This window comes from Nelumbo nucifera, chromosome 1, assembly GCF_055504915.1.
Source record: "Nelumbo nucifera cultivar China Antique chromosome 1, China Antique-T2T, whole genome shotgun sequence".
Classification (NCBI taxonomy): domain Eukaryota; kingdom Viridiplantae; phylum Streptophyta; class Magnoliopsida; order Proteales; family Nelumbonaceae; genus Nelumbo; species Nelumbo nucifera.
In genome coordinates this window covers 212,018,827-212,074,921 of record NC_142649.1, presented here as the reverse complement: position 1 = coordinate 212,074,921, position 56,095 = coordinate 212,018,827, and the positions used below count along the sequence as shown (strand labels likewise).

Sequence of the window (56,095 nt, the reverse complement as noted above, 5' to 3'; positions counted from 1 at the left end):
ATGAGATGATCAGATCAATTTGATCTGACGGAGCAAAAATTAAGCAATATGGGACCCATCACGTAAATCAACGGTGAGTGTTAAGGGTGAATCAATCAAAGACTTTGAAATATATTTCCATTGTTCCTGTGCCGTGGCAGCAATTGCTTGGGTAGATAAACCAAATGCGGCCACCGATCAAAGCTGACGTGGCTCACCTATCCCTCCATACACCCATTAGTGGAAGCAACAGCGCTTGGTCCCGAGTCCCGAGTCCGACCACCCAATTTGCATTATGTTTTTAGCTTAAAAAAAGAAAATATATCAAATCATTTCATCTCATCCCAGCCGTCCAATTAATTAATGAAATTTGGCACAACAAATCTTTTTTTTATATAGGTTTTCTGTTTTCATTCCAACAAAATGGGTAGTGTTTTGATTGGTAATATGTACAGCAGAAATCTCCGTCTCATGAGGATTAACTGACGGGAATTGAGAAGCTCAAATTCAACAAAAAATGTTCATGGTTTAATTAATTAATTAAAATTATTCAGAAGTAGTCACTGAAATCTTGAGCAATGCTTATCTATTTACATTTTGAAATTTCTTGGAAAAAATATATTTTCTTTTACACGTATTGCCAAAATGTGGAATGTTGCGTCCAAGCATGAAGCAAACGCAACACGTAGTTTTCCATGAGAACGACTAGAACGACAAGACATTTTAGGGTTTGTTTGGTTTAGAGTTAGAATTGGAATCAAAATCTTCAAAATTCGAAATTGAAATGATTCATTTTTATGGCTTACTTGGTTCAGAAATGAGAGTGAAAATTAGAATCAGTAGGAGTGGGATTTAATTCTCAAATGGCTATTCTCTCAAATGGGGGGATTTCAATTCCAAGAAAAAGATAAAGAATTGTCATTCCCTCAAATAGAGGATTACCATCCAGCAAGTGAAGTCTCAATTCCGATTCCGATTCCAAATTCCTATTCCCGTGAACCAAATGAAGTCTCAATTTTCATATTAATTGTTAAGGTTTTGTTTGGTTGCAACATGAATTTCATTTGTGCCGACGTAAATGTATGAACGCATGGCAGCATGAAACAAGCGAAAATTAGGCTAATCTTGACTTTGGTTGTGAGGAATACAATTTAGTTTTATGTGAAAGAGAATGGAGAGAATGGGAAGGTCGAATGTTTGGGAAAGGTGAGGCATGAATTACATTGGCGTGATACACACTCTATAGAGATCGTTCAAATTCTACATCCAATTTCCGGGTTGCAAAATTTGCACTCCCAATGAATGCAAAACTGAACCACATAAAAATTTGGTAAACTTGTTTGCTCCTCCATATTTAGTCCCCAGTGCCTCTTAGAATCTAGAATCATTGGCCAGAGAGAGATTCCTAGCTAAGAGTAATAACCTTCAATTTTCAGGCTGTGTTTGGAAATTGATTTTAAATTTTAATTAATTGTTATATTATAAGGGGTCTACTTGTTGAGTCATCACCCATTTTGGGATGCCAAAACAGTTTCCACCTGTCAAAAGTAATAGAATTTAAACCAAATTTCATCTCATTAAAATAATTAAAGACTGGCATCAACATAGGGTTAATACACAAATATATTTTAATTTATATACATATAGGATGATATAGCATGGATTGATGCCACAATAACTTGCCTTGTGTATCAATATATACACAGTCTAGCTTATTCCTTCAAAAAAAATGAAAGTATAGAACTAAACCCAAGATTTTAGGCTATTTCATAAGAACTAAACCCAAGATTTTTCACCATTATTGGCAAATTTTAACTCTATATATAATCAAAAAAATCTGTTTAAAACATGAAACATATAGGATACAGCAAATGATACACATAGGCATACATGTATAACTTGGTAAAATAAAAATGTTAAAATTAAAAAAAAAAATAATCATGTTTAAGTTGAAATTATACATTTGCAAATAGATAACTTTACTGAAAATAATTAGAACTTATTGTAATCGACTAATTAATCTTATTGAACATAGACCAAAACTTTGGTCCTTGTGCTCAGTTTGGGAAGAGTACAAATACAATTGAAATGTTAACTCAGAATCTCACCAAAATGGCTAATTATAAAATAAAATAACTCATAAGAAAATAGGCTTAATACAATTGAAAGCCAACATGCATTCGCATGCATGCAACTAAGATCACCACACATGCATGCATGCACCACCCAACACAATATAATAGATCATAGATGCATTGTATTGCGCTCCTTGCGTTAAACATGTGATTTATGCAAAAAATGTAAGAGTATAAATACAAATATGTAGGGTGCAAAACTATGTATTTGTACTGTGTATATCTGTATTTGCACTCCTTCCAAACTGAGGCTAAGGCTGTATTTGGTTGCAGTGTGGATTTATTTGCACTAGTATAAATGTATGGGAGTGCAAAAGAATAAAATGCAAATTCCAGTTTAATTCTGTTTCGGATTTTACTTTAATCTATTTCATGTCTTAATTTACTTAATTTTTACTGCAATCAAATAAAATAAACTAAAATTTGAAACAAAAATATATCAGAATTTACAAATCAAACCATTTGCACTGTCATAGTTTTGCATCAGTGCAAATTTATTTGCATTGCAACCAAACATAGCATAATGCTCAATTTGGAAGGAGTACAAATACAAATATGTCGAGTGCAAAACCTTGTATTTTATATTATTTTGTATGTATTTGTACTGTACATGTACTTGTATTTGTACTCCTTTCAAACCGAGCCTATGGCTTGCAATGAAAACAATAAAAAGATAATTGTAGGGTCATTTGACTCATTTACTTTCTATGTCTTCTATTATATAAAAGAGAAGTATGAAAAACCAGCTTTCTACTTCGATTCATGGGTGACTACGTGAACATTTCCTTCAAGCTCTGTTTGTTTGCATGTGCAAATAATTGAGTAGGAAATTTTGGTTTACCCTTGGTTCAGGTCTGACTTTGTTTTGTATGCTTGTGAATTGTAAATGGTAAATTGGGAAATGATGTGAGTCTCACTTCATATGAAGTAGAAACAAAGGAAGGAGAACAATTGATTTTATTGTTTAATTCAGTTAATCTATTGCAAGTTGAAAAGGCTAGAAGATCTAAGAACCGACCGAAAAGGACTTGAATGGAAGCAATAAAAAATTATATAGTAAAAGCACCTATAATTTAACGAAAACACAATTCATGTAGCCGACCCCGTACTTGAGACAAAGCTTAGATGATGATGAAAGACTCAGAGGTTTTATTTTCTTTAATGAGGGAGCCTTTTGTGTAGGTATACATCCCCTATGAAGACTCAGAGGTTTCTTTAAAAAGGAATGGCTCGATGTCATCGCCTACATCATCGAATCAAGAGGGTAAATTAAGAGGTAAATCCGTAAATATCATCTTAATTAAATTTTTTTGTCTAATACATCTCACACCGTGGGAGGCCCCTTGTATCGAGCCATTCCTTGAGTTTACAAATACTTGGCTGTTAAAATTCCTTGAGTTTCACAGGTGGGAGCGTTCCCACCCAAACATGCCTCATCTCATCTGTAATGATGAGAATATGGTTTAAGCCTGTTATTGGTCATATTAATATATACTGGCGTTAAGTGGAAACAATAATGTGCATAATTAAACACCCCATATTGATAATATGGGATTCCCGTACTGATTAAAAAGCTTAATAACTCTGATAAATAACCAAATCATGAAACGTATAAGGGCTCTTCGTGTGGTGGCCACTAACGAATTTCATGGAGGACCATATCTTAACCACTGAACTTAATGAGTGGGGCGGTATGTTCTGCAAAAAAGTCATAAAGCAACTTTTTTTTAGATTTAATCTTAACCTCACTTTAAGTAGTTCGGTTTTTTAATTAATTCTTTCTAATTCCACGTGCCCATTACTTATTGTTGCAGTTAGTGTTCATGGGAATTTGTCAAAACTAGCAAAGCTTTTTCCTTTCCTTTTATTGACGTTGCAAAGAATATTTTGTTCTTCTGTTTTGCTTTTTTTTTCCTTTTTCCTTTTTCCTACCTCCCGTAAGGCAGCAACTTGGGCCGGGCTAGGCTAGTTCAAACCCAAAACAATTCCAGTGTAACGTCAATAAAAGGAAAAGAGCTTATTTGCTATGAAATTTTATTGAACCAGCCTGGGCCCAGCAAGAATCCCCATAAAACACTGTTTCGGTTGGGCTCATGTAGAGTAGCATGAACAACTCATTCCGGGCCAAGACCAGCCCGAAGCCAAAATGCTATCCTACTTATAAAGAGTGTTGGTAGAACATGAATGATAAATCTGATAGTCCAATTGTTTAGAGAAGATATCTGTGAAACAGGAATCTTCCACGTGGCTTGAATCCCCTAAAAGGCCGACTTCTCTTCATCCACTTCAATTCAATGCATCCAATTCCACTCTAAAAAGTCATAGCAACGTGTCAAAACTAGCTACCATTTTTTAGAATTATTTAATTATTTTGTTGCCATTTATTGAAAAGGATATTGTATTCCATAAAAAACTGAAATCCAATTTAAAACTTAAACAATGAAAAATCCTATCGCTTAACTGTTTAAGATTGAGTTGTTCGATGGAACCGAGAGCAAATCCCCTTAGTGCCCGCGTTTCATTGGAGCTCAAAAGGGAGCACCGCGTGCTACGATTAGTGGAACTCAATTCAGAATTACGACGACTGAAAATCATCCGAGAAAGTTACGTGCCTAGTACAAGGAGTAATAATAAGTTAAGAACTGCATCGCACCATTAGCTTGCACAATTATGTGCGTCATGAAAGGAGAACTGCATTACTTTAACCACGATGCAACTGGAGTGTTCATTTCCAAATTATGAGCACTAGTCGATAAGTCTCTGCCAACTCCTAGTCTTTTATTTGATGTAAATTACAAAGCAGAACACAACTAAGAACCAATCCAAATCCAAATCCAAATCCAAATCCTTGAATATTTCATTATGTCTGAATGTTTGATCTCGATTTGAAGTTGCAATTAACGAGGATTTGCAAAACAAAACAGGGGGGCAAAGGAGGAGAACTTACAACTCGAGATTTTGCCCAAATTTTCTTTTACAAAAGGCGCTGAAAATGCAACTTTGCACTAATCCGACACTCCCACAAAGAATTCATAAATGGCATGAGAATCGAGAATTGATCAAGTTAATATTATTTCACAAAATTCTGTTTTTTCCATTGTTGGCAGTGAGTGAATGAGGAGCCAATCCCCTCGGCGAAATCTGCCTTATTCTTACTTTCTAACGACTATGCCCAGCTGAGGTTAAGCTTATTCTACCCTACTACCTCTCTCGTACCTGAGACTGATAGCCGAAGAAGGAAGCAATTCCAGCTTCCACTAATCAATGAATTCTAAAAAGGGGGGAAAGCAACTTCCACCAACAGGAGGTAAAAGGAAAAGAAAGAGGGAAAATTAACGATTAGTTGACACCATAAACCCACTTCTCTGCATGGCTTGTGTAGCTGACCAACTCCTCCGGCCTGAACCAGAGATTGATTTCATCTTTCGCAGTTTCAGGTCCATCACTTCCGTGGATGATGTTTCTGCATAGAAAAACCACAATCAGATTATGTGGATTAAACGTAAAACAGATTAAAAAATTACTAGAAACTTAAAATACTAGTTTTAATAATTATTTATTTATTTTCCTTTTATTTTTAAAATCTCATTGATATTTTAAAAATTACTGATATCAATAATCAATCAATTATTTTCTTTCTTTTTCAGTTCTTAGTTCATTCACTACCAGTAAGAGAGTTCATAAAAGGTATTTAAGAAGATACTTACAAGGTAAAAGCAATGTAATTTTAGGATTTTTTATGTATAGTGGTGAAGACTCTTACCCATCACCAGACCCATGTTCGAGTCCATAGTCTATACAACTACATGTAATTTCTATTCACAAAATGTTTGAGAAATTTAGAGGAAGCTAAGAGTTTATATAGGGCTTTAAATAAAGGTTTAAACATAACAGCTGAATTTAAAATTTTAAGTAATAGTTAATAGGAATATTATTACTTTTAATAGGGGGTCTAAAATCTAAATAGGAATTAACATTGGGCAGGAAATTTAAAGTTTGAGTTCATTGGATACAGCAACCATGTGGCCATACAAACGATACAAATGGTCATGGGTAGGAATGGCACTACAACCAGGCCACTCCACTGATAATGTGTTCATCAGTTAACAAACCAACATGATGTTTCCTGTATTGCATATACTATATCAACATTTAAAACCTTGTATTACCAACTCCATCATGATGATGATATGGAAGAGTGTAAAAACATCTTAAACCACATAAAGCATTGCCATAATTTGATTAAGCACATGCTTTGTTTTGCAAATATTCATATATTTGAGCAAGGTATCATGGTCATTTCCAGTTAGAAATCTCTAATATATGAACATCGGATGAACAGGATATACACAACGCCGGTTCAGAAATCAGAATGATACCTTCCCACAACAACAGCAAGGTCACCTCTGATAGTTCCTGGCTCAGATTTTTGTGGATCTGTTGCTCCAATGAGTTTCCGACCATATTTTATAACACCTTCACCTTCCCAAACCTAATAAGAATTTAGTCAACTAGAGTCTAGTACTTTAGCCCTATTCAGAAATTGCTTAGCCAAAGAGAGAAGAGTGTCATTTTTTTATCTGACCATGGCAAGGACAGGACCCGAACTGAGGAAATCGCAAAGGCCATTAAAGAAAGGCCGGTCCTTGAGATCATGATAATGCTTCTGGGCAAATTCCTTGGAAGGGGCAATCAACTTTATAGCGACAAGTTTAAAGCCCTTACGCTCAAAGCGTGAAATTATTTCTGCAATCTGAAATACAAAAGAAAATGAAAAATGATCTCAGGCTGGATTCATATGCCTGTCCCATCACAAAGACAAGTGTCCTAATGAAATGGTCTACGATTTGGCACAAAGGGGAAGAAACACAAGTGAAGATTATCTTACCAGCCCTCTCTGCACTCCATCAGGCTTAATAGCAATGAAAGTACGTTCCATCTGGATTTAGGAAAAAAAGGTGAGATACCAAACATAAATGATGAAAAAGAAAAAACAGAAGAGACATTTCATTAGTGAAGGAAAGGAAGCAAGTAAACACTATTGGAGTACCTCTGCAGCATGTGCCTCCTGCTCCTGGAGCATGCAAACTATGAGGAAAAGAAAAGGCAATAAAATTAGCATCAGAATTTGAAGAACAAAAATAAGCTTAATCATAATGCTGTACAAGTAAAAAATCCCAGAGACTTGCTAAAAAACTATTCCTTGACACTAATTTTTTTCACTTTGAGAACAACACAAAAATGGATGACTTAATCATCATATTAATAGAATTTTGCATCAGAAACACACCAAAAATTTGTTGTAAAACTGCATACTAGATGTAATGAGAAGTAGCTATTAGATAAGACACCGTAAGAATAGATAGGATAGCAGTGCATGTGGCAACCAACGAAATGGATGGGGTTTGGGTACCATAATTTTTGTTTAATAGGTTTGAACCTAGCAATTTCCTACGCTTAATATCAACCTTATCAGATGATCTTTTAGATCAAAAATGGACCACCCACCAGACCATTTGTGAACATTTCAGTGCCATTACTCAATATTGGTCCCAGCCTTCCAAGGTCTGGGGAGGGGTACAGTGGGTACAGAACTAACCTTTAGCAATTTCTTGCACAAAGGGGTCGAACAACTCGAAGCTACAATCCCACACTTGTTAGCCCAAGATTTTACCATTGCAGCAAGCAATGACCCCTTTCTACACACTCCAATGAATGCAATAAAATTAGATGATTCAATCAAGTAATTCTTTGGCAAAGAATAACCTCCAGCAAGGGACTTTCTCAACAGATATTAGTTCCCAGCCCCCTGCATTTATTTTACTTGCACATTATACTTTCTTTTTGCACCTTTCCATCATAGGCATTTACTTATAAGACCTTCCCTATGGTATTTAAGATGCCTGTTGCTCCATATTTCAGAAAAATGCATCATAAATAATATCTGCAGATGCTCAAAAATCAAAATAGACTGGTTTTTTATCACACAAGTTGACTACTTTAGCATTTTTAAATTTGGAGATCATAGCGTATTTAAGATGGAAATTGTATGCACAATTTTTTAATAACCATAACTGTACAAAGTTAAAACTTTGATAAAAAAAATGTTCCTGGAAAATAACAAGAGTAGATTTATGTATATGATAGACAGTGAGATAACCAATGCAACCGGTGAAAGGATCAGTTAGGAGGTTTGATCAATGCAGAAAGTATGACGGCAGTTGATAGATGTAGGGGACCAAGATATGATGTCGGGAGAAGTCTAGGTCGGCATTCAAACCTAGAATGCGACCCACGCCTTTTGTTTCAACCCGCCACCATGCCTAAGCTGGTAGAATTTGTTGTAGAAGAGGTTGCGAGAACCACAATGTTATAACTTCAACAAGGGCAAGGGCCCTCTTCCTCTTTTCCCCAAGATGATCTGATCATCGCCATCAATACTATCCTACTCAGACCTTTTACTTTTGATCCATCATATCCTTTCTTTCCGGAAAGGGGTTTATAAAGCACAGACATTGAGATAAAGGGAGAAAAAAACACACAACTTTACATTCATCTTCCAGAAATGCGAAAAAACAACACGGTTTCATTTGAAACCAGATCTAAAAGGTGTATGTATAATAACAAACAAAATGGCATTGCAACTTCCAAAACATTTCTTAATTGTTTAGTTGCATGCACATGGATGGAAACCAAAATAATGTAAAGAAAAAAAAAAGAGAATAAAATAAAGGAGAAATAAAATGCACAAACCTGCAGCTGGAAGTGCAAGTGCTCCTGAAATCCATCCTCTAGAAGAACTCCTAGAACCAGCCCTTCCATAAAATGAAGCCGAAGAAGGCACCTTTCCCCTGAATGAGGTTGCGGTTGCTGCTGCGACAGCTCGCCCTTCTGCGCATGAGAAGAACACGTGAGGTTAAAAATATATGTATTAACAATTAACTATGGCAGAATAATCGAGAGAGACTTAAAACCAGATACGAGGGGGAAAATTTTTTATTCAAGCAATTCACGACCTATACTTTCAACCACGGAAAATAAATCAGAAAAGAACATCTACGAAACATATGCACATTTCTCAGGTTGACGTAAATCACTAGGAGGAAAAGTAGGGGAAGAAAAGAAGATGACGCCTCACCAGCCAAAAGAGGGGAGCTCTTGGAAGCAGAAATAATGGTCCTAACAGTCCTAGAAGCAGATCTGAAGATATGAAAGTTCATCTTCGATTGCCGTAGCAGAGATTAACCGGTAAATCCACTCGAAATGAGAAGAGAAGATGTAGCTTCCTCCCTCTCTGTGGTTGCAATTGAAGCAGATGGTTTCCTCACTCTTCAGGGTTATGTTAGGGTTTCGATGGACCAGCCAAATTATAGCGAACTTGCTATTTAATGAATATTTTTTACTATTTATATTTCCCGCAGTTCTCGTTTCTGTTTCATCGCCACACCAGAGTCAGAGTGACAGAGTCGTAGACGGACTCTGCAACTCGTTGGGATTTCGTTAATGTACCCTTTTTTATTCTTTAATCCCGACTATGTCCAAGTGATGATCTCACTCTCAGTTTCTCACCCACTTCTTTCGACGACGAAGCAAGATAAGGGAAGTAACCGCAGTAGAATGCCACCAGACATAGACGGAATTAACAGAAAAGCTATAGAATTTTTTCGTCATAATGGGCTTTCTGTGTAACGGCATCGTCAACGAATGAGTTAATTTGGTTTGTTTGACAAAAGGGCCCAGGCCCACCCATCGCCACTTTCGACGGTGCAGCTTACGCGTGTTCAGTTTTAGATAGATTGCTTTTGTTTCACGCCCAAGGTGGGGTTACGTTTTTAGCCACACATGAAACCTGTGAGATAAACCTTTCGTGTTTTTTGCAATGGTGCCATTATTTTACTTTAAAGGGCACGAGCTAAATTGCCGATTGGAGTTGGGCCGTTGGGGACATGCGGGCCGTGTCTGGGACTAGGAGTGCTTTTCTTTTCGCTCATAAATGGGCTTATGAAAGAATCTACTTTTTGAAATGAGTTTTTTTTTTTTTTTGAAAAACACTCTTAGGCTGTGTTTGGTTTGAAGGAAAGGAAGGGAAATTTTGGAATAATTCAAAAGATTCCAAATCTTTCCTTGTTTGTTTTGATCATAAATGAAGGAAGGAAAATGGGAGGATTTAAAATCATGAAAATGAGGAAGCGGGATCCTTCCATTTCGGTCGGAAACCACTTCCCTCGAAAATGAAAGTAAATGTGAGGAAAAAAATCGAGAGCCTCTCCTTCTATTGAGATTTTCATGTTCTGAAGAAACAACGGTATAGTAAATCAATTTACCGAATTCCAGCAACTAGAAGTGAAAAGCAGAGATAAATTCGAATCTGAAACTTGTGGTTTCATCTTGTTCGAATAGTAAATCAATTTATCGAATTCCAGCAACTATAAGTGAAAAGCAGAGATAAATTCGAATCTGAAACTTGCGGTTTCATCTAGTTTGAATCTGAACCTCTCTTCTTCTTCTTCTCTAATGTGTATAGAGAGTTTTGCATATGTTTATTATTTATGTTACTCTTCAGTAGTGTCTAGAAGTTCGCATCTGCTTGGTTGTTGATGATGCGCATTTTGGCAGCTCTCAACTGGCTAGTGACTCAGATGCTTGGCTGAATAATCCCTACGTGGAAGGTGGCTTGGACACCTAGTTGAATGGTTCCTACCTGGAAGGTGGCTTGGACGCCTAGCTGAATGGTGACGAGCTGGAGAGGTGGCTCTGATGCCTAGCTAAATGGTGACGAGCTGGAAAGGTGGCTTTGATGCCTAATTGAGTGGTAACGAGCTGTAAAGGTGGTTTGATGCCTAGCTAAATGGTGACAAGCTGAAGAGGTGTCTCTGATGCCTAGCTGAATGGTGACGAGCTGGAGAGGTGGCTCTAATGTGACCTACAAGGAAACATTGTCAGAGTGCTCGGGTTGCTTTACCCGGGGTGGGCACTCCAATGCTTAAGTTAGCGAATCAGAGATTTTAAGATTGCAAAATGTGAGAGAGCTGCGAGAGCTGCGAGAACTAAAAATTGCGCATCTACCTAGGTCTCAGGGGCTGATGCCCTTATATAGTTGGGTTGTCGTGGGTCTCGCAAAACGCTCCCGGAATCCTTGGCCCACGACGTAGAGGTCCATTCCGCATTGGAAGGAGGATAGCGTGCCAATTAATAAGGCTTACCATTTCCCTCTAATTCGGGCGGGATGAGGATAAGGCCTACGGTTACACGGCGTGATCCTGAAAGGTTCGAAGACAACTGGCAAGCTTCTAGAAAGGTAGGTCACCAGGTTGGCGATAGAGGTAGATTGCTAGGTCACCAGGTCGGCAACAGAGACATGTCGTTAGGTCGATGGCAGAGGTAGTTTGCCAGGTCGGCGATAGAAGTAGATCGCCAAGTCGACGACAGAGGTAGGTCTCTAGGTCGGCAGCAGAAGTAGGTTGCCAGGTCGGCAGTAGAGGCAGGTCGCCATGTTGGCAGTAGAAGTAGGTCACCAGGTTGGCGGCAGAGGCAGGTCGCCAGCTAGGACCCCATTTTGACTAAGGCAAGTTGTCGCCTAGGTGATGCTGGGATGTACTCCAGCTGTTCTGATATGCCATGCGTCATGATGTCAGTGGAGGGCCAAATCTGCCCTCATCAATTGTAATTATAATTAACAATTCCTTCAATTGTGTTCTGTTGCTGACATGCTTTTGAGAGTTCATGGGGATATCCAGTTGTTAGCTTGGTGTTTGGTTCCACTGGATCATTTGTGTAGATGACAGCTCAATGTACAGATCTTGTTTATGGTTGCTACCTATAACTATAAGAATTCTAGGGAATTTAATCCTTTGTTTTATGGCATACAATGACTGAGTCCATGGATGCCCGTTTCTGGTGCCTGGGCCTCCCGGATAATATTTGTAGATGCTGACTCATCATGAACATCATCTACTGTGGTTGATATATGGTATTATTGAGAAGTGAACTTTAAAGAGTTGATATGATAACAACCTTTTATAGGGGAAATCCACATGGATGAACGAACTCCTTAGACTGAGATGCTAAGATGCCAAATACAGACAAAGATGCAGTAAGTTGGGCAAATGATATAGCTTCCTCTTAAATCCCACGTTGTCTTTTTGCCAAGGATATCTCTATTAAAATGTTGATGCCTTGTCCTGTAATTTTGATCTCATTATGTTGTTGTTCTCATTTGATTTGTTAGTATCTTGTTTTAGTTTAGCCAATTATTTTTTTCTTTGGCCCACTGGTTACCAAATTGTATTGATCATAGAACCAAGAGAGTAGTTGTTTGGCCACTGCAGATTTCTTATGCCCAACTCCATAGGGTTTATTGAATGACCATATATAATTGTACTCCATAGGGTTTATTAAATAATGACCTTATATGATTGTACTTTCTAAATTCCAAATTGTATAAAAATCTATTGAGTTCACAAAATAATAATATGTAGAAGTATACGATTAATCAATATCCAACAATCGTCTTTTTGTGCACATTTTATCACTAGCATCTTTCATAGTGAATGTTTTGCACTTGATTCTAGTGATATGGCACAAAATGCAGAAGCTTATTTCTGTTGAAAGGGTTGTTTCCTCCGTATTAAGGTTTGGGATTTTAATTGATTTTGAACACTGGGACAAAATCAGCATTTGTGTATTTTGATGATGATTTTAATCTAAGCATTTGAGATTCTTCTTAGGAATGAACAATAACTTGGTGCTTCAAATTTTGAGAGGAATAAGCAATAACTTGGTGTTCCAGACCTTTGAACCTTTTAAAGGGATAGGTCAAACCAAGTGTTTTGTCTCCTTGCATTTTCATCCCTACATGTCAATTGTGACTTGGTGTAGAATATCTGGTCTAATTGGTTGATGCATGGTCTGCACATTTTATTATGAGAAAGTTGACTTGCCTATTGTTTATAGTCCTAGTGCTAGTTTTTGGTTCATTCATTTGTCATATGATTGATGGTTTGCTTTACTTGAGATATTCAGTGTTCAAGGGGCGTATGGTGTGACTAGGTTGACAATAAATGTATCTTACAAACTGATAAAAAGCAATGCACGCGTCCTTAATCTGTCGCTAAATTCATTTTCATCTGTAGGAAATCATGCTTTGTAAATATCTACTGTATTTGTGTTGTGTAATATGGAGTGATGCTTGTCTTTCTACCTCTTCTGTCGATGTTATGCCTGAAAGTTGGTAGTTAAGATTTAATTCCTCAATGTTGTCATGGTATGTGAAAGTGTTCTTATGTTTGGGTTTCTTCTAAGTTGTTCTACAATGTTATCAGTTTACTGGTTCTAAGGCTTCAGACCTTTGGCTGTGATGTGAATACTACTTCTTTACCACTTTCGCATTATGTCAGTGGTGGCTATAATCCTAGTATTTTGTGATTTGTGAGATGTCCATTTGTTTACATTGTTACCACTATCTGTTTGTTGTGTTTTTAACCCGTCCTCTGTGACGTTTAGGAGGACTTGCTATTTTATCTTTATCTCAACATTAAAAGCAGGGTGGGACTTCTCTCTGAGCAGTTGGTGGATGAGGTGACCATGTCCATATGGTATGATGGAAAAATATTTGAGCATTAACAGAGGCTACTCTACCAAAAAAATTATTTAATGGTATTGTTTGATACTCATGCAACCATATCATTTATAGGGTTGCCAATGGGTTTGGGCAAACCCAAGACCCAACTGGACTGGCCTAAGGCCTCATTAAACTCGAGTATGACAGATCATCCAACTCCAGATTATAAGGAGTTTTTTGTTTCATCAGTATATCATTGAATTGGGACTCAGTGCTTAGTCAAAACCAAACAAGGACTTAACAGCCACATCATTGTACTCATGTAGCTATATTATTTACTTCCCACCTTAGATATGGCAAGGACTTTAATAGGTCTTTGCCTCAAAGACAGAAGATGGCCTAGCAAGAAGGTGCCCTGTTTTCAGTCTAACTTCCAACATTGAAGTACCTTTGTAATTGTGGTCTTGTGGATACCAAAAGTTTTAGATAAGACATGCATGAAGGTGCCCTATGTTCAGTCCAACTTCCTCTATCTTATTATTGTCCATGGTCAGTATGGCAATCACCTATGAGCCTGAAAAATCAAGAAAATAAAAAATAAAATAAAATAAATAAAACATCACTTTTAAGATTTACTATAACATACACTTTGGCCTTCTTTACTACTTGGCAAGCTTTGAATATGCATGCCTCAGACCTTAGGTAGAAGAAATATGTGGGCCTATGTGGTCCATCTATTGAAGCAATTTCTTATAAACCTTTGTTTCATCCTGTAGGAGAACACCAACAGAAGTATCATAAATACTTTGCTATTTTAATCATTATGATGTCCATAATTTCAGGAAAATAAAAAGAAATATTCTAGACATACACATGCAGAAATGTTAAATTTTATTATAAGATCCATATTATTAGGTAGATTAATAATGGTGATTAAAAAGAAAAAGATAAAAGCAGTTACTAGATACAAAGAAATGTAATGTAATGCTTGTCTAATTTTTTCTTTTGATGAATTTCTGGTTTAAGTTAAATAACCTATAAAATTCCATTTGCACTTTTTCACATTATGTTCTTGAACTATGTTAGTCATGGTTCACTTTTCATATTATTGATTTAAGTAGGAAGAGGTGTGTATTGACAACAGTGAAAGTTTCATCTTAAATGATAGATAATTAGTAGTTTCAGTGGAGGCACATGATACAAATCCAATAAGCTAGACCACATACACACACACACAAAAAAAAAAACCTGATTAGAATTAAGCTCAAGCCACCATTAAGTAATCTGAGGAATGTTGCATGAAATTAATCATCCCATAATGTTGTTCAGAATCAAGCCACCATTAATGGCATCAAATGTCAACGGAATGGGTTCAACACCTGAACTTTTCCTGGATTACCAATATACCATCTATTGGAGTTCAATTTAATGACATTGAGGGGAAGGAACCAGCCAGTTGAGGACAAGTATCTTTCTAGAAGAGGATTCCCCCATAAACTACAATTTCTTGAAGATACCATTTACAAATATGAGTGAAAACATGTTTGGTGACTTTATCTAATGGGCTTATCTTACCAAAATATTATTGCTAATAGCCTCTCATGACTGTCTTTACCACCACCCATTTACACCTCCAATGAATTTTTTCCTCGCTTCTTTGGTAGAGAGAGAGGGCCTCCTCTAGACCTTTACAGGAGTTATTTAGACTGATATACTTTCCAACAGAAAGCTCCAATTTCTGGTGGCATTTTTTAATCTTTATTATTACCTTTGTCTTCTTAAAAGAAAAGATGAAAGGATGTGACTTCTTTTATTTTAAAATAAAATGAGTGATAGTAATGTAAACACTATTATGGCAAAAAATTTGTCAATCGTGGAAGTGTGACATATCAATATTTCTTAAGGAAACTAATACCCTTGCCAGAGTTTCCCCATTTCAAAGAAAGCAATAGGAGAAGCATTTAGAAACCACACTGGTGACATATAGATGGTATATTCAGGTCCTGTTGGGGAGTGATTCTATCAGACCAAAGCTTTGATCTCTTGAAGGCCTCTATTTCTGCTTCCCCTTGAGCAATGACAATGTGGAAGTGGAGGATTCAGAGAACAATGACAATTTTGATATACTTCTATATAAATAGTGATATGCATTTTCTTGTCATTTTGAAATTGATATTAGTTGAAGAAATGGCTAAGTATGAGCATATCTTTTATGTATAATAGTTGTGGGACCCATGATTATTAATTTTTCATATGTTTTCCTTGCCTCACCAAATAAGGGAAAATTAATTTTACTTACCTTTTCCATTGGTTAACCAAACAATGGATAGGGAAATTTTTTTTCTTCCCTTCCCTTACTTTCCTTTCCCTTCCTTTCCTTTCCTTCAAACCAAACACAACCTTAGTGTCTGATACTTTTTTGATTGATCACAAACTTTCTTATTCAAAAACATGAAAGGGTAAGGGGCGCTTGCAAGTGATTCTCTAACAGGCTTGTTGTGATTCAAAGCTAGAAGCCAATCAAAAAATCGTTTGGCAAAAAAGCTCAAAATTGGGCTTTTTTTCATAAAAAGCATTTGAAAAAGCAAGGAAAAATACTCCATTTAGCTTTTTATGTTTACAAAAAAGTGAAAAATTATGTTGAACAAAAAAAAGTTGGTAAGCAACAAAAAACTAAAAAAAATGTTTTTTGTTAGAAGGATGAAAACATTTCAAAAGTGGCTTCTTTTAGAAACCCATTGTGGCAAAAAAAAAAACATTGGAACTTTTTCATCAAACAATGTTTTGACTGTTTTGGATGAGGTGGGGTTTCTTGAAAAGCAAAAATATAGGAGATTCCTTTATGTGCAGTTGGATGCCATGCCCTTAGGGTGTGTGCACAATTTTTTGCTTTCAGGAGGTCCAAACTTGCTTTTGGCTTCTTCAACATGAAAAAGGCCAGTTAGATAAGCATTTCCAAAAACAAGTCTAAGATTTAAGATGGATTCCATTATCATTAATCAAATTACATTTTCTTGCAAATGATAGGATAAAAAGTGAATTTGTTTTTTCATGTCTTTGCATCCAAGACGGAAGTGCATTTTTGCACTCAAAGATTATCAATGTAAAAAAAAATGTATATTATAGTCTCGAAATTCATATTTGTACCAATTACAACTAAATACAATATAAAAATTATCAATGCAAAACCAAATCAAGTTTACATCTTCATGAATCAAACACATTAGCATTTACACTTTTACCAAATGCAGCCAAGTTATAAGACATTGATAACCCAATAGTTGTGATGGTCACTTAGCACCTTCTCCAATTCCTCCAATTAGGAGGTGCAAGATCAAACCCGCAAAGCCACAGCCTGATCCTAATGGGCCTCATGGGCACCTTGGTCTTCCCCACATTTGGATCTGTTTACCACAACACATTGTTGGCCATATTGACCTAGCTGCAAATTGTGAACACCTCACCATTCACCAATATTCCCAATATATGGTTGGGTGAACGTGACTAGCAATGTATTGTAGTCAGCAGATCCAAACTATCTAATTCAATAGAGGATCAAGACCTACCATTTATTGGGTCCATATGAAATAGATTATCTAAGTAAAAAATCATCGTTTTAAAAAACGACCTGGAAACGGAACCGTTCTGGCCACCGGTTTTTGGATCGATTGTCTGACCATCCAGTTCGAACGGACGGCCCGTTCTGACAAATAAATTAAAAAATTAAAAAAATGGTTCGACCGCCTGGGTCAACAAATTGTTAACTTTTTCAACGATTTTTACCAAAACCAGGTTTGAAGGAAAACAGAACCGATTGCTTGGACAGTTCCCAAGCCGAACGGTCCAACCGTTCGAATCAATGGCGGTTAGAAAACCTTGTGAAAATTTCTTAGATCAAAAAAGTCTTGTGTCAAAAATAAAAGCCCATATCTACTGCTTGCACGGCTATGTATCACTTGCTACGTAGCCAATCTAAAGTGAACGCACTAATATTGACGTGTTCACTGAGGATTAGATACATTGCAAGTGATGGTGCCAGGCTGCCAGTAGTAGATCCTAAGTGAGACTTGAAAAATTCATCCAAATGAGAGAGAAGGATTTTTCTATAACACTAAAACTTACCAAAACGACATGTGCTTTAAATTTTAACTCTTTAAGCCATTTTATCAATTTTTTTCTTACTAGTGGAATGGCCTGTGCGATGCACGGGGTATTTGATATTGATGGTGATGTTAGGCTATGCTTTTACATCTCGGGCATAGATGAAAGTTCACATACTGTTCAAGTTCTAAGACAACTATATAATATATAAAAAAAGACTATCCTCATAAAATGCCAAGATCTGAATTTTATAATTTATAAAAGGTTGATTGCAAATACATCAGATTGAAACATTAATGCACCATATCAATGATAAAATTACATTCAACATCATATATAGATATAGTTCATTCCAATGAAACACAAAATTTATGGAGAATTGGAGATGTCACTCTTAACCGATCTCCTGTTTTATGATAACCTAAAACCTATGAAAATAATTACTATTAATGGTTAGAAGTAAATTAAGCTATTATGTTAATTTACTCAATTATTTGGAAGCAAAATTTATCAACCAGCCACTAAAGTAGCATGTATGCAAACACCTTCTAGGCACATTGATCACCTCTGCACATTTATCCAAGAATAAAATAATTGAACAATTCATAATGTCTCACAATGTTGCCTACAACTAAGGACATGAGTTGCAAGCCCTACTTAACGACCATACACATGATAACATACGGTCCCAGAGGCCAAATGCCCTTATAAGACATGGGTCCAACTGACAAACATGTCTAAGGCCCATGGAATGAAATTTTTGTATTTTGTGTATTTTTTGTTATATTTTTCTATAATTTTTTATTTTGCAATTTCTATTCATTTTTTCGTAATTTACGATTTTCTTTGTTTGTTGTAGTTTCTATTGTTTTTCATCAATTTTTATGATTTTCTACATTTGTTTTTGTAAATTTTCTATGTATTTCTCTATTTTTTGTAGTTTATATTATTTTCTTCCTTTTCTATGCTTTTCATAATTATCTTGCATTTTTTATTTTTTTCTTTAACTTATGCTATTTTTTAAATTTTCTACCTTTATTTGTATATTGTGTATTTTTTATAGTTATATTTTTCTAGAATTTATGTATTATGTGAAAAAATAATGGGTTGGGCAGGTTGGGTTGGGATATGGTGGGTTTGGGTTGAACCCAAAGTGGATCAGTAATGGGTTGATGGGTCAGGTGCCCACCCAATGCCTCTTTAGAAAAGACAATGGTTTTTTTTTTTTTTGCCAACTACCATCATGCACCCTCTAATAGAATTGGGATATGTTGGAAAAACAAAAAAACTAAGGGGTAATATTGGTATGAAAAATCAGGGTCTTTTGACCACACTAACTGAATCATTCTCATTTTTTATATATGGTAGTAGATATAAATTCTTATTTTATTCTATATTTTTTGTTCATTTTTTGTAATTTATGATTTTTCTTTGTATTTTTGTAACTTATGTTCTTTTCTTCAATTCTTGTGATTTTTTTTATATTTTTTATAAATTTTCTCTATGTTTCTATGTTTTTTTGTAATTTATATTATTTTCTTCATTTTTGGTGTTTTTTTAACAATTATTTTGCAATAACAATATATACAATGGGAAAAAAAATAAAAAGTTGAGGGTAAAGTTGAAAAGTAAAATCAAAGTCTTTTGACCAAACCAATTGCAACATTCTCATTTTTCGGTATGGTATAGATTTGTAATTTATGTTATTTTTCTTCAATTTTTATGATTTTCTATATTTTTTGTAAATTTTCTATGTATTTCTTTGTTTTTTGTAATTTATATTGTTTCTTTATTTATGTGATTTTTCATAATTATTTTGCAATGACATATATACAATGAGAAAAAATAGAAAGTTTAGGGCAAAGTTGGAAAGTAAAATTAGGGTGTTTTGACCAAATCAATTTCAACATTCTCATTTTTTTAGTATATGTATAGTATAGATATAGAAATTTCAATGATTTTCTATATTTTTTTTGTAAATTTTCTATGTATTTCTTTGTTTTTTTGTAATTTATATTATTTTCTTCATTTGAAAAAAAAATAGAAAGTTGAGGATAAAGTTGAAAAGTAAAATCATGGTGTTTTGACCAAACCATTTGCAATGTTCTCATTTTTTAGTACTAAAATTAATATTAAGCCCATATTCCCATAATAGGATTCTTATTATCTAACTAAAATTAATACTAATTCAAGAAGAGGTGTCTTTTGTATTCTTTTCAAGTTTTAGTGTCTAGATGATTTCACATGCACTATGTTAATCCTAAGTGAGGCTCATGAATTTTTAATTTTTATTCTAAATATCAGGGTGAATTTATAGAATAATTGATTGATATATGATTTCAGCAAAAGCATAAATAACGATAACTCCAATCACCATTTAGCAGTCCTTATGTGTCATGTGTTTAATTGATGAAAAATTTTGAACAGTTGCAATGAGTTAAATGAAAATAGTAGGTAGCAACAAGGTCACCACTGGAGAGCGTATGTGGCCATTTATAATAAGATAAAATACTTGAGATCAAAAAAAAAAATGGAAAACAAAAATTGTTAAGGTAAAGATGGAAAGTAAAATCAAGATACAACCATGTTAACAGTTTGCATTCTCATTTTTTATCGTTGGAAAAAGTTCGATGGACAATGTGTGGCCTCATGAATCATGATAGTTAAATAAATTATTGAAAAAACAAAAATCATAGAGTAAAAAGGGAAAGTAAAATAAGGTTTTTTGACTAAAAATTGTTAACAAAAATCATGAATCATGACAGTTAAATAAACTATTGGAAAAACAATAATCATAAAGGGTAAAAAGGAAAAGTAAAATCAGGTTTTTTGAGTAAAAATTGTTAACATCCTCATTTTTATAAATGGTACAGATTACTATACCAACGAGAAAAAATAAAATAATTAAGTGATTATTTAGAATAAGTAACCTTTATTGATTTCAATTGTCTTTTACTATTCTTTCAATGTTTTTTATAAACATGCCCTAATAATCCACACTTCACAATTTCACATAATCTACTAAAACATTTTTTCAGATGTTATACTATGCATGTATATGGGATTTAATTTCATTTATGCATGTATCTTAATTTTCCAATTTCCACCGATATCCATGTAGGCCTGATTGGTTAATTCAGTATCCGAACTTTTAAAATGTGACAATTCAATACCTGAAATTTCAAAATGTGACAATCCAATACCTGCCATTAACCAATCTGTTAATCAACCGTTAAATGACATTTAAAAAGTAAAAAATGCCCTTAGAATGCCATCTAATTCTCTTTATCAACCATCCAAACATTGACAATAAAATGAACAATTCCAAATTCTAGACTCTTCTAAACAGTCACCAATGTTTTTGAATAGAAGATGATAGGATTTGAGACTGTTCAGTTTTTTGTCAACATTTGTATGGTTGATAAAGAAAATTAGATGGCATTTGAAGGACATTTTTTACTTTTCAAATGTTACTTAACAGCTGTTTAATAGACTAGTTAATGACAAGTACTGGATTGTCACATTTTAAAAGTCCAGGTATTAAATTGTTACATTTTGAAAGTTCGGATTCTGGATTGTCACATTTTAAAATCCGGGTCCAAATTATCACTTGAGCCAAAGTACATGGTACTGATAATGAATTTTCCCTTTAAATTAATCAAATTCGAATTCAGAAGGAACTTAACCCAATTTTGGTCAAGGTGGACCGGATACCTCTTTTTTTTACTCCACAAAGTGGCTATTTTGGGAACACACGTGTCAAAATGACCAACCATTCGTATTTTTTGCACTCATCCATTCAAAAGCTAAAATGTGCTCAGAGCACAGTCCAGATCAGATAGGCACAGATGGTAAGCACATTAAATGAGTACTTAAAAATTCTGACACTTATTTCTTAAGAAAAATTGCAGCCTACCGGCCCTACCCTTAAAAAAGATTAAAAACAATATAGTTGTCAGAACTCAGAATATAGTGTTCATTGAACGTGCTCATAATGCTGGGCCTGATCCTTAGAGCAGCTGGCAGCACTCCTCAATATCGAAGATGTTCCCAATGTGCGGATGATATGTGAGTAGGGTTCTTGAGTAGGTACCTAAGTACCAACTTGCCACTTAATAACATGTTTGCTTCAATTAAATGTAGCTAAGTTAGTCTTGAGATGGATTTAAATTAGGGAGAATGACGGTTCAACCCAGGGTCAGAATTTGTAGGCCCAAAGTATTGTTGGGGTAGGTGCCAACTTGGAATTGATGGCAATTCACAAGCGGACGTTGGTGCATAGAGTGTGGGTTGTTGACATTTTAAATGTTTATAGCTCTGCAATGGAAATCAGAAATCTGCATTGAGTCTGTCCGTACTTTTCCGTTTAAATTATGGAAATCGTGGCAATGTTGATGGTCACGTGTGCATGTGCATCGAGGACTTGTGATGGTGGTGAGACCATGTTAAGCACCAGGGAACAACTCAACTTAAGCAAGTAACTGTCTTATATGCCATCTAGAGGTTCACCTAACATCTCGGCCCCGTTTGCTTTTTGGTAAGTTACTTACCCGGGTAAATGCAGTTACCTAGGCAAGTTTCTTGGAAACACTTACCCAGGTAAGTGCATTTACCCATGTTCTTTTATTTCTCATGTAAATAAGGCAATGACCATTTTAACCATAAAAATCCATTATTAAAAATAGCATTTTTGTCCCATTCAAGTGTTGGCAACTTTCCTCCTAGGTGGGAAAGTTATTTACCCACCTAGGAGATGGGCATCACTTACCCGAGACCGGATCTACTCCTCACCAAGGGCGCCTCACACCAACCTCACATGCACATCCTACCATGCATCGGGAACATCTCTTGTACTTATAAGTTATTATTCATGGGAGATGTTCCCAATACACGGTGGATATGTCTGTGAGGCACCCATGTGTGAGGAGCAGATCCCATTCCAGTGATACCCAGGGAAATAGAGTTCAGATCTGTGCCCCACATGGAGGCGCCCCACAACATCCCACAGCACATCCCCACCGTGTATTGGAAACATCTCTCGATGATGACATCATCGGTTGTGGTACTATCATTGGGAGATGCTCCCAATACACGGCCGGGATGTGCTGTAAGATGTTGTGGGGCACAGATGTGAACTTGGGAAATAAACTTTCCATGGTCTTCACATAAATCTGAAAAAAGAACATGGGATTCTTAGTCAATGGGAACCAAAATCCCATTGACCAACTTTCTCCCCCTCTCAAAATCCAAAAAAGGAACGCCCCTCTCAATGTACCCAAACCCCCAACTCTATCCCATCTTGAACATAGTAGCCAAACCAAGCATAGATTCCTCATAGGAAATTAGGAATTGTTCTTTCCATACTCTACAAGGTCACTCTAAGTAGAACTGGTTCCAATTTGCAAGTGAAATGATAAATCCAGGGTTGCAGCATTATATTTGATGATGAACACCTTAACTTCTAATATGCTGCCGAGAAATGTACAGGAGCATAAAGAATGACTTGTTTAATCATATTTGAACTCCATGATACAGAACCAAAATAAATAAATAAATAAAAGAAGAAATGAAAGGCCGGAAGAAATCACATTTTAACTCCATTATTGTAATGACACAAATTCCACTAACAGTCTAATCTATTTACAGCTTAGGAGAATGTGCATACATGCTACAATTAGCTTAAGTCTTTGAGAGCAGTTGTATTAGATTCCAATTTACAGTCAGTTCGCAAAGCTGCCAACCAAGAACCCACCTGAAAAAATAAGCAAAGATGTCAAACAGACTTTTTACTTTCCATGCATGTCCACGAGGGAGAAGATGAAGTTTTAGAACCCAAGCAAGATTAAGCACATTTATCTTATTAATTTAAATTACAGAACTATATCTATCCATCTATCTACTCCACCACCCACTGATAATATTAATCCAAGTTTCAGGAGAACTAGATGCACCTGTATTTCAGAAATACTCGAGCACTCATACCGCAGTCCATGACGAGTTAAGATATAAAATGAATATCGCGTATGTTCATCTTCTCGTATAAAGCTTGGAAGTGGACCAACTTCAACAATATCTGATAATAGAGTCGAGTCTTGGGGACTCAGATCTGCATCACACCAAGAAGAGAATCTAATGTACCATCAGATCAACATTCTATAAGATGGATACTAAACTAGAGCATAATTCATATGCTTTTAGCACAAGATGTCGTAATTAGGCTGCATTTAAATATTTCTTGCTAGCAAATGCTGATTTCACTGAAGACGACTAAGTAATGGATTCAAGTATATGGAAAATAAATCTTTAGAACGCAAAGTTGAATTTGTGGAAAGCAATGGTAGCAAGAAAATCAACTAGTAATTGAAGTGTGTCAGTGAGAATCTTTCTGTAAGAATTCTAGCAGCCATCAAGATATGACCACAGAATAGGGCCGTTCATTGGGCTGTGGTTTGTGACATTTTCAGAGGTATCTCCCTAAATGATCTGCTAAGGGGGTGACAGGTTGTTGCTGACTTTCAAACAATAAGACAACAAAGAATAGTTGAGTGCTCCTCTCCTATAAAAGGGATGGTCAAACTAAACTTTGACAGATGATGTCTTGAAAACCTAGGGGCTTTTGGGGTGGATGGAATTGTTAAGGATCATGATGGTAACATAATTCTAAGCTATTCAGGTTCGGATGGTTATGGTAACTCCCTGAGGGCTGAACTTTTGGCCTTCATTCAATATCTGAAATTATTGGTGACACAGGAACAGAGGAATGTGCAAGTCAAAGGTGATTGTCAAATAGTTATAAGCTAGATGAGAACAGACGTTCAGATTCCATGGGAAGTTAGGACATTGGTGAGACAGGTTCACTCACTAGGTGCCTCCTTGAGTGCCTCGTTCAATTGGGTTCCTAGAAGCTCTATGTTGCTGGCTGACTCTTGGGCAAGAGCAGGGGTTGGGGTTAGTAGGGATTGCCTAGAAGGGGGATGCCCAGGGCCAGGTGGTAATTTGTAAGTTGTAAGTTGTAAAAGGTGGTTTCTCTTTTTCATTTTATGTTTTGGGTGACACCTTGCATGGTGATCTGATTTTGTATTCTGTACATTGTACTAGTTTGGCCTACTGCCTGTTTCCTGAGAAGCATAGTGTTCTTTACTGAAATATTTTTCTGTTATACTTGCAAAAAAAGGCCATAGAATAGAGCTGCATGGACCATTTGACAAATGGTTTTTCCTCTCTCCTTGAAAAGGATGAGATCAATCCTTTCTCCCATGCACCTGATATGACAAAGATTTACATTTTCAATATTCCCCAATTCCAACTGAAATAAGGAGAAAGCTAGTACCGAAAGCCAACAGCATGAAACGATGAACTAGGCCATCCCCATTTGGCTACTAAAAACACCGACCACCTCTTTTTAACAAGAAACTACCACAGTGATTTTAAAACCCTTATTCTCCTAGAACTAAAATCCCCTTCCAATAAAGACAAAAATAACTTCCAAATCTCTTAGGCTGCGTTTGGAAACGATGAAAATAAGTGTGAATGCAAATATGTAAAGTGTAAAACGGTTCATATAAATTGCAAAATTGGGTTAGTTTTGCACTGACAAATTTACCTTCTTACCAAACAGATTTTTAGCTGTAATGGATGCAAACATGAATTTAAATAAAGCATATGCTTTTTTCTTATCAAAAGTCCACTTGAATGCAAATTTACTTCTTTTTTATTGATGTATTTTTACATCTTATTATCAATGTAAATATGCATTGGTCTGTCATTTGTCAATGCATAAATGTAATGTTGTCAAACACAAGCAAAAGTGAACTAAAGTGCAAATTTACCCTGAACCGGGATTTACACTTCATTTGCATCGTTTCCAAACACAGCCTTAAGGTAGACCCAAAAATACCAGTCCCCTAGCCCTCTAAAAAGCCCCATCAAATTGCAAGCAAGTCTCTTTGATCATGCTACACAATACTAATCATGTCATATTGACTTTTCATCTATATCAATGAACAAACCACTTTAGTGCAGTAACATACCATTCTTCAATCATGACATGAAAAGTGCTACCTATTAAGAACAATTTTTTTATCAGCTATCAAGAACTACATTTCTCTGGGCATTAAACATGGATATATTTGTAGAATTGAATGAGGGTGGATCATCACATTGATATTTAAGAGCATAACTAACAATCCTAAAGGGCACACAAACCACTGAGAAATATGGGTACAGAAACCTACATTACAGAAGTTTTAAAACAAAAATTACAAAATATGTCAAGCTGTTGGTCGCTTTTCTTGCAAAGGCAGCAGTGGCTTCTTCTTTGAGTCAAGTGATATTGGGTAGCATAATAAAAGTCATGGAACTATGATAAATAGAAATAATTTATGTCATTACAGAAATGATTTAAGGACTACATAGATGATGATATCTTGAGGGGATAGCAATGTGTGGCTACATCCTCTTCCTCTCACAGCCCCCCTAGTACACTGGTCTCCACCACCAAAAGGCTTTATCAAGCTGAATTTTGTTGGGTGCAGTCTAGGCAACCCAGGCATTTCAGGCATTGGAGAAATATTCAGAAATCATTAAGGTGAGTTGATTGCCTCTATTTTCTGGTCTAATTGGCATCAGGAACTCAGATGCTGTATTAATGGCAGTACTTCAGGGGTTGAAACTGTGCCAAAACATTAGGATACAGGAATCTCATTGTTGAATGTGACTCAAAAAACAGTCATAAATTGGCTGAGGAAAATCTATCAAGCGCCTTGGAAATTGACAGTCAAGGAGGCAAGAAACATTGCTATAGAATTAAATACTAGGGTTACATAGATAAGGAGGTCTGCAAATGTAATGGCCGATACCTTATCCAGATATGGAACCATCAGGAATCAATTATCGTGGGGGACTACAGGATATGAATGAGAGGAAATAACAAAGTTCAAAATAGAGGGAGGAAAGAGTGTTGGGCTAAATTGTACAGAGTTTTAAGCACGACTTAAAATTACATTGTACATGATTCTGTTCATAATTAATAAAAAGTTAACCAACCAATAAAAAATATCTAATCAATCATAATTTACCTGTTGACATTAAATAGAAGAAGATACATGAACCATGGAGAACAACAAAGCGTGGAAGCCAATCATCAACATCAGCGTCATCTATAGGAGGTTCCCCCGGTAATGCTGTCCATCTCTAATCAACAAAAATATTAAACCAATAAGGAAGTTTGGATTGTTTACAAAATGGTGCCATGTGAAACAAGCTATAAAGTGAATTCCAGAAAATAGTAGGCGGTCATTACTGTTCTAATAAACAAATAGCCAGCCAGGCGAGCAGACCTCAGAAGTTCATCAAGATGCTCCAACCTGAATTGATGGAAGAAATTCAACTGTCACAATTAAGCATACAGTATGTAACAATAAATAAATTAACAAAAATTGATGCAAATATTTTTTTTTTCAGACAAGGAATTCTTTCTCATAAGTCATAACCCATCGTTTCCTTGTAACTGGTCTCTTGTGCATAGACATACATGTATACATACATACGCACATATCAAGACACACAGACAGATGGACAGACAGAGACCAAGTTAGATGTTCATGTAGACAGAAACATTGATATACTGATATGCATACATAATGAAAATCATTACAAAAGATATGAAACAATTAATTTATATGCTTGCATGACTATATTATGTTACCACACCCATATCATATAAATCAAAATGTTATATATGATCAAGCAGTGTTTTCTGATAAGCTCAACCCTCACTGTAGCAGAACCACTTTCATAGAACAATTTAGTGCCCATTTGAGAGGGCTTTCATGCAGTGGCTTCAGGCTTTGCAAGGTAGGCCCCACACATAAATCCCTCAAGCCATGTTTGGAGAAAAGCCTGGAAAGCCAAAATTACACATTCATGATCCAAGAAATCGACTTTCCAGTAGCTTCTCCAAAGCAGCACAGCTCCTGAAACCCTCCCAAATGGGATATTAGTAACACTAGAACAAAGGTCTCTTCTTGTTAATATGACTCAAATATTGCACGGGGGGGCTTTTAGAAGACCTCAAACACCTCTCCAGAAACCTAATGACCAATAAAGTACACATGTTGACCAGAGATCAAGTTCCATACACAGTTTTAACAGCTATACTGCAAAAAACCAACTAGGGGTTTTGAGAGAACATTTGTACTGGGCTACCTTGTAATATCTTATCTCTAGTGCTCTATGGTTTTTTACACTTTCAAGGGAGGTCGCACCTCGTGCCTCTGCTTGTAACAGTTCTCTTCTTTTGATAATAAAATTCCTCTTCAATTAAACAACAACAACAACTAGGCTGCATGGGTTATTCTAGAAGACAAAATATTTATCAAGTTCATACCAGTAATTGCCTGGTGCAATGGTAAAAACTCAGGCTGACAAACATGAGAACACAGGTTCAAGTCTGAGAGCAGCCACTTTGTGAAGAATAAGGAAAAAACAAAGGTTGGGTCTGATCCAACATGACCAACCTTATTTTGCAACATGGAGGATGCATATACTGATTCAAGCCATCCATTAAATAGGGAAGCCTCTAGACCAACCATATGTTCAATACCTATGATCACATCATCATTGTGCCACACATTGTATTCATATTTTCCCAGGGACCTAAACTGCCCAAAGTTTTACTTTAGAAACTGCTAAGAAAATGAGCCTGTTTTGAACATTTGGTGAGTGTAAGGCTAGAATTATTCCTGGATAGAATACAGGGAGGCAAACAACTGACAATCTTCTGAGCACCAAACCCTCTTTCCACATGAAAGATTTTGTTAGGCCATTTATGGTTTTTTTTCCTAAAGAACCGAACAAATAAGCATGCCATTTTAGTATCATCATTGAAGTTTTACTGTACCTTGCATAATAAATACATATTAATTTTTTATGTGTATGTGTGTGTGTACATATGTACATACAAATGTATGTATGTATGGATCATAACAGATCAGATTGGATTGGATTCATATTCGTTCGAATTATAAACAGATGAAATTCAGGTTTCCTTAATCAGATTGTATAAGAATGCAAATTCAAACAATCAGATGCCATTTGCAACCCTACATATTTCATTACTCATACCTTACTTCTAGTCATTTAAACATTCAAATATCCCTAGTTGTGCCCTGTTTTGCCAATTTATCAGCCAAGGAGTTAGCCGATCTCAAAGCCCATCTACAAATTATATACAGCTCTCTAGCTAGCTCCTTAATCTCTTTCATAATGTATTTTCTTGTGAACTATCTAAACTGTTACATGCAAGTCCCCCTGTACCACCATATTTGTAACTTGTAAGGTGTGAAGATCTGGTTAATCCTTGAATCACCATGGAAAACAGGTCCTGAAAATAAAGCAATTATATTCCTCTTCAGAATCTCAGAACACTCCTTCAGTTCTTGACACTCCTAGGTTCCCTAAACTGCATCCATCAAAGTTGAAGAGACCCATTATGCTGTTAAGACATTCCTTGTTAAGGATGAATTCACCACTGCCTGTCAATTACTTATGATATAAATAAATCTTTAAAAAATAATAAGGTCTTCAACCAATGAGCCACCTAGACAGATATGCATTCCAGTTTCTATGATAGAATCTTTGTTGCTTGCTTCCTCCTTGAAGATTCTAGCATTCTTCTCTTCCCAAATAAATACACCATAAAATTTCCGCCCTAGTGTATCTCAGCATAATTTTTATGACAAGACCCTAGTTTTTATACCACAAATGAAAGCCCATGCATTGTGCCTCATTTGTTTTAAACCTGTTCTTTTTTTTTTTTGTGAAAATGAGATGAAAAATAAAGAGGCATAGCATTGCTTGCTGCATCCAAATTAATAAAGATTTTATGATTTAAAATACAAACATGAGATTATACATGCAAGAAAAGGAATATTTCATTAATTGATCAAAAACAGTAAACTTAGTCTTCCTTACTGAGCTTTCAGATGGGCTTCTTTCTCCTCTAAATCAGCAATTTCTGATCGAAGAGATTCTAATTCCACAGTAGTTAGTTCAACCTGCAAACTAAAGTCATTATCCAAGTAAGGAGGAATAATAATTACTGAGAAGAACCAACCATTAAAGTTCACCTTATCATCGGTTCCAGATCCCCATGGAAGTCCCGGTCGACTAAACAAGTTCAGCATGGATGCAGCGTGGATTAATTTTCTTCGATTCCAGAAATGATGACCCGACCTGTTCTAGAAAAATAAACACTAGACATGGAATGAATTCCCAAGATTACTCAATTTGAATCTGTAACAACCAAGACAAAAATTCACTACCTCAAAGAATTATCAGTCCTTGGTTGTGAAGCAGTTGAACCGTTTTTCTCAAGGGGGTCCTCAGTTGGTGTTGATGCTTTAAAGTGATCTGGGAAAACTTGTATCTTCCCAGGACCATCACCCATGAAGCTAATCTTTACTTTGGGACGAAGGTATGCTGTCTGCCTTTATGGCCTGAGTAAAGCGATGAGTGAGATTGTCGATCTACTTTTATCTAACCAAAAAAAACTTGGATTGACTAAATGAGAAACAAGTTCACCAAAATAAAGCATTACTTGCCTTTTTTTACAAATCATTGAGGAGAAATGCAATAAATAAGCTTGGATCTGGTGAAAACCCCCCTCTACATCTTCAAACAGAATCAATAAGTGTGTCTGTTGTATTAGGCATGCAAGTATGAAAAGGTATATTCAACAAATCTAAAAAATAAATAAATCTATAAATTGCGAGAATAACTAGAACTCTTTTCACACTCTTAAATGAACTATCAAATAATGATTCAATTAACTGGTAGATGTATAAATTACAGAGTGGGTATAGGAATTACAGCCAATTACTTCCACTCGTTCTTTTTAGAAATAACGAATTGGAGCATAAGCGTATTTCTCCAAATAAACCTGCTGTTACCACAAGGATGTTGTATAATTTCATAACCTATCATCTGATCAATTATTATAGGATTTTCTGTTGTGCTCTTCGGAATACTAACCAGAGTTTATCTTCTTTTCTTAAATATAATATCAGATGAATGATAATTCACATACAACGCCAATCAACAGCAACTGATGTTGCCTACGTCCTTTAACTAGAGACCACTTACACAATTTATCTTCACAGATTTAAAACAATAAAATACTAATAGCTAATTGCCAATAGTCTTAGAAATAATAATACATGAGTTTAACTAGATATCAAAGATCTACGTCTTCTTAATTGCACAATTTGAAACCACGGAGAATTGCAGTACATCCTAAACCAACGTAAAATCCAGTTCAACCAAAAGAAAACTACCTAATACATTGTCGACTTGCTCACGTCCCACAATAATTTTCAACTAATCGCTCGAATTCAGGGTCCAAACTCATTTACAGTCAATCAAATTCGCATGCAACGCAAATTCAATGAGAAAATTTAATTCATAACATATATTAAATGACGCAATTCTGATTCACCAGGGTTAAAAGAAAGGGCGAAACTGAACAAGCCCCCACCCCAAAAGGGAAAGAATAATAGGGGATAAGTGACAGCATAGAAACGTAGCAACGATATCGATACTGAAGATCAGCAAACGAATTCAACAGACAAAAGCAGAGATGGAAAGGGGAGATCATACCTTTAACGACGGCGTGTACAGAAGCTGCTGGAATCCCTTCGCTTCCTGTATAAGTATTTGACCCCGAGGGAGAGAGTTCGCGCGACTGTTTGGTGGCAGCTCAGTTTTACTTTTTTATTTGGATAATTACAAAGACCCCCTTGTACTATGCGGTCTGTGACAAAGACCCCTTGTATTTCTTTTTGCAACAAAGGCCCTCTGAACTTTGGCCGTTAGACAAAACCCCGTCCGTTAATGTTGTGTCAATTAATTTCGAAAAAATATTCTCATTTGAGTGTTTAAATTTTTTTAAATGCCCAAATTACCCTTTTATAATTAAATTTACCTTTTTTTTTTTTAATTTATGAAATCGTCTTCACCACTATTCCTTCGAGTAATATGTTGTCCTCGTTGCCTCCTTGGCATCTCGAAGAAAAGGCAGGTATAGTCTCATGCTCTTGCAGAGCGATGCATGATTGTAAACCATATCTTTTCGTTGCTCAAACGGACAACACTTTCAAATGCGGTGGTGAATTCTGGTGGTGGAAACGAGGGAGACAAGTATTCTGGGTCAAATCTAAAAGCAATCTTGCAAAAGTTGTCAAGGCAAATCTCTAGAGGATATCTTATAGATTGATCACGGACTTCTCTACAGCGACCATTGAGAGATTCTGGCTGTATAACTAAAAATGCAGCATTCGAATCCATGGACATAGAAACAGAGAGTAATGATCTGGAAGACATAAGAGAAAGGGACGACGATACCTCCAACAAGAAAGAACGACTTGACCTTCCAATTGAAATCTGACAATCCTACATCCAGAATTGAGTATGGTTTCATGTAATTGCTCATTTGATGGAACTGGTTCATAACCATAGATAACTACTTGTGTGAACCCGAAAGCTGCATTTGTTAATTCGACTACAGTTGGAATTAGGCATGCAGATGACCAATAAATATGAAAATAGACATGGATGCTGAACTGAGAAACGGGGCCATGCTAGTTTAGTTTAGTACGTACTTGAGTTCAAGTGTTCTACAGCTAGGTTGATTTGAGTAAAACCAACGGTATATATCAAAATGTCCCAAAGTTTCCAAATCAATCCGGTCAATTCCACTGGTGCTATATTTGGACTTGTGGGCACAACCTGATTCAATTTATTCGATTCAGCTTTACCCTTGCATTTTCATAAAGCAGGTTGCAAATTCTTCGGAGACGTGTATAAAATATATGTTGCTTTCTTGTAAACGATCTTTTGTGGACAAATACTTAAGTTAGGTGAGATGAATAAGAAATATAAGAGAGATTCAATAATTGGCATACAAAGTAATCCTCTGTTTTGGCGTCATCTTGCAATGGACCTGCAATTGAACCAATCAAAGGCTTATGACGGTACATGGTGCTTGCTCTGTTTTGGCATCAACAAATACCAGTTGCAAATAGAAGTGGTTCTTGAATTTTCTTTTCTTGTAATGCAAGAGAAAAGAGCTCCATAAATCTTTGCATATGGTGCAACTTAACCTCTCCACATCTCTCTTAATTTCTTGACGTCAATGATTAACTATTAGGTCTGCTCTGCAATTTGTTTACCTTCTCTGGATTGATGACTTGTATTAATACCAAGATGTTAATGTCCTTTGCCATTTCTCAAGTGTCCTTGATTATTGGGTCGATCTTCCATGGAATGGTCATACCTTGTCTTGATTCTCTCTGTTGAGAAGCTTCGATTATTAATTAGCCATTCAATTCGTAAATAGTGGAGGGATTCCACGGCATTGCAGATTTCGGACTAGCTCTGTAGCTCATAGAGCGAAGTCAATAATTCTCTATAGAATAATGAAAGCTACCTATCGAAGGCACACATTTCGGACACACACACACGCACGTTAGGTACCGTAATCTTTTTCATGTGCTTCGACTATCTATTCTTTGCAACCCATTTGCTACTTTCGTCAGACTGTAATCTTCTAACGTGGTTCAAAAATCTCATTTCATTCAAGGCATGAAACCATCCCTTGCTACTTTAATTCTTTTGGTGAATAGTAACTCCAGAAGATGCATTTTTAAGATGACTAGTTTTTGGTTGATGCATTGGTTTAAGATCAGTTAGGTTTAATAGAGAATGGCAAGAAAAAGAAAGTAGAGAATGTTTAGTAGGGCATTTTAGTAATTTAACGGTTTCCGTCAGCTGATTTAACGGTCAAAGGGGTATTTATCGCAATTGAAATTTTAGGGGTCTCTATTGCAAATTAAAATACAGGGTCTTTGTCACAGACCCACAGTAAAGAGGGTCTTTGTAATTTACCCTTTTTATTTCTACATCATAGTTGTTTTCTTACAAGGACACAAATACCCCTTTGGTGATGTGATATCCGAACGTGCCTGTGTTGGCCTTGGGACCCACACTCGGTCGAATTCTGAATCCTCCGCAATCCGCATCCCAAAGGTCGACCAGATCCGGCCAAAAAAACGGTCGGCCAGATCTCGCGCTTAAACCTTCAGCAGCAAAGGACGTTGCTGAACATCCTGGTTGATTTGATTATCAGTTATCGCATCAGGGTTCAAAACATCTAGAGTTCTAGCCCGTAATGATGATGACCAATGGCGATAGACCACGTCATACATACACTTACCACTATTACGCTGACATAGCGTATCGACGTATCGTGATTGTTCCACTATTCTCCGGTTTCCGTAGAGCATACAAAATAAACGGCCAGAGTCTACTAGAAACAAAGGCGTGTACAACGGGCCACGTAACCATGCCTTTTCTGTTAGATGTCGTGACTCGTGTGTTGTGAAACAACTCGATGTTCCAGATCGGTGAAGAACTATGCATCTGTAGGGGATACAAAACAAACTTTCCGTATCTTGGAAATGCTCTTCCTATGAATTAGGACAAATGCATGTTTAATTTGTTTTTGGGTTTCGTTTTAAAAGAAAATTTATTAATTTGTTTTTGGGTTTCGTTTTAAAAGAAAATTTATTAAACTATCCCTAAGATTTAGAAAATTGACTAATTATACTTTCCTGTTTTAGTATTGTCTTAAAATACCTTTATATTTCTGACACTAAGGGTATGTTTGGTTTGCAGGAATAGAGACTCAGAATCGGAATGATTGACTGTAATCAGAATCTGATTCCCACTTTGGGCAGAATGGCATTCCCCCATTTGAGGGAATGGCCATTCTCGGCCAACCCTCTCGGAATCGGATTCCCATTCCAGCTGATTCCAAGTTTCCAACTCTCTTTTTCATCTTTGGTCTCCCTCCTTCAAACCCTTCAACAGTTCGGCGGCTGAATTCCAAATCCAACCTGAACTACTCTAGCTAGGTAAGTGATCATCTCTCTCTCTCTCTCTCTCTCTCTCTCTCTCTCTCTCTCTCTCTCTCTCTCTCTTATTCTTCTTATAGGAAATGGAAAAGGTGGGCATTGCTTCTGTTTCTATGTCTCTAAGTTAAAGCTTGGAATTGAGCTTTCATGGCAATGATGGCAGGAAGGTACGAAGGAGGAGCATGTGTAAAATTTTGAAAGAAGTTGTTTCGGAGAATCACATCGAACTGGCGAGGTTATTTTGAAAGAAGTCGTTTCGAAAAATTTTGAAAGAGGTTGGCGGGGTTATTCTTTTCAATCCAGTTTTCGGAGAATCACAGCTTCCTGTCGAAGCTTGTCGATCCAACTTTGAGGTTATTCTTTTCGTCTATGTTCCGCAATGGTCTTCCTGCATTTATTAATGGCGCCTCTTTGGTGAAAGATTTTTGAGACAAGTACTCCTATTATTCGAATAGATAGGACAAGAAGTAACCACATCAAGCCTCATATAATATATATATATATATATATATATATATATATATATATATATATAAAAATAAACCCCTCTTTTCTAATTAGATTAATGTGGGAGATGCTACATCTTAGTTGGGAAGATAACCAGCCAAAACGAGCAAATGAGCAAAGGATTTTATAGATTTTTTCACTGTTTTCAAAACCGGACTGGAATCGGACGGTTAGATCGAAAAACCAGCCGTTTCCCCCCAAAACCGGATTTTCTCAAAAAACGTTGATTTTAATCAGCAAACCGCTGAACTGGGCAGTTAACCGTTCGAACGATTTTGACCATTATTTTTTTTTGTTAGAACGGCCGAACAGTCAGACCATTCGACCCAATAATTGGACCCCTGACCGGTTCGGTCTCCGAATCAGTTTTAAAAACCATGGATTTTTTATTTCTTTATATGTTTTTTATTAGGGGCAAAATTGGAAATCATGGTTGATTCCAATTCCAGCCTTTTCATGAATCAAACAACATCAATTGAATCTGATTCCGATTCCTGTCTGAACCAAATAGGTAGGGGGAATAGACCATTCTAGTTCCGATTTCAAGAGATTCCCATTCTGATTCCGGTCACAAACCAAACAGACCCTAAATCTTTTGCCATAGTGTATGTTAACGAAAAGATTAAAAAGACTATTTTACGACCAAGCAAGTTTAAACATTAAACTTGGCCGACCCAGAACCAACAAATTCGATAAGCTTTATCAATGTTTGATGTTCTAGATCTTCATCTACAGTATTCTTATTTGAATCATTGAAGTCAATAACCACGTAGCAAAGGTTCAGATCTTTGTCTCCAGAATTTTGGAACCTGATTCCGTTCTTTGTTGGAACAGGGCCTCCTATCTCTGTTATCGTGTCTCAGTTTCATTCTCCATGTCATTCGTAAGAGAGCCTAAACAAAACTCGGGCAAGTGATTTTCACACCTTTCTTCATAGTAGTCGTCACCAACAACAACACGGGTGAAGACGATCTATAACTCTCAAGAATTTAGTATAAACAGAAACAGATCCTCTGGAACACTAAATGAGTCGTGAGCGCAAACAATGACTAAACCGATCATGAGAGTGAGGCAAAAGCTGAAAAATTGAAAATTTTAATTCAATAAAGATCCATGTTTGATATCCGTTTTAATCCCTTTTCCAAGCCGTAAGAAATAGAAAAATTAGAGTGGATACCCATTTATTCTCTATGGAGTCAACAGTCCAAATAACCAGGTGTGGTGGCCATGCGAAGCTCATAACCCGACATCTAGTAGGCTCAATTGCATGAGGTGCCTCCAGAGCTTCATATCTACTACATATTCTAAATCAAAGCGGTTTTCTAGATTATTTCTAGAGATGTAAAGTAGGCAGTGCCGGGCCGATATGGCACGGTCTACGGGTGACCTGCACAAAGTGTGGGCCATCACAGGCCGTGCTGCCCTCCCTATGAAAATTTTGGGAGTCGGCCCGGCACAGCCCATAGCCCAGGCCCGTGTCGTGCAATGGGCCTGAGCCGGGCCAGGCTGCAGGCTGTGCCATGGGCTTGGGTAGTGCTGAGCTGGGCCACAAGGTGGGCCTTGGGCCTGAGTCGAACTGGGCTAGACAGATTTTTTTGACCTTTTTTTTAATTTTTTTATTTCTTTTCTAAGTAAAAGTGTAAAACTAAAATATTTAACTTTCCCTTGAACTTTGGGAACTATTTAAAAAATTAAGAAATGATAAATGATAAATGATAAATCTAAGTTATCAAACACATAAATGAAAAAAAAAATACTTAACCAAATAAAAATGATGGAATAACAAATTGGAAGAAAAATATGGATTTTATTTCATTTAAATTTGAATGATACAAATTACAAATACAATGATTGGATCATTGGATACTTTGATGAATGAAATATGAAAATGGAATAAATTAATAAAATATAAAAAATACAATATAGTTACAAATTGAATATACAAAGTTACATTGTTAAAAATTAAAAAAAAATAGCAAATAAATTAAAAAATTACAATAATTTGAAAACAAAATAAAAAATTCTAAATAACTAGTCAACTTCATGAATCACGACTTTCATCATCAGCTTCAAGTGAAATATCCGGTGTAGTATCATGCCCTCCTTTGTCTTGTAATCTATCTTCTACATCTAGCCAATCCTTAAAGCAAATGCACATCTCTATACTTTCATTGTTCATGCAGCTTCTCTTATCGTCCAACACCCTGGTACCTAAACCTGTTAATGGGCCAGGTCGGGCCGGGCTTTCACTCTACATAAGGCCCGAGCCTAGCCCTCATAAAAAACCCAAAGCCCGGGCCTGGGCCCGAGCTCGAAATCTAGCTCATGCCGCTTCTATTGCTGAAGCAGCTAAATAGAGAGAGAGAGAGAGATAAATTATAAAGAAAAAAATAAAAAATGTATATATATTAAATTATTAATATATATTATAATAAATATTATATATTTTATAAAATATATAATGCTGAGTCGGGTCGGGCCGGACTTTTTAACAAATCCCGAGACCGGCTTGAAACACAGTCGGGCTTGCAGTTTTGAGCCCGAGGTTAGGTCCGCGGGCCTAATTACATATCCAAGCCTAACCGAGGTGTGGGCCGCGCCGCCGGGATACTCAGCCCATGAACATGTCTACTAGTACCTGCACTAAAACAAGACTCCGATGGAACTGTAGACACCGGAGGTGATGAATCATTTTTTTGTGGAGTGTCAATTTTGTGGCTAAGTACCTTGTCATTTGGTCTACTTCCAAGTGATCGATGACTCAGGCCGAAGTGGAGCTGCCTAGTGTCGAGCTGCCTGGTGGTGAGCTGCCTAGGAGGTGTCGAGCTGACCAAGTGGCGAGCTGCCTAGGAGGTGCCGAACTGACCAAGTGCCGAGCTGCCTAGTGGCGAGCTGGATTGATGAGCTTCGTTGCACTTTAGAGACCTGCAAGGAACCAAATGTCAGAGGACCCGGGGTGGCTAACACGACGAGGTCACTTTGATGCTTAAGTCAGTACTCTCATAGTAGACTGTGAGCTAAAAATCACAAAGTATGAGAGCTAGAATTTTCTTACTTGCCTACTTGCCATTGGGGTTGGTGCCTTTATATAGGCATTGTTTGGCGTGGGATTCACGCACCATATCCGAGATTTCTGCGAGGTCGTCTAAGTGGTTCGAGATTCCTAGAGGTAACCGCCATGCACGTTGACCACCCTCTGGATCGTTCGGCACGTGGGTCAACTTCCAAGGATCGTGGGAGTGTTAGGATATGCATGTCGAATTTGTCGGTGAGCACGTCTCGCAAGCCGCCAGGTCGGCGCCTGTGCCAGGCCGCCAGGTCGCACCTGTGCCAAGCTACCAACTCGCGCCTGTGCCAGGCTGCCAGCTCTCGCCAGGGCCAGGCCGCCAGGTGGGACACCATCAACTTGGCTAAGGCAAGTTGTTGCCAAAGTGGTTTCGGGTGTCACCTAGTTGTTCTTAGGTGCCATGTGTCACAATATCATTGGAGGGCCAAATCCGCCCTCATCATTTGCCCCCCCCACTCTCGAGCCGAAAGTAACTCGGCGAAGGGAGTAGATTTCTCCTTTTGGCCCGGAATGAATAATTCAATAAGCTCGTAAGCATCGATTCAATTCCTTGGGCTCTGGGAGCGACTCGCAGTCCGCTCCTTGATTTTGCCCATGCCGAAGAGGCGACTGGGTCTTATGTGGTGAGGAGGTCTTCGCTAGTTCGGTATTTCGGCCCTTAGGCTCTGGGAGCGACTCGTAGTCCACTCTCCTTGATCTTGCCCATGCCGAAGAGGCGACTGGGTCTTATGTGGTATTTTAGCCCTTAGGCTCTAGGAGCGACTCGTAGTCCACTCTCCTCGATCTTTGATTTTGCCCATGCCAAAGAAGCAACTGGGTCTTATATGGTGAGAAAGTCTTTTATCAGTTCGCCAGTTCGCGCCTGGGCCAGGCTGCTAGGTCGGCGCCCGTGCCAGGCTGCCACCTCGCATCAGGGCCAGGCTGCCAGCTCGCGCCTGTGCCAGGCCGCGTCTGGGCCGCCAGGTCGGCGCCTTAGAGCTACGACTGCGTTGCATTAGCCTCGTTAGTGATATCGGTTACCCACTCCTACAAGAAGCTACTAGGAGCTCGACTTACGGGGGCAACACTACTGACTTTAGGTCACCAACTCGCATGGGAGCCTTGGAAGGCTCGACCGGCAGGGGCTTCCATGCAGTCTGTTGGCCGCCTACTCCCGCGAAAGCCATGTAGAGCTCATCTTTGTAGAGGGTACCTCGCGAAGAGGACTGATGAGGTTTTATCTGAGTTGAAATAAAGTTGGTAGAGTTGCTTAATCTGTTGGCCATCAACTTCCTACATAGTCTTTGAGTTCATACAAAATGAAAACTATAAAGCGAGAGCTTTAGTTTCTAAAAAGTGAGGACTTAGCCTTTTAGAGGATGAGAACTAGCTTTTTGTAGCGTTTCCCACTGATGGTGCCAATTGATGAATCAAATTTTGGTGGAGTGTCAATTTTGTGGCTAAGTACTTTGTCATTTGGTCTGCTTCCAAGTGGCTGATGACTAAGGCCGAAGTGGAGCTGCCTGGTGGCGAGTTGCCTAGTGCTGAGCTGCTTGGTGGTGAGCTGCCTAGGAGTTGCCGAGTTGACCAGGTGGTGAGCTACCTAGGAGGTGCCGAGCTGACTAGGTGCCAAGCTGTCTGTGAGATGTCGAGCTACCTGGTGGCGAGCTAGATTGATGAGCTTCGTTGCTCTTTAGAGACCAGCAAAGAACCAAATGTCAGAGGACCCGGGGTGGCTAACCCGACGAGGTCGCTTCGATGCTTAAGTCAGTACTCTCATAGTAGACTGCGAGCTAAAAATCACAAAGTATGAGAGCTAGAATTTGCTTACTTGCCTACTTGCCATTGGGGTTGGTGCCTTTATATAGGCATTGTTTGGCGTGGGCTTCACGCACCATATCTGAGATTTCTACGAGATCGTCTAAGTGGTTCGAGATTCCTGGAGGTAACCGCCATGCATGTTGACCACCCTCCGGATCGTTCGGCACGAGGGCCAACTTCCAAGGATCGTGGGAGTGTTAGGATATGCATGCTGAATTTGTTGGTGAGCATGTCTCGCAGATCGCTAGGTCGGCGCCTGTGCTAGGTCACGCCTAGGCCAGGCCGCCAGGTCGCACCTGTGCTAAGCTGCCAGTTCGCGCCAGGGCCTGGCCGCCAAGTCGCGCCTGTGCTAGGTCGAGCCTGTGCTAGGCCGCCAGGTGGTTCCGAGGTGCCAGGTCGCACCTTGGCTAAGGCAAGTTGTTGCCAAAGTGGTTCCGAGTGTCACCTATTTGTTTTGAGGTGCCATGTGTCACAATATCATTGGAGGGCCAAATCTACCCTCATCAGGAGGGATTAGTAGATCACGTGCCATGACGACGAGAACTGGATAATTTTTTGAATGTTTGCTCCACCATGCTAAAATATCAAAATTATTTGTTCCCTCACATAAATTAGAAAAATTTGCTTGTAAATAAAAATTAAGTTCAGTAAATGAACTTGTTGTAGAAGTAGCAAATTTTTGCCTTCTTCTTATTAAATAAAAAAGTTTTTCTCTTCTACTACTGGGTTCAAGATCAGAAGTAGAAGATGCTGCACAAGTTGTAGGAATATTTCCTATTGTTTCAAATTCATATAAACTGTACATTTCAAATAACAAATTATTAATTTCTTCTTTTTTATTTCCAATTTCAATATTCACATTTTCACAATATGTTTCAAGTAAAATATCTAAACCATCTTTCCTAATCCTAGGGTCTAATATTGTTGCTAAACAATAAAGGGGAGAAATGTTTTCCCAATATTTTTTAAATTTATTTTCCATTATCTCAACAATACATTTAAATTGTGGATTATTTCTATATTTTGCAAAACAATCACTAATTACCATTAATTGATAAGGTAAATTACAACTAGTTAGATAATAAATACATGATAATTCATTAGTTGCATCATAAAAATGTTTTAAAAAATCTCTTATACAAACTGCCATTTCCCAGTATTCCTCAAATATAATATCATTAGGCATTTTTGCATTATAAAATTCAGTAAGAATTTATTTATGAGAAATACAACTTTCTAACATAGCATAGGTAGAATTCCAACTATGTTTTACATCTAATATAAAATGTTTATATTTTAAACCATAATTTTGACATAAATATTTAAATTCTTGTTTTCTTGCCCCTGAACTTTTAATATGTATAATACAATTTCTCATTTTAGAAATGATATTCAAGGAATCTTTAATACATAAATTTAAGATGTGACATACACATCTAATATGAAATAAATTGCCATTTAAACGTGGTTTTAATTGAGATTTTAAAATATGTATTATAGAATCGTTATTGCTGATATTATCAAAACCATAAGCATGTAAAGTATTTAAAATACTTGCAGCAATAGTTAGGCCAGTATGTGGCCATTCAAGCCTAGTAAAACTTAAAATTATTTTATTTAAAAGCCAATTTTCATCAATAAAATGGCTGGTAACACAAATATAACTTATGTTAAATTTAGATGTCCAAACATCAAAAGTAATTGCAACTTTAGAATTAAGATTTGATAACAAATAAATTAAATTTTGTTTATATAAATAAACATTTTTTAAAGCATCCGATCTAATAGTATTCCTAGAAACTTTTTTATAATGTGGATTTACAGAATTACGCAACCATTTTTCAAGCTTAGTATCTTCAGCTAATATAAATGGTTGTTGTTCATGTACATTATACTTTGTTAATTCTTGTCTCATGTTTTCTTGTGAATATTTAAATGTACCAAAACTCCCCCTCCCAATTTGTGTTTGTGTTGTTTCTTTTCATTCTTCTTCTTTTTCTTCTTCATTCTCATGTGTGAGCAAATGTCTGCTCAAATGACCCGTACCATCCTTGCTACAATAGCTAATGTCTTTTCTACATCTTTGGCAAGTTGCTCTTTTTCCCTTCCCTCAATATCCACTACTTTAAAAACTTTCCAAACCAAACTACTCAACTTAGATGCCTTCTTTTTCTTTCCCCTAGTATCAGTAGCAGGGGTGAAAGTTCCACTTCCATCAATATCAATAGCATCAGTGCTAATACTATCATGATGCGATTGAATATTGTCAACAACGAACATGTTGGGGAATCGGTTTTGGGAAGAGCTGGCCATTTTTTTAAATTCTAAAAAATATAAAAATTAATTTAATTGGACTTACCCGAATTATCGGTTCATAATCCTAACTTAATTTCAATGGTTAAAGCCTAACGTCCGAGCCTCCCAAATTGAGATACTTGAGCTGGTTGAGCAAGCCTTCTTCTTGTTGAAACTTCAATAAAGTTGAGACTTGAAAAATGGAGAATCAGACAATCAGCCAATCAAAGTTACTCAGATTGCAAAGAATTGAGAATGTATGAGTATAAGAGAGAGATAAGAGATTAAGACAATTGTTGAATTGGTGTGATGAGATTGGTGGAGGATAGGGTTATTTATAGGAATTGAACATAATTCAATAGCCCAAAATACCCTAAAAACTATATGTTTTTTAGTTGTTGGGAGGGTATTTTGGTCATTGTAAAGTTATTTATAACTTTACCCAAAATCCCCCTAAACTAGTTGTTATATAACTATTAGGGGGCATTTATGTCATTTTTTCTCCCCTTCATAAGCAAAATACATAAATACCCCCCTATATAGTTGTTTATAGATATGTTAGGGGGTATTTATGTAAAAAACCCCCAAAAAACTGAAACTAGCCATTAGGTTGGGGAGGGAAATGGCTAGTTTTCGAATGAGCCAAGCATGGCCCGCTACGGACCTTGCGGGTTGTGCCGGCCTGTGGGCTGCGGACGGTACCAAGGTTCAAAGTATTGACACATATCTGCCCATATCGGCTGATATGTATCATTCCGGGGCCCCTCGATATGCCCCTACAGTGGGTGTATCGGAGGTCTGACTGGTCTAGGGGTAAAGGAGACCTAAATCGGTCCCCCTGAACTGGTTGCGAAAAAAATAAAAAAAGGGACCAAAATGCATATTGATTCGCCCAATACGCCCGTATCGGTATTTTGAACCTTGGGCGGCACAACACGAACAATCGTGCCGTGTAGTGCTGGCCCGTAGACTACGAACCCCTGTCCTAGCATAGCATAGACCATTGTGCTAGGTCTGGCATAGTCCCCGGGCTGTCGTGCCATGTCGGGCCAGGTTGGCCCGATTTACACCTCTAGTTATTCCCTTATGGGTTCTCTGAATCTTCGTGCATGAGATTTCATGATAAAAGAGATAGTTGAGAAATTATTTGATACTATTAAAGTTGATGCAGTTGTTGCATCTACTACTCGTGCAATTGGCGAACAAAGGAAACTAGCCTGTGCAGAAATTGATCCGTTTAACAAAAGATTCAGAGAAATAGCTTAAGTCATCTATAATAAATTTGAGGGCATCTGAAGAAAAAAATGCAATCCAGAGGGATCGACTGTTAAAGCAAAGGGACTTTGCTCTTCGGGATCAAGCTCATTTCCACCAATTTAATAAGTGAAACCCTCACACCGGGAAAGAAATCAACGCTTGAAAACCCTAGGCGTCCATCTCAGGAACAAATTCGAAACTCATCATCTTAAAATTTGAAGGGTTTGAGAACAAGACAAAAAATCTTTTGGAGAAACCTCCCAACTTTTCCACTGACCCTTCTCAATATAGAACCACTCTTCTTGTGAATGGGGACGCCCTCATCTTCCTTGCTTTCTTCTCCGGTGAGACCCCAAACAGGCTTTAACACCTATGTTATTAGCTTCCAACTCAATAGTAACGAATGTTTTTTGAGAAAAGTAAGGTAAATTTTATTCAAGAAACACTGGAAAAAGATCGATTACAACCAAGGCCCCTAATGTCAGGAGCCAAACACACAAAACCACCTACAATACATCACAACTCAAGGAAGTCCTTGGATCTCAACCGAGAACAAAGAACAGAAGCTTGGAGGCCCTTGGCCGTAGCCACCCAAGAGATGAGCTTGTCGAAAGCAAAGAGAATCAAGCAATCTATATTAGAAACCTTGTTTTGAAAGATTCTTCTATTTCTTTCAGTCCAAATTGTGCATTAAATGGTTGCAAGTAGGACACTCAAACACCTCGCCAACTTGGAACCACCCGTAAGCTCCCAACTCCATAACATATCCTCAATAGAGCATGGCATACACCATTGGAGTCCCAAGCCCAGCAAAAAAATTATTCCATATTGCAACTATAACAAAACAATGAATGAACATATGCCTGTCATCTTCAGCCATTTGGCCACATAGAACACAACAGGTCTTGAATTTGCACACCCCTTCTAACTAGGGAATCTTTCATAAGACATCTATTTAGAACCGCTACCTAAACCAAAGCATTCACTTTAAAGGGAACGGAAGGATTCCAAATTTTCTCAACTGGAACTTTTGGATGAATTACTCCATTTAAAACCCCAACAAAAGAACTAACTGAGAAAATACCATCCGTACTAAACTTCCAACTCCAAGAGTCATCAAACGGCAAGTTTATGGGTTGTCTATACAACAACCCCAAGAGATTTACAACATTCTCAACTTCCCAGTCCTGAAATGACCTTCTAATTGAAGGGTTCCAAGAAATAATACCCCACTCACTTCAAACTGACTAGCCACTGAACCATTCTGATTTTCTGCTATCTGAAAGAGTTGAGGGAAAACTTCAACAAGAAGTCAATTTTCACACCAAGTATCTTTCCAGAATTGTAGCCTATTCCCATTCCCCACCTTTGGAGTTAAACCACTTCTCAACCAAGGGAGAATTTCCATGACTTTCTTCCATAGGAAGCAACCTAATGAGTTCATCTAATTAGTGGTTAACTAGTCCCCCCTGTCAGTGTCATATTTTTCCGCAATTAATTTCCTCCACCATTTGTCTTTTTCTTTCTCAAATCTCCAAATCCATTTTCCCAAAAGAGTTTTATTTAACAACTTTAGCTTCTTGATCCCCAAACCCCCTTTCTCCTTAGGACCACATACTTGATCCCAGTTAACCAGATGTAATTTCTTTTCCTCCTCTCAACCCCTCCAAAGAAAGTCTCTCTAGATTTTTTCAATTCTTTGGGCAACTTAATTGGAAACAAATATACAAAATAGGCAGGGAGATTAGAGAGAGAGCTTTTTAATAATGTGATTCTACCCCCCCCCCCCAAAGACAAATATTTGGACTTACAAGAAGTAAGATTCCTATCCACTCTCTCTACCATCGGATCTCACACAACTGTAGAGATACATTTAGCTCCAAGAGGAAGGCCAAGATTGGAAGTAGGCAAATATCTAATCTGACCAGGTAAGACTTCCGTGAGCTCTTCAAGATTCACTGCTTTTCCCACAGGAATTAGTCTGCTCCTAGTCCAATTGACTCTCAACCCTGAGACTACTTTAAACCAACTGAGCACCCCTAAGAGAATCTCTAGTTGATCAACCTCCACATCAATAAAGTAAAGAGCATCATCAGCAAACTAAAGAAGCTGAACTTTTTCCCCACTTGGAGAAACCTCAAAGCACTTCCATAGACCCTCATCCCCCACTTTCTGCACAAATAGAGTTAGAATCTCCATTACACAAATAAACAGAAGTGGGGAGAGAGGATCCCCTTGTCTCAAACCTCTAGAACTTTTGAAGAAACCCGTAGATTGGCCATTAAGCAAAACTGAGAACTTTGGAGAGGAAATACATACATTAATCCAATTCTTCAATTTCTGCCCAAAGTCCAAACACTTATAGTTTACATGATGATACGCCTTTTCCAAATCCAACTTACATAGCAACCCTGATTTACCTTCTCTAATTCTTGAGTCAATCAGCTCATTTGCCACCAACACACTATCCAACATTTGTCTACCTGGCACAAATGCAATCTGTTTCTTCTCAATTATCACATTGAGGAGCTTCTTCGTTCTTTCTACTAGAACTCTGGATTTTTGTAGAAACTGTTCAACAAGCTAATTGGTTTGAAATCTTTGATGTTGGTTGCACCTTCCACCTTAGGTATAAGGGATATGAAGGTGTTGTTCAAACTTCTAACCAAGGAGCCATTTTGGTGAAAGTCATGGAACACCTTCAACAAGTCCCTTTTCACCCCCTCCCAGCACCATTTATAAAATATGTTAGTTAATCCATATGGCCTTGGAGACTTCTTAGTTCCCAAGTTTTTAATTACATGCCATATTTCATCTTCTGTGAAGGGAGCTTCCAACTCCCTTTGCTGATCCATAGAAAGACTTTTGAAAGTAAGGGCTTCTGGAAAAGGCCTCCTTACCTAGTTTTCTTTGAACAACTCCAAGAAAAAATTAGTGGCAATGTGTTTCATTTCTTGGTTACTGCAATGGGTTTAGTAGTTGTTGTCTTGCCTTTGGCGATAACTATTGCATGCAATGGTGCTCCTCTCTTCAAGCAACGATGCTTTATATGTGTTAAATGGAAGGTTAAAAATGTAATTTTAAATCAAAGGGTATTTTGGTATAATTTAAAATTAAATCTAGCACATGAAGTGACATATGAACGGCCTGTGACGGAAACTTAATGGGAAGGGAGTTGTGTGACAATTGTCAGAAACAATATGGGTACTTTAAGACAATACTGGAACAATAGGGGTATAGTTAGTCAATTTCCTAAACCTTAGGGGTAGTTTAAGAAATTCTCCCTTACTTTAATCTGCTTCATGTCTTAATTTACTTTATTTGTACTACAATAAAACAAAATAAGCTAAAATTTAAAACAGAGGTAGGTCAGAATTTACATTCAAATCATTTCACTACCATGGTTTTGCATCGGTACAAATTTATTTGCATTACAACCAAACATGATAGGCTTAGCTTAGAAGGAGTACAAGTACAAATATGTAGGCTTTACACTCTGCATATTTGTATTTGTACTCCTTCCAAAATGAGCCCCATAGAACGACACTCCTCGCAACATGTTGCAGCCATGCACTTGGAACATCTCCCCATAAATTGTAAGTGGTATACCTTTTTTTTTTGGATTTAATTGTAAGTAATGCACCCGGATAAATTATAAAGACCCCTATACCAGCATTTTTCTGGGTAAATTATAAAGACCCTATAATATGGGATAGTGGCAAATACCCCTTATACTTTGATTTGCGAGAGTGACCCCCTTTATTAGTGTTTGATAAATTAATTTCATCAAAGGCTTTCATTTGAAAGTTTCTCAAAATTGTTAGACCCTTTTACTTACACTTTAATAATCTAACAATTCATAAAAATACTATACTTGACAGTTTACATAAATTTGTGGATTATGCCAAAACATGTGAAACCTAATGTTAGGATTCAAATTATGAAGATGTTGGAATTCAAACTATGATAGGGTTTATGTTTGTTATGGATTGTATTTATTTACTTTTTTTTATCTATTTTAAGTTTATGTGTTTATATGCTAACTTGTTGTTCATCATTGGATGTTTATTATGCAAGTTATCCATGCATAAATGACTGATGATATATTTTTACCAAACTACTCTTGTGGTGAAGGGGAGATGACACTACATATGGTAATGACATAAATTAATTACGGGCGATGGTTTTTATGTTGCCCAGTTAGGAGTAACCATAGGGATTCATTTGTATAGGTAGATGAATATAGTGGAATCTGCCATAGAGCACGTAGGGCTGAAGTTACCCAACAAAGTTCATCTACCATACAACCACAATAAAACAATAGATATTTTTAATTCATTGCTTATTGTGACTGTAATATTATTTGTCTTTTGATTTGGGTTTGGTTAATAATTGTCCTACTAGTATTGAAGCTCATTAAATAGGATGAATATATTATTAACAAACTTGATGGAGAAATTGAGCCACTATTAGACATTGTTAACATTTACTTATTGGATTATCTATATTTTTCTTTCTAAAGCAATTAACTTCTATTATTTTCTTAAAATTCATCAACAATTCAAGAACAGCCCATTTTGGAACTTCTTTAAACCCAGTTAAATTGGTGCTCATACAGCTTTAATCTTGTTCTTTTATTTCTTCATCTATTGACATGAATTTTATTTCGGTTTTTCTTGCTTCACCATTGTAAAAAGGAAAGGAAAGTACTTTCTCAATATTGAAGTTGAATCCATATTTGATCTTTCTTTGCCCGTATTAATTAAATACATGGTAGAGGTGTCATCTATAAAAGAGTTGCCAAGCGAGTGTTGTAATGATTAGTTATCTTCTCAAGGTACACACATGTCTCTCAAGTTATACCCAGAAACCGTTATTGTTCCTAAACCAAAATCAATTGAATTAAATCATTTCTTATAACAGCTTTTAGATTGAACCAAAGTAGGTAAAGTAGAAAAAAGAGAGGATTGATCGTTTGGTGTCTCCTGAACCAGAAATGGTAGAGACTTCTCTCTTCATTGGTCAACCAGAGAATTTACTTTAAGGCTTAATCTTAATTAAAACAGTTGTTTGTAATGTAATCTAATGGTGAAATGTCCCATCAATGAAACGATCCGATTAATCAACTCCCTTACTCCCTTTTGTTTTGGGTCCAATGGAATGATGGGATGAGAGGGGTTAAAAGCACTTAAATTAGTGTCTTTTTTCAACCATCCCAATCACTATGTGATCTTCACTCTCTAAGAGTGCCTTTGGTTAAGGTAATTCGAAGTTAGAATTCTGAGTTCCACCCTAAGATTGGGCCTAGATTTTGAGTTGTGAGTTCCATACCAATATTTCACCTTATAATGAAAATTCACTAAAATTTATACAATGCCATGGATGTGTTTTAATCAAAAGGTATCGTCCAAATGAAATGATAAAGCCAAAATATTAACTTACAAACTATTAAGCCCAGTTCCACAGGAATTGTTCTATTAAGTGACTATTTGAAAATTAAATATAGTTTTATTACGTGCAAACTTTTTTTTGATTGGATCACTCACAGCCGTTGGATATGATTAGGGATGTAAACGGGTCGAATTCAAATTGGTTCAAACAATATCCGAATTCAAATCTGATTTAAAAATTCGATATCCGAATTCGATTTGATATCTGATGGATATTGAAAATTAATATTCAAATATTCAATTTGATTCGAATTCGACTAATTAATTATTTTAGGTAATTAATAAATATATAAAATAAATATTTTATTTATATAAAGTATATAAAACATTTAAACATTTTATATATTATATATAAGAATTAAATAATCGGTCGAATTCGGATATTTATCGAATCGAATCAGGTCATATTCGAATTCGAATCCGATTAGATAGTTGGTATGAATAGAATATCCGAATTCAACCGATTAGATATTCGAATTGTTCGAATTCATTTCAATTATGTCAAATTTTGAATTCGATATTGGATTTTCAAATACCTTGACACCCCTAGATTTGATGCCATGTTTCATGTTGATGTTGTGGATCTAATCTAACAACAATTTCAGCCGTTAGATTTAATATTTTAGGTCAGTTATTATAAATCAATTGCCCAACTAATCTGGACCATTTGATAAGCATCATTATATAATATGGTATAATATTAGCATGCACCATCATACGGGAATAATGTATGCACATACACAAAAAATGGTGATGAAAATTGTCTTTCCAAACAACATTTACGCTTGAAAAGCGTTGCTTACTGCCTAGGTGGCGGAAACACTACCAAATATAAAGATGGTGTTTATTTGTAAAAAACGAGATAGCAGGGATGGGTATTTTTTTTGTTAGAAAATCGGTTTCAAAAAATGCCTAAGCTACCAAACATCACCTGAATTTTCAAGCCCAGGCCCACAAAACAAATATAAGCCCATCCAGTGCAAAAGATACTCATCGAAAATCACATTCTACGTCCTTGACACGTATGACTCTCTTTTTTTGTTTTTAAAATAAACCCCTTCACAGGATGAAAATTTCCCCCAGCACCCGCTGTCCCACCCCCTCGCAGAAGCACCACGTCACGGTCGTCGAATAAACGCATACACACATACATGACATGTCACTCTAGAAGAGTCAACAAAATAGCAATAATAATTACATATTTTATTATTTATTTCCTAGTTTTACAATGAGACAGTCTCTGAGTCTCCAATTCACTTGGCCTTACCATTTCTTTGGAACCCTCTGCTGCTCTATCCATCTCCCACCTTTATCCAAATTCCAGAGTCCAGACTACGAGAACCGCGTCTCATTCTGTACACGTGGCTACAGGTCGCAGAAGTTTAGACTAAATATAAAGTCGGCAGATTAGCGGTGTCATTCCAACATAACGGCAACGTTTCTCCCAGTTATTCTGTATTTTTCCCACGCAGGCACGAACCCCTCCCGTTCCTCGTCTCCCTCCATAAATTTTGTTCTCTCTCTTTCGATTTAGATTTGGAGTAGAAGTTTAAAAAAACGAACGAAAACTTATCAGATGTTAATTAAATGTATAAATATTTTGATTTTTCACATATTTTCTTAGGTTTTAATAGTATATGGTATGATATGAAATAAAAAATATATATCGACCTATCTTTCCCTCGACCCCAACCCAAGAGGCAGTTGGAGCTCGTCGAACAGATCCCCTATTTTCCTTTACCGCTAGAATTTCGCCTACGCAAACTTGTTTCTTCGTTCAACAGTTGCAGAGTTTCCTGCGGAATTCGTCGATTTTTCTCCTCCTCTATCAGTTGTCCAAACAATTGGTGTTTTCCGTCATTGGTCTTCGTGCATTGGCCGGGGAACGATATCGCGTTACCACTGTTGAAAGTGGCTGGCCTTCAATTCGATATCTGAATTTAGAGTCTCGCTGCAAAATTAGGGGTTTTCGGAGGTTTATGTTCGGATCCGGAAGAGAGAATCTGTCTTTCTTGTGACAGAGGGCGGTTTTCGAGGGGCAAACGAGGTAGAAAATGCCCAATTTCGTTGTGTGTTGAATCGATCTTTGAATTCGAGGAGTTGGCGTTGAAATTAGGGTTTTCTATCGGACTAAGGAGAGGAGTTTGTTTTGATATTCTAGGTAGGAAGGATGATCATCAAACGGAGCTTGAAATCGAGAATGCCTTATCTCAAGCGGTGCAAAGCTGAACAGCCTGGGTGCGAAGACGACGAGAGTTCCGGGAATAAGAAAAAACGGAAGACCAACGGGTATTATCCTCTCGATATTCTCGGCGAGGTAGCCGCCGGTAGAATTCCGTTAACTGGTTTTGGATTCCGAAGGAGGTTAGGCAATGATGGCGAGGAGTTCAGCAGTGTCGCGGCTTCCTGGTGCACCGAAGTATCTTATTGCCCCGGAGAGTTGGATTCGGAATCGAAGAGGCAGGATGCTCTGAAGGTGAAGAATCACATTGCAGATGTTTTTCGACCACCGCTTGTGAAAACTTCACGAGGACGCGTTCAGGTACTCCCTTCGCGTTTCAATGATTCGGTTCTTGATCCCTGGAAGAAAGAAAAGGCCAAACCAAGTGTCCGAGAATCCGGTTTCCACACTGAAATTGGAACCTCCAAGAAGGAAAAATTCAGCTGTAAAACAACAAAGTTTAGCAGTAGGCTTACCAAGAAACTATGCAAGGACGACAAGTTCAGCTATGATAGTCCTAAATGTTTTCCACTTCTCAAGGAGGAATGCGAAGAAGAAGAAGAAGAAGAAGAAGAAGAAGAAGAAGAAGAAGAAGAAGAAGAAGAAGAAGAAGAAGAAGAAGAAGAAGAAGAAGGGGGTAATTTGCTTTTCAAGAACCTTGACATTAGAAAGTATTCTAGTTCTCGCAGTTCTCTTACATCTCTTCACGAGCCCATAATTGAAGTTGAGAAATCTGGACCCCTGGTAGAATTTCAGAAGTCCCCTAGGAACTTTGAACTGACAGGCGTACCTAAATCGTCCAAGGAGAATACTGAAAAACGAAAGGGTTTCTACAGGCCCGAAGACTTTGTATTGGGTGATATTGTTTGGGCAAAATCAGGGAAGAGGTATCCGGCATGGCCGGCCATCGTCATTGATCCGATGTTGCAAGCTCCTGACACAGTTCTCAATTCCTGTGTTGCTGGAGCTATTTGTGTAATGTTTTTCGGATACTCCAGAAATGGGAAAGAAAGGGTAAACTCTCTCTCTCTCTCTCACACACACACACACGCTCTACCATGGTAAATTATTATTACTATTTTTTTTTTTGGTTTCAAAATGGACGTATTTTTAATACCCCAAGGTATGCTCATTTAATTATGATTGTAATTATCCCGTCACGAGCAGGACTATGCATGGGTGAAGCATGGGATGATTTTTCCATTTATAGACTATTTGGACAGGTTTGTAGCTACGTATTTTATCTTATCTGGAACTTAAATTGCAAGTAAGGAAGTGTTAAGAGGCCAAAATTTCGTTCCTTCAGATTTCAGGGACAGACGCAGTTGCACAAAAGCAAGCCTAGTGATTTTCGGATGGCTATAGAGGAGGCGTTTTTAGCAGAGCATGGTTTTATGGAACTGCCAGCAGAGGAGATGAATGCGGTGGTTGGGCAGCCAGCTTATAATCACTCTATTCCAAGAGGAGTCCAAGAGGCTACTGATTCAAACCAGGATCAGGAATGCTATTCTCAGAACCAGGCAACTTTTCTTACTGTCTAGTTTTTTCTATCCCTACATTATTTGAGTTTCCACAGGAATATCAAACCAGGTAGACAATTAATAGAATGTTAGGGTTTTTAATAAGTATTTTGTGTTGTCCTTTTTTGCATAATTCTATGTTTCTTCTTATTTTAGTTCACTTTTTTCCTTGAAATAATGAGATCCACTGAGGCTTCAAGATTCGTGCCTCATGCATCAGAAGACCCTAGCACCTTCCCTCATACCACTGTGTTTTAAGACAATGTAAACCTTTTTTTTACTGCCTGGCTATAGCTGATGTAACATGAAAAAGTTGAACCCGTGGCCTGCACTTCCTGAAAGCAAGAAGAAATAATATCAAATGGAGAAACAACTATATTGGACTTTAATCTACTTAATCTCCCATTTTTGTGATCTTTCTAGTGCATCGTTCAAGTATCAAATAGCATTTAGGATTTAAATGGGTTGGTCCACATGTGGTATACTATATGCATGCCAACTATTAACTGTGATACATGTTGCAGCATCAATCACAATAATCCTGAGAAACCTAAATGGAATCATAATCACCAAATTGATCAAAAGAAAGTTACAAATCACCAAAATACAAACCCAGAAGGTAAATTGTATCAAGTTAATAATTAATGACACCTCATAGCAATCATTTTTGAGCTTGTTTCATTGAATAAGTTACAATGGTTAAAGGGTTATATCTATTTCCTGGGACATGGTTGAAAGTTGAAACACTGAATGAGAATAAGGAGTAGCTAACTTTTCCAGTACTAGGTATCAATCTTGCAGAAAAATACTGGAGGAATGTGTGAGTTATTCTTCTGTCACTGCTATGGCAGTAATCTGAGCACTATGATGCGGGTCAGGTGAATGTTTTAAAAGGCGTGGGAGGCGTATACCTGGAGGCGCAGGCGAGGCACCCCCAAACGCCCTGAGGCATATGCCAGAGGCGCTGACACCTCTGAGGTGTACGCCTCATGCACACCTCATGTAAAAAGTCAGAAAAAGAAAAAAGAAAAAAAAAGAAAGGAAATGAAAGGAAAGGAAAAGAAAGGGAAGGGAAGATAAGGGAAAAGAAAGTGGGTCGGGGGCTAAGCCCCCGGACTCCTTGGCTCGCCTCTGCTTCGACAAGAACCCCCCCCCCTCAACTAGTGCTAAAGATTTTTATTAAAAGTAAAGAAAATGAGATTTTTCTTCCTCTTTTTCCTCCTCATCCCCCTCCCCTTAAGGAGGCTTACGCCTCTTACAGTCTTACGTTCTGAACTACGCGGCTACACCTCACGCCTCTAGGTAGTGGAACGTCTCGCGTCATGCCTCCACGTTTTAAAACATTAACATGTATGTAGCAACTAGCTGGAATACAAATTTAAAAATTTTGAGCTTTTAATATCTAGAATAAAGGTAAGGGAACAGAACTCCATGTTGAACCTTGTGCTCATTATTGTATCTGGAAAGCTTTTCGATGTCCTTAACTTTTTTCTTTATTAACTTGAGTTCTTGGAGTGATGTTAGATGCAAGAGGCTTTATAGGCTATTTTCTGCAAATTGAGATGTAGGGCTAGGCCTATTCTTCTTTGAATCAGTCTTCTGGTCCTTGTTATGTTTTTTTTTTTTTTTTGATAATTTTCTGGTCCTTGTTATGTTTCCACTATGGCTCTCCTGCTTCCCTGATACCATGAGAACTATTGGTTAATTATTCTAGCATCTCCTTTCACCTACTTCCAACCTTTATCTCTGAATTCTAGGTCTGCATAAATTTGGAAAGCTGCTTCTATGGAAGCTTACAAGTCCCAATAAGATGCATACATAAAATGGGGAACCTAGAAATTGCGTATTCTTATTGGATATCAATTAATTGTCTCTTCTGTTTAGGTGTTTAATGATTCATAAGATTATAACTGTTTGCCTTGCAGCTCTCTCACTGGATCTATTTTGTAATTCATGTACCATCCAATTATCATTGTACTTGCAAATCATGTAGAAATTTGTAGCATGGTTTACTAAAATTCTTTATTATTCCTGTAACCTGGTATTCCTTCAATTTGTTCATGAAATTTTTGTTGTTTGATTGTGTATGCTTATCCATTTGACTCTCTGTGCAGGATGCATTTGAGAAGAAGAAAGGCACACAGCCTTGTGATGGCTGTGGATTGAGCCTGACATTTAAAACTACAAAGAAAGTGAAGGGTTCAACTCCTAAAGGCCAATTTCTATGTAAACATTGTACTAAGGTCTGTATTTTTCATCCCTTATTATTGGGGTCTTGTGATTGAATTTTGCATCGCAACATTGATTTGCACATAAACTACAGTTTGCCTAACTTTTCATGGTTGGCCTTCACTGTTTTTTGCAGTTATTGAAATCAAAACAATATTGTGGCATATGCAAGAAGATCTGGCATCATTCTGATGGTGGAAGTTGGGTAAGGCAATCTAATATCTAAATGGAGTTTTTTTTTCTATATAATGTCAAGTTATTGATGAATGTTGTTGTTTACTGTAACAGGTTCGTTGTGATGGATGTAAAGTCTGGGTTCATGCAGAATGTGACAAAATTTCGAGCAATCTTTTCAAGGTTTGGACATAACTGATTATGAAGTGACCAAAATCTCTAATGTTTATGGGAGTGATTAGGGTACATCCCATTTTTGATAAAATGGCTGCATCCCTAATTAAAAGACAAAGAAGCCACACTATAGGTTGCCACAGAACTCAAAACATGAGGATGCTTTTGTCTTTTAATGCACATACTCTTTAAGTAATGATAGGGGTTTGCTCCCTTTACAAAAAATGGCATGTGCCCTTATCTCTCACCATGTTCACTATTGTGCTTTATTCTACTTGTCTTTCTATGCTGAAAGGTTGAGTCTTTGACTTAGTTATTGAATGCCAGGATCTGGAAGACACTGATTATTACTGCCCTGAGTGCAAAGCAAAGTTTAACTTTGAACTATCGGATTCAGAAAAATCTCAGCAAAGAAATAGGTAGAACTATGTAATCCTTTTCTTTAAATGTTCCCAACAACTTATTTGTCAGAAAGGGCTATGTGGCATTTACACTGCTAGTTGGAGCTTTCCTTCTATTTTTCTGTAGCTAAAAACAAAAAGCCATCCACTCTTGAAACAGATCTGACAAGATTACTGGGCAATTTGTGCTGCCGGACAAGATAACTGTTGTGTGCACTGGCATGGAAGGGGTATATTTTCCAAGTCTTCATTTGT

General features: G+C 37.2%; 2 protein-coding genes across 3 annotated transcripts in view; one reads left to right on the top strand and one right to left on the bottom strand.

The window, feature by feature from the left end:
- Window positions 1–5,169: 5,169 nt before the first annotated feature.
- On the bottom strand, window positions 5,170–31,517 carry LOC104604801 (uncharacterized). Its single transcript, XM_019199002.2, has 18 exons — window positions 31,432–31,517; window positions 30,378–30,441; window positions 30,099–30,272; window positions 29,904–30,009; window positions 29,749–29,831; window positions 27,077–27,140; window positions 26,853–26,967; window positions 23,727–23,881; window positions 23,494–23,527; window positions 15,970–15,973; window positions 10,608–10,625; window positions 9,253–9,314; window positions 8,868–9,005; window positions 7,165–7,202; window positions 7,003–7,053; window positions 6,700–6,867; window positions 6,494–6,606; window positions 5,170–5,577 (listed from the first exon to the last, which is right to left on the bottom strand). Exons 3-18 carry the CDS (start codon window positions 30,221–30,223, stop codon window positions 5,454–5,456), a joined length of 1,398 nt encoding a protein of 465 aa, XP_019054547.1. The 5' UTR covers window positions 30,224–30,272; window positions 30,378–30,441; window positions 31,432–31,517; the 3' UTR covers window positions 5,170–5,453.
- Window positions 31,518–50,544: 19,027 nt separating this feature from the next.
- LOC104604802 (histone-lysine N-methyltransferase ATX4-like) overlaps window positions 50,545–56,095 on the top strand; it is a 22,995-nt gene continuing 17,444 nt past the window's right edge. Inside the window, exons 1-9 of one of the 2 annotated variants that reach the window (XM_010269347.3) lie at window positions 51,033–51,168; window positions 51,283–52,356; window positions 52,510–52,565; window positions 52,649–52,862; window positions 54,977–55,105; window positions 55,228–55,296; window positions 55,380–55,448; window positions 55,767–55,858; window positions 56,001–56,093. In XM_010269347.3, the coding sequence (XP_010267649.1) occupies window positions 51,292–52,356; window positions 52,510–52,565; window positions 52,649–52,862; window positions 54,977–55,105; window positions 55,228–55,296; window positions 55,380–55,448; window positions 55,767–55,858; window positions 56,001–56,093 (1,787 nt within the window). In that variant the 5' untranslated portion in view covers window positions 51,033–51,168; window positions 51,283–51,291. Of the gene's footprint in view, window positions 52,357–52,509; window positions 52,566–52,648; window positions 52,863–54,976; window positions 55,106–55,227; window positions 55,297–55,379; window positions 55,449–55,766; window positions 55,859–56,000; window positions 56,094–56,095 lie in introns of both variants that reach the window. The other variant, XM_010269346.3, reaches the window with a different exon arrangement.

What these genes read in the sequence shown, in the direction of transcription:
- LOC104604801 (XM_019199002.2), bottom strand. Translation starts at nt 30,223, where the DNA reads ATGGGTGATGGTCCTGGGAAGATACAAGTTTTCCCAGATCACTTTAAA. An exon ending in CTTCTATTTAATGTCAACAG is followed by an intron (nt 23,882 to 26,852) that starts GTAAATTATGAT and finishes GGTGTGATGCAG; the next exon opens with ATCTGAGTCCCCAAGACTCG. An exon ending in CTTGCTGTTGTTGTGGGAAG is followed by an intron (nt 5,578 to 6,493) that starts GTATCATTCTGA and finishes TTTTCTATGCAG; the next exon opens with AAACATCATCCACGGAAGTG.